General features: G+C 41.3%; 3 protein-coding genes across 4 annotated transcripts; 2 read left to right on the top strand and 1 right to left on the bottom strand.

The window, feature by feature from the left end:
• The first annotated feature begins 10,633 nt into the window (after positions 1-10,633).
• Positions 10,634-22,940, top strand: slc16a3a (solute carrier family 16 member 3a). The gene is made up of 5 exons (XM_079646578.1): positions 10,634-14,387; positions 16,362-16,505; positions 16,697-17,304; positions 17,405-17,579; positions 19,757-22,940. The coding sequence occupies exons 1-5, from the start codon at positions 14,165-14,167 to the stop codon at positions 20,143-20,145; spliced, it is 1,539 nt and encodes a 512-aa protein (XP_079502704.1). The 5' UTR covers positions 10,634-14,164; the 3' UTR covers positions 20,146-22,940.
• Positions 22,941-24,720: 1,780 nt separating this feature from the next.
• Positions 24,721-41,333, top strand: dus1l (dihydrouridine synthase 1-like). 2 transcript variants are annotated; one of them, XM_079641788.1, is made up of 14 exons: positions 24,721-24,929; positions 25,995-26,240; positions 26,361-26,469; positions 26,562-26,612; positions 27,253-27,365; positions 27,483-27,565; positions 27,659-27,762; positions 29,908-30,055; positions 33,102-33,198; positions 33,291-33,379; positions 36,700-36,875; positions 36,961-36,998; positions 37,113-37,188; positions 40,591-41,333. In XM_079641788.1, exons 2-14 carry the CDS (start codon positions 26,004-26,006, stop codon positions 40,869-40,871), a joined length of 1,602 nt encoding a protein of 533 aa, XP_079497914.1. In that variant the 5' UTR covers positions 24,721-24,929; positions 25,995-26,003; the 3' UTR covers positions 40,872-41,333. The 2 variants fall into 2 exon arrangements, with proteins under 2 accessions (XP_079497914.1, XP_079497915.1); XM_079641789.1 differs by lacking the exon at positions 24,721-24,929 and adding an exon at positions 25,102-25,418.
• An 8,088-nt stretch (positions 41,334-49,421) lies between these two features.
• Positions 49,422-51,966, bottom strand: LOC307017350 (tryptase-2-like). The gene is made up of 5 exons (XM_079646920.1): positions 51,854-51,966; positions 51,223-51,400; positions 50,597-50,874; positions 50,076-50,209; positions 49,422-49,693 (listed from the first exon to the last, which is right to left on the bottom strand). The coding sequence occupies exons 1-5, from the start codon at positions 51,900-51,902 to the stop codon at positions 49,526-49,528; spliced, it is 807 nt and encodes a 268-aa protein (XP_079503046.1). The 5' UTR covers positions 51,903-51,966; the 3' UTR covers positions 49,422-49,525.
• Positions 51,967-62,636: the final 10,670 nt, after the last annotated feature.

Genomic DNA, 62,636 nt, shown 5'->3' with positions numbered 1-62,636 from the left:
TTTAATTCAAACTGTATTCCCTTCTTATCATGTAGCCTACACTTCTTCCTTTCATTGATACATTTAAATCACCTGACTACAGCATATAACATACCTGCTGCAACCCTGTGCTGCTGCTGCTTCTCTCTGCCTCATCCTCTATTGCTGGACGCAGCTCCACCTCATCTGATCTCTGATATGAAAGCAATCGTGTTATGATCATATTGAGCTATTGGTGCGAGTCTAACATTAAACAAGCAGTCTGCTTGTCATACATTGCTGACGATACATTTTAAGTGGCAATTTGTTGAGTCACTGCCGCTAAATGTCGGTAGCATCAAGCTAGCAAATCCTGCATTAGCCTCACATCAACAAGTGACAGAACATCCAATTATCCTGAGCTAATTTACTGAATAAACCAACTCACATCTCCTGTCTTTTTTTTCACCCAACTCATTAGACTATTCTTCTGCTGGCGTTTGATTGTTGTTTTCTGTCAAATTCAATACTGTAGTTCAAAACCGCGGTACCTGCTCACCATCTGTGAGCTATTTTTAGAATGCGCACGCTACGTTCGTTGTCGCGTTCGCGCGCGTCCACCTGGGCAGGCTGTGTGTGTCCTTCTCCTGTGACGATAACGGCTTGCGGTTAAAAAATAATAATAAACAAAATTGAAACTGGGGGGACACACAAACGGGCAGACTGCAGAGCTGTTGTTCTCCTCCTTTCCTCCGCTCTTGTCTCTGATTGTGAGTGTGTGCATTCTCGTGTGTGTGTGTGTGTGGGGGGGGGAGCCCCGCCCTTCAGAAACAGAGCGGAGGGAGAATGTGAATACGCAAGGCTGTGGACACTGAAACATGCACATTGGATAAATAACATAGGCGTTTAGTTTATTTAATAAAAGAGCACATGTTCAATGTGAAAGTGACCGTAGATATATTACTTCAGTTGCAATTTGGTGCTATATATATATTTTTTTTTTTTTAAATAATAAAAAAACAAAATGTAAATTAAAAAAAACAACAAAAAAAACACCTTGAATTTTCAGGCAGGGCGCGGGGCTCCGTTGGCAGGGCGCAGCGCCCCGCCAAGACAATGGTAGGGGAAACACTGGATCATGTATTGTAGCATGCCATAAACCCCTCTGTTTCAGCCCTGTTCCAAAAGTGCTGATTCTGTGTCTGTAGCTTTAAATGCTAATGAGCTGCTGCTGGCCACGCCCATCTGAGAGATGATTGGTTTAAAAAAAAAAAAAAAAGAATGGTGCTCTATGAGGAGATTCAGGTGATAAATTGGGCGAGTGTTGGCTTGGTCGGTTATTGTCTAATGGTCGCACAATCCTAAAAAACATTGTGACATCACAAAGTGTCCAACATCTGCTCAGCTCATTTTCAGACAGGTTTTTATATAAATGGATCAGGACAAAAAATAGAGCGAATATTTTTTCCTGAAACTTTCGGAATGTCTTTACACAGGGGACACATGTTTATATAAGACTTGAAAAAGTGGATTTTGAATAATAGGTGACCAGTTTTTGGTGTTTTGGAGCTCATTCCCTTTCTTCTTTGGAGTTGCGGATGACTCTCACGACTCTCAGTATATGAAAAAACTCAAAGCCATATAAATGTATGGGCCTGCATTAAAACAACTTAATATGACATAAGGTTAACATTAGATTACTATTTGCCTGACCTATCGAAAACAGCTTATATTCAAACGTCATCAGTCGTATACTGTATATTACGTGTGAGAACAAATCTCATAACATGCAATCATCGTGGTCTCTAATAATTACAGAGCAGCTGAGGGCTTACTATAGTGGAATTAAGTACATTTACTCAAGTTCTGTACTTGGGTAAAGATTTCAAGGACTTTCTTTACTCAACTGAGGCAAATATTGTACTTTGTACTCCTCTACATTTAGTCTAAAGCAGTAGTTACAATCTAAGTTTAACTTCCATCAGTATAGAAAGTATTGAAATAAACCTTACCAAGTGAATAATGTGAAGGAATGTGTTTGAGTTGTCACCTTCTCACTATGTCAGTATTGGTTAATGTGGGTGTGTGTGGATTAATGAATCACCCATGATGAAGATACACTTCATTTAGTTTTGTTTATGACAAAAATGAGCCGAATAGGGAGCCCTCATTTTGTCAAATGCAACGCTTGCGACTGATTTTTTATTTATTTAACAAAAGCATTATGCCTGTATATTAGTTTGACTTTTTGCCATAAATGTAAAGGAAATGGAACGCAATAACGGACTCTGGCTTCGATACAAATTGTAATTGTTGCACGCTACAATAATCCGTCTTTGCAAATAAAGTCTTAAAAAAGACAGGTAATATTTATTTATTATTGGTTTTTCTTTTTTTGCCATTTCTCTGTTTTCATCCTTAATAATTGTACAGTCAATGTGCGCATGCATGGATCAAAGTGTCCGTGAAGGGATGCCCATTCTCCCTCTGCTTAGTAACTGGCGTACGTCATGTTTCCAACGTAAGCCTGCGCATCTTATACCCATCATATGTGTACCCAGTGTGTGAATAAAACATTAGGCCAGAAATAGCGTTCAGGGACACTGATTGGGGGCATTAAGACCCAGCAGCACAGATGCTCCTCCGCTCTGGTGATGGTCTGCGGGCAGACGTGCGGGGAGGAACGCAGCGCCGGTGCTGAGGCAGGAGAGTGGAGCTGGGACAGATACTGAGAGGCTGAGGCTGGGAGAGGGATAGAGGACGGAGGCAACAAGAGGGTCTGAGACAGGAGGCTGGGAGAAGGATAGAGACTGGGAGACAGGAGGCTGAGGAGGGACATCTCTATGCAGCATCAGCCGGTAAGAGACTCACATCACTGCGTGTGTTCTGACATCACTACAGATCACACTGTGTGCACCATGTTCCTGCGTACATATGAGTGCAAGTCAATATGGGGCCGGTTAGTGTCAGTGAAGCAGGAAGGCATCTGTCACAGCCACAGTGACACCTGACTATTAATAGCTGCATAATTTTGCATAATTTGTAATTTTTGCTGTACCTTTATTAAAAAATGCCAGCGAACAGTGCATGTCGTGACAGAGTTGTGTGCTGAGGATCTTCCCCTGTATGGATGAAACTAGTCAAGACTGTATATTTAAGTTTCAAAAACTAAAACCTTTAATTTCTTGACCAGTAAATGCTTTTTTTCAATGACAATCAACATGTACAGGTTGAAACCCTTAAAAAAAAACACATACTTAAAATCTACAACACACTTCTAAGAAGGTGAGTTTTGATGTGTGATTTCAACATGAACAGATGGGTGCAGTCATGGAGGCGTTTTGGTGAGGGATTACCAGAGGGAGGGGGTAGTGATGGAGAAGGCTCTCTCCGGCCATGTCCAGTGCTCTGTCCTGTGAGGCGGAAACAGGATGTTCGCGTGAGAGGAGGATTGTGGTGATGGAGCAGGTCAGTGAGGTAGGAGGGGGCCTGGTTGTGGAGGGCTTTGTAAGTGAGGAAAAGGGCTTTAAAATGTATGCCTTGAGAGACAGGGAGAGAATGGAAGACAGGGGTGATGTAGCCGATGAGCATCAGAATTCTCTGTGTACTTTAGGAGTTTGGATTGCGTGCCAAATGAATGCTGTCGTAGCAGTCGATTTTGCATGTGATGAAGGCATGGATCAAGGTTTCAGCAGCAGGAGAGGAGAGGGCAGTTCAGGTGATTTTGAGGAAGGATTGACTACCAATAGAAGAATGGTGTTGAAAGACAAGATTTTTAAGTAAATTAAGTGGTTAAGTGAGAAATCGGGTTACGATTCACTTTGAAGGACATGATGGCACTTTATTTGGTCTAAGTATCGAGAAAGGACAGGGGAACTAAAGAACAGATTGACGGGACTCCTAAAACATGAACCAACAGGATGTCGGCCATGACCCCCGACTCAGGGGGGACCCCTTCTTAAGAACTGATGAGACGGAACTAACCAGATGCCTTGCATGAAATCTGGCACAGGAACCAAAGAAATGTTGAACAGGCCCCGACACAGTAACTAACAACACATTTGACCCCTGACACAGGAACTATCAAGACTTTGGAGGGGACCTTGACTCAGGAACAGACTAGATGTTGGGCAGGACCCTCAACACAGGAACTGACTAGATGTAGGACGGGAACCCATACACAGAAACTGACAAGACTTTGCATGGGACCTTTGACACAGAAACTTACGAGATGTCAGCCAGAAGCCTAAACACAGCCCACATTGGAACATGGACAGGACCCCGATTGGTACACTTAGAAGGGACCAAAACAGGAGACAGGACCATTTTTGAACAAGGCCACTGACACAGGTCGAGATGATGCCAGGACCCCCGACGCGGGATCTATCAAGACCTCAGCACTTTACGACACAGGAACTATCAAGACGTTCACTGGGGTGCCTGACACAGGAACTCCCAATTTGCTGGCCAGGACCCGCTACCCAGGATATGTCCATTGTGGTACAGGCCTGCAGATATTCTGGGTTGCTTGGCCGCTTATACAGCTTCTAATATGTGCCTTTGTTTATGACTAAGAGCAAATGTCATACTGCTTGTGAAGTTACATAACATACCACATTTCAGTACATTAGCCTTTTGGGTCATTCTGTTAGAACGGGGTACAAAAATACTGGACTCAAATGCGACGACTCATATTTTAATGAGAAAAATAAAACAAAGTTTTAACAAAATAATCACTCTTGCGAGGACAAAACAAAACTCTTGATTTCCAACAAACAAAACTCTCCTCTCTGGTATCACGCTGGGTCTCTGGACATAGAAACACACTGAAACAAGACGAACTGGCACAAGACAAAGGGAGACAAGGGTTGCGTTCCGATAATCCAAAAATCAGCTCATAAATTCTAACCCTTGACCTCTCAGTGAAACGTCACGGGGTTAAGGGATAGTGGATAGGAGAATTCAAAAGGACTTAGGAGAAGAGACTGCGGTACTTTAGAGAATCCGAATGCACTTTCACTATCTGACGTGTTTATGATGCGCCAGTGGACGTCATTGTGTGCGTCTGCTGCTGTGGTGAAACTATGGAAACTACAGTGTTCTATAGACAAGTTTACGCGACAAACCACGGGTAGCGCCATAACCCTACACAAATGCACTTCATTTCCGCCGGAAGTCTTTTGCACAGCGTCTGTCGGTGTAAACCGGTGTAAACAGTCAGACGGGCACTGGTGTAAACACAGCGATTTCGATGCTAACAGTGATGCTAGCTTGGGAACACGATTCTACTTCTTTGACTGGAGATGGCGTTACTCTCCCCCACCCGAATTCAGTGCAAAACTGGGAGGATAACATGACGACGTGGCCCAGCATAACGTACAGCAAAATTTGCTCCTACTTCGTTCAATCCATGGCAATACAGTTGCCAACAGTTGTCTGTTGTTTACATAATGCACAATTTACATGATCTCTTTATGCTGTGCAATATATCATATGTGCCTGTACTGTTTGAGTGAAAATAAAGTTTGATGTAATTTCATTTCATTATTGCACTGTTATTGCATTATTGCATTTCATATGTTCCTTAGAGTGCTACAATTTCTTTTAACACAGTTCATCATTCATATTAAGCTCATACTGTACATAAATAACACTGAATTAATTAATTGTTTAGAGGAAACTAAAGAAATGGCTTCAACAAGAAAGATCACATGTTTAATCCTAACAGGTATTAGAAATTAAAATATAAAAGCAGCCCACACAATTACATCACTATGAAAATATTCATATATAATATTAAAAAATACAATGCATGCAGTATTTGTTGTGTTTATCTGTATTTAATGAACAACATGGCTGGGTGCTGGGTGCTGGTTTGTGGTCGTAGCACTCTCTATCTAACCACTCGTTCAGGTGCTTTCTCGAGTGATTGCAACCAACTACCGCACACGTAGTTCCCGAACCACTTTTCTTCATGTTGTAATTGTTATATCCTCTTTGTCTCTGCGATATCAGTGCTTTGTCGGCACAACGGAGCTAGCTAGCAAAACAAACCCAGTCCGCCAAAACGGAAGTGCATTGCATCGAAGGGAGGAGTTCAGGATGTAGAGCGGAAACGGCTCAATAACTTGTGTATAGAGAGGCGAAGTCCCTCCCCTTCCGGGAGCCTCCATGGGACCCCGGAAGCGGAAAATTATACATAGAAGTCAATGGAGAGAGAAAAGTTATCTTTTGATCCCGTTTGAATTGTGCCACGAATGACACATATGATGTTTGTCAATCTTAAACAATCATTTCCATGCAAAAAAAGTCACAGTTTGTCGTAAAACTGCTGAAATATAAGACTATGAATAATACGCAACTCGAAAGACTACAAATCCCAAATGCATTCTGGGTCGCGTAAGTGATGTCATAGGCGATAATGCTCCAAGACTGGTTGTGACTCGCAAAGCAAAGAGGAAGAAGAAGACTGATTTATTCCCTCCAATAAATATAAGAGATTGCTCCAATAAATTCACTTTTACAAGATGCCTGTGTGCTTTGTACGAGGTTGTAATCACAAAAGAGATCATACCACTTGCTCGTTCTATCGCTTCCCGTCTGATGAAAGGACCAGGAGTCGTTGGACCAAACATATCAGGTAATATACATGTTTTGCATGGAACATAGTCAAGTTAGCTACCTAGCTAGTAGCGAGCATGTTAGTTAGCATTACATTACATTACTTAGCCTTGTCATTTGTATTAGCCTTAACACGAAGTAAACCGAAATGTTAAACAGTAAGAGTAGTCATGATGGTAAGTATTTTGTGAAACATTTGAAGAGTAGCCTATCGCCCCCTCCACCAGGTGCTAAGGGGGCGGGAGGTAGGCTAACCCCACATTAGTATCAGCGATCTTTTCTACTTAATGCTATCTGCACAAATGGTTAACATTGACCATTAAAAGATCAGGCAGTTCAGGGAGAGTCGAAGGAAGGAAGGCAGCTTTGCATGACATTCTTCTGGACGTGTTTCATTGTGATGACAGTGAGGGTGAGTCAATCTGTTTGTTGGAAAGACAGTAGTGGAGTGATTACTGAGAGAAAATTATTAAAAGAGATAATTATTCAGTGTTGTTACTTTAAAGTGTTGTTACTGACCTTTTTCTCTTATTTCCTTTACCTCACCTGTAACTGCTGAGACCCTGAGGAACAAGCACACTGGTCTGACCTGCTCTGGCAACCTGATTTCCACTGTACGTAATAGTATTTGGTTATGGTATATTATTTATATACATCAAAGGCACAATGCACCCCCCAGAGACACACATGTATTGAGTGTGATATTTTGCTTTGGTCATGTGAAATCATCTTTACATACTAGAAAACTGTAGGAGCGGCAACTTGTTTTGAAATTGAATTTTTAATATCCGATAATAAAGTTGATCTGTTTTCTTTATTCTTCTCTCTCCCCAGCTCCATCCATCACCATTCTCTGTTCCTGCAGGTCCTGCTTGCTAATCAATATTCATATATTTTTACACAATTACAAATAAAGTCAATGTATTGTATGACATGAAGTTGTGCTTCATTCTGAGTCAATAATAAATTCATTCTGCCTTCAGCTGCAAAATTATTGTGGACTGCACCGACATCCATGTAGCTGCCCCCCCCCCCCCAGTAAGATGAACCAAGCAAAGCAGACACTCAACATACAGCTGTGCTCTTAAGTTTACATGAAGAATTTGTGAAATATTGGTAATAACAGGTTTAAATGATTATTAGTAATTAATTATATAATTTTCTCATCGTAGATGAGCAGACAGGGAGCAGATGAGAAAAGCAGAATATGCAGCTGCCATTTTCCACATGGAAAAGAGAAAGGGCCAAGTGTATTCGAGTGGACAAAAGAGAAATCCCAAATACGAAAAATAAAATTATACAATTTACAGATATGTATACAAATATATATATATCCTATATACACCATCATGTATAATGATGGTGTATGATGTAGAAGGAAGTGTGGTAGATAACAAGTAAATATAGAGTTACATACAGATCCATGTTACAGCAAAAGATGGAATAACTAAGAAGCACGCAGTATAATAATAATTACACGCAACAATTAAATAACTGCTCAGCATCTCCACCACAATCCCAATCTGCTGTGTCCTGTTTCCCTCCCCTCTGCATAACACCCCATCACACATACGAAACACAACGCAGAGTCCGAGGGTGTTAAGAGTATGTTTATTTAAATGTCCTCCTCTCTACTGGCCAACACAGGGAGCATATGCTGGGTGTAGAATTGTTCCAGGAGGAGGAGATTGCCATGCCATGCAGGGTCTTTGGGGATGGGGAGGATGATCGCCTCCATCGTGGTCCACAGCAGCAGAGACTCCGGTCTGTGATGTGCAGCTGTTATATAATATACAATACATTTTTTTGAAAAACATTTGATCAAAAAATAAGGATTTGGTCAGGATCTAGAGTCAGTGTGTAGTTTATTAATTAATCAATGCTCTCTACATTAGGAAAACACATAGCAGTGTACCAGAGGGAGTCACACACAGCTGTGCCTAGATAACCAAACAAATTGACAACAGGGATGCAAACTCATCAGGTATGAAAAAGGTGACAAGGATCCGAGCCCCCTGACCCCACAGAATATCGGCTTTAAAATTAGGAATAACAGGATTTTAGCAGTCAGAACAACTAAAGCAGCAGTGTTAATATTAACAGAAACGCCATAGAGTCACATCTAATAGAAATATATAAAAAGCATTTATTTTAATTGTGTAGCAGTCAGTTTATAATTTTGGCAGCACTGTTGAGCATTTTGAAAATGTATTTTCATGCCTCTGTGCAAGGCTTAGTCTTTCTATCTTTATAGCCACTGGTGTAAAGTAACCAAGTTCATAAACTCAACAAGTACTATACTTGGGCACAATTTTGAGATACTTGTACTTTACTTAAGTATTTCAATGTTTTGCTACTTTGTACTTCTACTCCACTACAGTTCAGAGGTAAATGGTGTACTTTTACTCCACTACATGTATGTAATACCTTTAGTTACTTTACAGATGTGGATGAATGATGTGAAATATAATCAAGTGTTAAATCAGACTTTAGTTCCACCTGGAGTAAATCCAAAAGCTACCCTGCCTGCAGTATACAAAGTCATTCAAACTAGCTGCACCTTTACCAGCTTTGATAACACTTTAATGATCAGTCATTATAAAACATCATATTATTCTGAAATGGACCAATCTGCAAAATGACTACTTTTACTGTCGCTACTTTCACTATATTTTGATAATAATAATTTTCTACTTTTACTTGAGGAACATTTGGAAGGCAGGACTTTTACTGTAACAGAGTATTCCTACACTCTGGTACTTCTACTTTTACTCAAGTACAAGAACTGAGTACTTCTACTTGTAAAACGAAGGCTAAAGCTAACGTTAGCAGATAGTGACAATGTATGCTAGTTAGCTAGCTCAACGATAATATTGCGACGGGGAAAAAAAACTTTTCAGTGCATATCACGCTCTGCCGCTCCGACAGGGAGCTCTACTCTGAACACCTGAACGGCCCGTTCTAACAGCTGTTCACCAGCGGTCCAGTCTGTGCCACAGTGACTCCGGACGCACAGTTAATATTAACGAACGCACCGTAGGTAATGTAGCTGCTGAAGCTAGACCATCATCGCCGAGCAGCAGAGGCTTATTATACATCATGAGCAGAGCCGACAGGCAGGAAGACTCGAGCACACAGCTCGCGCTTCATTATAATATATAAAAAAAAGCTCGCGGCCGCACATTAATCCGGGTCCCAGACCTCCTCCCATACCCCAAAAATATTTTTATTGCAGATCTACAGGAATCATAAAAACGACCTATTTTGGATTCAAAACGGAGAATTTCGCCGAAAGGTGACAAGTTTGCATCCCTGGACAAGATAACCAAAATCCTTGAATCTACACACAGCAAATAAACTCAAATGACACAACGAGATGTAAAAAGGAGATCACACATATAGTCGGATATAGAACTGGCCGCTTCAATCTGAAGAGCAACTAAAACAAAACACGGGAGTGTATCTTGTTCTTGTGAACACTAATGTTATCCACAGCATACACAGACACCACAAAGTTCTTAAGGAGAAAACTAGTTGCTAAAACAAAACACGTTAGTGTACCTTGTTAGCTAGCTGACATTAACCTTAGACATTGCACTCATATTACTCACTGAAACCTTGTAAAGCCGGTCCCGCATGCTGGCTCTTACAGAACCGCTCCCTTTCGTGTATGTACAGCTCTCAACATGCCCAGACTTGTAGTGATTTTCACCTCTTTTTATACTTTTTCGCCTCATTCTGAAAGAAACAGGTGAAATTTACTAACGTGACAGCCATCTTTGTGATGGTGACGCGTATTGTGCGAGACCAGAGACCTGTAGTTCACTGAGCGGTTTCACACAAAAAAAATTGTAACTTCACAGTTTTACGACACATTTTTATTTTTTTGACTTGCAAAATGTTCTTTTAATTTGACAAACATCATATGTGTCATTCGTGGCACAATTCAAACGGGATCGAAAGATGACTTTTCTCTCTCCATTGACGTCAATGTATAATTTTCCGCTTCCGGGGTCCCATGGGTCGGAAGTAGATGGGCGGGACTTCGCCTCTCTATACAACGGACTACATGGATGTTTAATAAGAACGAGGGACTCATCTAGAGGCTCTGCACCGTGCTCTGATGCTGTTGTTTTATGCTTTATGAACGTGGACAACAGAGAAATATATTCTTCATGACCAAAGTTGTAATTGAAATAAAAAAGGAAAGGGAAATGTATGCTCGTCACCCTATCCCTCCGGTCCACATTAATACAAATGATCCCATATGTATGATTGTATAAAAATATCTTAAAATCAATACAAATGTATTTATTATAAACGTTAGTAATTAACACCTATCACTGTGTATATCAGCATTCAAACATCTTTTAAAAGTTGAACAAACCCCACACAGCTCAGTGAAATGTTGACTTTATTTGATCATTTCAGTAAAAACTAACGTTCATATTTCTCTTTTTGATTATAATACTGATGAACGTTCAAAACAAAGCACTTTGGCAACTTACCACATACGTTTTAAAATGCTTAATAAACACCCAGGGCCGTGGGAAGTAGGGGTGCTGAGGGTGCTGCAGCACCCCCTGGTGGAGGAAAGGGGATCTGCACTTCCACAAGATATAATAATAAAAAAAACGAATTTTCAGCCTTGATGTAACAACATTCATAATTAAGTAAAGATAACACCCTTTTCACCCCGGTTACATTTTCCATTTGGCCTGTATGATGGGCGCTGTAAGTGATGAAAGTGGGGGATGTTGGCTTAGCAGGCGCCCGCAGCTCACAGCCAAAGTGAGAGAGATAGAGAGAGGGGATACCGCGGTACCGGCGGGGATTGTTGTTAGCTTCTGCTGCGCTAACGGATATAAGAAGCTGTTTCTACAATAATGTGGAGGGAGAGTCCTCTCCTGTCAGACTGAGAGGCTCAGTGAGGTAAAGCACTCTGAGGGCTTAGATAGTTCACTTTAGTCGAAGTTATCTCAGTGGGTCTCAAACGTTTTGATCACAATTTATGTAAACAAATATTTCCAAGGCACACCTTTATAATTATTAGGATAAATAAAAACAGGTTTGAAATTATTGCAATGTATGCTATAGGAGAGTAAACATAAAAAATAGGTTTAAAACTGGAGAGATTTTCTAAAATATACATAAATAAATCAATGTTAACTGGTAAAATAAGATATGAATGAACAACACAAATAAAATAAGTTACATGTATTTGTTATTGGCTATGGTAGGTTATTGGAAATGTTCACATACCTACTTATTTGATTAATAAAATGCAAACCGATCTTTTTCATATGGGTGTTTAGAGTTGTACCCCCTAGATCAGTCTCTAATTGGGCGCTCAAAGTACACCAGATTGAAGCATTTTACTTTAAAATGATAAAAAAATCTTCCCGGGGGGGTACCCCCGGACCCCTCCTTTCGGTAAGGGAGGTCCAGTGGTTCCTAAGCTAAAGGAGGTTATAAAGGAAGTTTGAAACCTCCTTTCCTTTCATTTGGAGAATTGGAACGGCATTTAACATGGCTGCCACTGACGTACTTCAGTCATTTCACTTGGTTTGGAAGGTTCCTAAACTAAATGGACTATTGGAACGCAACCAAGGATTATTTATACAAGGGGGAATTGGGAACAGGTGGAAACAATCAGGGGCGGGGCAGACGCTGACGATGGCGGAAAAACACCCAGAGTGAGGAAGTAACAGGGCCTGAAAAGAAAGACAAGAGGTAAGTACAAAATAAAACAGGAAATGGGAAAACTAGACATGACATGAAACATGGGGACTTGACTAGAGATGACAGACATAAAATAGACAGACAAGACGTGAAGTAACATGAAAACCTGACTCTACATAGAAACCTGACTAGACTTGGAATTACATACCTGACTAAACATGAAATGACAGACATAAAACAAACACCACTAACACAATTGACGAGACAGCACACATTCTCAACACATCCAAAAGCAATGCATCATTCGCTGTTGATGGGAGGATATTTGAGGACTTCAAGCCACTACCGTCTGCTAATCTGAGAGTACCTGAGTTGTTTGCTGATGGGTGAAGCAGCCTCCATAACTAGATGTTTGGCACACAGTGTAACTTGAAGAGAGATGCAGAGGACGAATGAAACATATTTACCCTGGGACTGACTGGTAACATCACATTCCCGTTAGCATGAGGTGGGAAATGATCATGTTACCCACAGACACTGGATTGTTGGCTGAATTGTCCTGAGCCCAGCTGGCATTTCCCACACAACTCAACCCCTTCAGCTCTTTAAGAGGTTATAAATTAGCTGATAGAACAACTGGCTTTTTCCTCACTCAGCCAAAATGACTTTAGTGCTTCGATCTGTAGATGTCTAGAGAGAATTGTCCCATGTTCTGGGACGAGGTGCTAAATTGCAGTTGTGGTGGTAAAAGCCATGTCTGGCTCCAGAGTCCAGGAACTATTAATCACACAGTGCTGTCCCATTGCTAAGAATAAGATGGTGCAGTCCCACAGTCATACACGGTCACACTTGCTGCTCTGGTAACTGCTGGACTGGTTATACTGAAGCTGATGAGCTGAAATGTTAGAAACAGTTAAACTGCTATTGATGGAGTGTTCAGATTAAATCATACCAGTCCATTTCATGCTTAATAGTCTATAATCAGGTAATAGTGATTGATTCAAAATGGTAGCACAAAATATCAGTACAAACATTTTGAATAGGCCTATATAGAACCACCATATTTGATAAGTGGCTGAAAATCCTTCCATGATTGTCTGATTCCCATAGATGTTAGCTGCTGTTAAGGCACGTAAAAAATCTAATGAGTCGTTCCACCTGTGTACTAGAATCGACTAGCTCTACTCTGCGGGACAAGAACACTGCTGTTTTTTTCTTCAATGCCTTACATGGATGAATGTTGAGGATGCTTAGTTTTCGCATTGGACACGTTAGCTTTTAGCCTCAACCTTATAGCATGTAGGCATCCTTTGAGCTTTTGCTTGCGAGCTACAGATGATCAAACTGTTATTTTAGTCACCAGCTTCCACTGAGAATTAAATGTTGTCTCTTTAATTTGGCTGGTAAATGTGCAACTGTTATCATTGTACACAGTAAACAATGACACCAGTAGTAACAGCAACTGCAACTATTCTTTCTATCCTTTTTATTCTAGTTCCTGTTGGATCATCTCATTTCTGTTGGAACTCCTGTGCCCTGCTCTGCCAACCAGTGCTGGTACACATGATGACCTGTTAGGGGGGCCTCTCTGACCAACTGTTAGCATGATCCCTACCAACAGATGAAGTGCATAATGTTGAATCCTTTTTCTACACATCTGGGGCTCTAAGGGCAAACAATGTGAAGCTAAAGACAAGTGAACGTGTTCAAAGTGGTCATGTTAAATGCTTTGCGTATACACTTTGGATTACTGAGTTCTAACTGCTGATGGCCCATATTATCATGACAAAAACGTTGCAGAATGAACTGTACTTCAAGAGAAGTGATTGAACACTGCTTGTAGTGATATTTTTTTTGTTTTTAGATTCTCTGTGTACTTCCATTGCAACAGCCCTAGAGCACCATGGTCGGCGCGGCGGTGGAGCAGGGTCCAGGGGGGGTGAAGGCTCCAGATGGCGGGTGGGGGTGGGCGGTGCTGGTCAGCTGCTTTGTCATCACAGGTTTCTCCTACGCCTTCCCTAAAGCAGTCAGTGTGTTCTTCAAAGAGCTCATCAGGGAGTTCGATGTTGGGTACAGCGACACGGCCTGGATCTCCTCCATCCTGCTGGCCATGCTCTACGGCTCCGGTAGGTCACAGCATATTACACACACAGCACCTATACATAGTATAATATACACACAGTTAAATACACATACAGCACGAAACAAAGCAACACAATACACACAGCACTATGCACACAGTATAACCCATACACACTACAGTACACACAGCTCAATACACATACAGGATAATAGAAACAAAGTACAACACATACAGTACAATACACACCACAACACACACACAGTACAATATACACACATTACAATATACACAATACAATACAAAAACGGTACACAGTACACAGTATTATAAACACACATGGTGCAAAATACACAGTACAGTAGGCAGTACAATAACAACACAGTACAATACGCATAAAATACAATATACACAGAATACAATATACAATACAATACATAAAGTACAACATATGTACAATATACATGCAGTAAAATACATATACAGTACAATACAAATTGTAAAATACACATACAGTACAATACATATACTGTACACTCAAGGCACTCCAAATACACACATGTATGTATACATGAAAGTATACTGTTTTTCATCTAACTCTCGACCAGAATGATAATACCAGTAAGTTGATTTTCGAAATGTGTACCTGTGTATTGAGATTATTATAAAACTAAATACTTGTTCATATTACTATATTATTATCGAGTGCAATGTACGATTGAGATAAATAGTGTTACATGTCATAACAAGTACAACTGGTTTTCTCTTTCTCTCTTTTGCCCCTTTCACACCAACGCGTTTTCAGCTCCGGCTTGGAGCTGGAGCCTGAAAAGTACAGTTTTTTCCTGTTCACACCGCAGCGGCGCCGCCTCTTAGCTCCGGAATCCGGTTCACTTCCAGCTCCCAAAAATTGTCGGTCTAGAGGCAAGAGCTTCGGAGCTAAGAGGCGGCGTCGCTTACGTCGAGGCGTGCAGGAAACTAAACCCACCTCCCCTGAACATGGGTCGACTGAAGAGTCTCGTCATGCCTGCCTACAAGCAGTAGTGCTGAGCAAAGTGACTAGAAGGCAACCACACATTTATTAAAAAAGAAACCCACTTTATAAAGTCAGGCAACACTAACCAGGCTTCGTGTGATTCCGTTTATTTGTACCTTACTTTGACCATCCGTTTGCTGTTATTGATCATTGTGGAGAGCAGGCAGACGTTTTGTTTTGTATTATAGCAGCTATCGGATGGAATCAATACATGGGCTGCACAGGTTGTCTTGTCCGACTATCACAAGTAGAATCATAATGAAAAATACGCCGGTAAAATGTGCCTGTAGAAAACGGCTTATGCCACAATAGGTTAGCAATAGCAAGTTGTCAGTTTAGCTTCAGTTGCTATGCTATCACCCATTTTATACCAGAGACAATTTAATAACAGCGTTGTGATGCCAAACAGCGTCAATTCAGACTGACACACATACTTAAGGGGAATTGGGGATATGTATCAGCTGCTTGTGTGACAGTCAGACAGTGAATACTTTAGAGAGGCCGCTCTAAAGTATTAGCTAACCCGGAGCTAACGGGAGAATAAACTCCCGTGGAAGAGCAGCCAGCAGTGCCGCGGTCGGTAAATGCCGCTGAAACACATTAATAAACAATGAACCACGGCACTCTGGAGAAAAGTATAAGTTTGGAGAAGTCGTTATTTTATTTAATCTGACTTTGTGTGATTAAAAGCAACACGATCATCGACCCGACGCAGTCCCCCGTTGCTGTTGTTTTTGTTGTGAGCGCCGTTGGGGAGCAAATCAGCGATGTAAACGGTGACGTCATGACGCAGCAGCGGCTGCACCAGTTGGGCTCTGGACGGTGTGAACAGAGCAGGAGTAGAAAAGGGAAACCGGAGCTGAACCAGAAAAGCTCTAGCTCGGAGCTAGAAAGGGAAAAGCGCTGGTGTGAAAGCCGCATTTGAGGTATTTATCAGGCCCGTATACTTTCTGCTCACACACACAGTCTATTCCTCTTCATCAGGTCCTCTGTGCAGTGTGCTGGTGAACCGCTTCGGCTGTCGTCCAGTGATGTTGGTGGGAGGCATCCTCGCTTCTCTGGGAATGATCCTGGCCTCCTTCTCCACCAGCATTATCCACATTTACCTCTCTACTGGGGTCATAACAGGTTTGATGCTCTGCTGAAATTTCTCCTGAACAAACCTACCATACTCAGTCATTCAAGCTGACATAAAGTATAAAGTATTTTAGAATGTGACACATCTATAAGAACACATCCCCTACAAAACAAGACAGTTAAATGCATGTTTGCCTAAAGAAGGTCAAAGAATATAAGGAACTTTTTTTCCTTTACTGCAGGTTTGGGGTTAGCCCTGAACTTCCAACCATCGCTCATTATGCTAAACCGCTACTTCAGTGAGAAGCGTCCCCTGGCCAATGGGCTCTCGGCTGCAGGAAGCCCTGCGGCTCTGTGCTGCCTCTCTCCACTGGGCCAGGTTCTCCAGTACCAGTACGGATGGAGGGGGAGCTTCCTCATCTTGGGTGGCATTCTACTTAACTGTTGTGTGTGCGCGGCCCTGATGCGGCCTTTGGTTGCTCCAAAGACGCTCAAGTCTAAGGAGCTGGAACAGGACAATGAAGAAGAAGCAGAGAAGAAGAAGCCCAAAGCCAAACTGCTGGACTTCTCTGTGTTCAAAGACCGTGGCTTTGTCATCTACACCGTGGCGGCGTCCATCATGGTGCTGGGGCTCTTTGTGCCGCCGGTGTTTGTCGTGAGCTATGCGAAGGAGCTGGGGAATGAGGACACCAAATCAGCGCTTCTGCTCTCCATCCTGGGCTTCATTGACATGTTTGCAAGGCCCACTTGCGGTCTGATAGCTGGAATGAAATGGGTGCGTCCTCGTTGCGTCTACCTCTTCAGCTTTGCTATGATCTTCAACGGAATCACTGACCTCATCGGATCACAGGTTGGTAATGGTTAACTCGTTATCAACTGGAAAGTCTGGTTTCAAAGCTAACCCTACATTTTGATTGTCCTTTACAATTCGTGTCACGATTTTTCCCCAGGCCAACGACTACACAACGCTGGTGATCTTCTGCATCTTCTTTGGCCTCTCCTATGGCATGGTGGGGGCCCTGCAGTTTGAGGTTCTCATGGCAATAGTTGGTACAGAGAAGTTCTCCAGTGCCATTGGCCTGGTGCTGCTTATGGAAGCCATCGCTGTGCTAGTGGGGCCAGCATAGAGCCTACAACCCATAAATGTTTTCTAACCTTCATTATCTTTATTCAAAGTATTTCCCTTTGAGATATAGAAAGGGGCCAAGACAGCATTGTGAAGTTTAGAAAAAAGAGCAAGCAACAGACTGAAAAACACCTGCAAATTACATTGTTATCTTTTAATTAGCAGTGTCTGTTCCAGGACATGTGCAATTACTGGTCAGATAGTCTCTAATCCTGTTTTATTTTCCATGCAAGTTAAAGACCCAGTGAAGTGCATGTTTTTGCACCAAAATGAAATGGCAGTTTCATTCCTTACATATCATTGTGCCTGTTCATGGCTAAAATAATTTGTAATAATTCATAATTAATGAATGAATGAATTATTAATTTTGCCGTCTGAGCCTAACGGAAGTTGCAGACGATAGTGGCTGTGAAGTCACAAGATGTACCCAGTTGCGATTGTAAACATGGCGGAGACTTTGGAAAGTGATACTAGTGTGAGAGAAATGATTGATTTGGACAGCTTTTCGGACAGGATAGATGAGGAAAGTGATCAATTTGGTGCACTTTGAGGGCAACATTAAGAGATTTATGGATACAGCTCTCAACACTCATATGAAACATATATTTCAATAATCAAAAAACATTGGAAGGATTTCTTAACCTATTTTATACAACTAATATTACATAGATGGAAATATTTGTTTACATAGATGACCAAACCCACTGAGATAACTTAGGCTACAGTTTACCTCCCTGAGCTGACGTTATCTCTCTCAGTCCCACAGGAGAGCACTCTCCCTCTCCTTATTGTTGAAACAGCTAATCTCCGTTAGCTCCGAGCTAGCACCAGATGCTAACGACAACCCTGTAACTCTCTCAGTCTCTCTTTCTCTCTCTCTCGAATCGACCAGTGGCCTTTATTTATCATGATCAATCAAAGAATCTACGAAACAATGACACCAGCCAGGCTCACCTTCATCTTTTGGGAACAGAAACATCGCCACTTCGGCAGACTTGACATTACTACAGCCAGCGGCAATGCATCGTTTCCCCTGTGTTTTTCATCCCTCTTTCTTCACTGTCGCCTCCATTTTCAGGTTTTCTCGATTGGCAATCACTTCCAGTCGACTCCGACACACTTTCCAGGAAAATACTAGCTCAAAAACGTTGAGAAATTCGACTTTGAAAAAGAGAAAAAATGAACGGTGGTGAATGTAAACAGTGCGGCGGCGTCCATCTCGTGAAGTCACGCAGTAGATCGCAAGCCACGCCCACGAAGGCGAAGGTCGACTGCAGATTTCCCCGGCAAATTCAAAACTCGTCAAATTCGTTGCTATTCCAGCATCTTTTAATTTGGGTTCCAATGGACAATTTTGGTCATTACTATACGTATTAGCATAACAGATCATGCACAGGTGCACACTTCACAGGGTCTTTAAGTAGTATTATTTAATGTGTCTCTGTTGCTCACACCAAGATGAAGGTGCAAAAACATTAAAAGCACTTTCTTAATAAACATAGTTAGTTTTAGTAATGACATAAAGCATCTGTCCACATGACCGCGGGTTGCAACTACTGATTTTGGAGTCCATTGAAAACAGGAACAAGTAGGCAATTTGTGTGATGGGCTTTTGTAGTTGAGCCTTTTTGGGGTTTTATATTGTCAGATACAGCTAGTACTGGAGATAATAGTTGTTACAACTAAGGAAATTATTAAACACGAACTCTTATCAGCTACTAAAAGGCCAAAACGGTCTCATCTAGTGGCGCCAAAAGAAAGGATTTTAACAGTTAACTCCCAAGGTGTTGCTTCCCTAGATTCCACTGGGTGCTTGGAACGTCAACCATGCACTGATTGCTCAAAGCTCGCCAAATTAATTTCAGCTCATTTAGGTAAATGCAGACAGAAACAAAACCATAATACTTTATTGGGGAGGGTTATTATTCACAAGTCATTGAACAACACCCTAATACATTCAGTTTCATGAAGAATGATTAGCTTCAGGCACCACGTCTGCTTCCTAACTCTCTGAAGATTAGTGACAAGCTACAGTATTCGATTGCTTAACAATATCGGACCAAAACAAAGTCCATGCACCTATCCATGTGTTCCTCTCCCCTGTTATTCAGTACACAGTTAGGCCATGTTTGGTAACCTAAGTAATCCTCTCATCTGTCTTCTCCTTTTCTGTCAGGCCGGCTTCTTGATGCCACCCATAACTACATGTGGATCTTCCTGCTGGCAGGATGCGAGGTGGTCCTGGCAGCTGTCGTCCTGGCTACATGTAACTTCCTGTTTATCAAGAAAGAGCCCTCAGCATCAGCAGACAAGCTTGAGAACATCACAGTGACAGAGGAGTGCAGCAAAGGTCCAGACGTCAATGACGAAGAAGAGAAGGGAGCAAGAGAGGAGCAAGAAAAGGAGACAACGGAGGTGTTGAAGGAGAAAGAGGAAATAGACAAAGAGACAGAAGAGAGGATCAGGCCAGCTAGTTTAACAGTGGACTCACAGGAAGTCGAAAAGTTCTTGAAAGAGCCAACACAAAATGGAGACATGGCCAACAGTCCTGAGACAAGCCTGTGATTGGTCATGCAGGGGACCCATACCTCTTTTATAACCCCCCAACAGTGAACTTTGAACACCGTTAGATAGTTGTGCTTTCCTTAAATGTAGTGTTTAATCCAGATATCAATCAAATCAAATCCAATCATGTTTTATTTATATAGCACATTTAAAAGTGATTTTTGGTCGAGCCAAAGTGCTGTACATGTAATAAAAACACTTTACTACAATCACAATAAAATACAATAATTTACAACAGAAATATAAAAAACTAAAACACAGGGAATAGCCAGGTGTCATGCTCCACTCTGACTAGAAGGCCAGAGAGAATGGCTGTTTTATCGCTACCACTGCCATATGAAATAGTAATAGTAAGAGTTATGTCAGCAATATTTCATCACTAGATGTTATAAGGTGCAGCACTGACTTGTGGATACAGTTTTTATCAAAAGTCAAAAGTTGTATTTTTAATTAACCAGCAACTAAGGATATGGGTGATTTTGATGATATTCTGAATTCATAGTGTCAGCAAATACCATGAAAAGAGATTAATACAGTTGCTTATGAGATTTTAGCTGGAGAAATAATTGTATTGTCTATCTTCCCAGTTAAATCAAAAATCGATGTATCTTACTGAATCCTGTTACATTCAAATGTGGAGCAGCTAACCTCATATTAGATATAGATTCATGCGTGTTCAAAAGGTGACCGTCAATATGTGAACCTTTGTGAAAAGTTTGCCAGACTTGATGTCTTTGGACCTATTCTACCCTTAACTATCTCACACAAGTTTAAACATTCTGGGTCATCATGTAGAAACGACCCTTGGTGACATAGTGAAGACTAGCAGGCTAACAGCTATAACACTAGCTAGCCACAATTTGTGAGCAAGAGTTAGTCACAGCTCTCTTAGCTATTTATCAGACATGCTAACTGCCAACTTGCAAAGCAAGGCTCTGATGTACTCTTATCAGGATAGGGTCAGCAATAAATAAAGGTGGATGAGCATTACAATATGGTAGAATTCGAACTGCTTAGTTTTATGTAGAAAACAATGCAGTATTGGCTGTTTTAGGAAATGACAAAAGTTATAGTTTTGAAGATCTGAAGGAGATACCGATGGGCTTTGAGCTGAGAGCCACATACAAACAGTGTGTTTGTGAAAGTATTGAGTGATGGACTAATTACTGTTAGTTTTGGTCTTCTCATGTCTGCTTTTTGAAGGAGCGAAAACAGCTCCGTCGCGTGAGGAATAACTCCTTTCCATTGTTGCTTAAAGGTCCCCTATTATACTGTTTTTCATCAATATATAATAGGTCTCAGATATATACAAAACATGTCTCTGAAGTGTTTGGCTCGAAACACCAAACAGATCATTGCAGCATCCCATAATCCCCTCTGTTTCAGCCCTGTTTCAAAATGGCTGATTCTCTGTCTGTTACTTAGATGAAAATAAGGAGCCCCTCCCCACGCTCCTCTGAGAGGTATTTGGTTACAAAGAACACAATGGTACTGTCGGAGGAGATTCAGGTGATAAAGGGGTGGGGGGGGGGGGCGTTGAGACAGCATAAAGTGGCCAAAATCTGATCAGTTCATTTTCAGACAGTTTTTTATATATATGGATCAGGACAAAAAGAGAGGGAATCTTTTTTCCTGAAACTTTCAGAGTCTCTTTACACAGAGGGGACACATGTTGATGTATAGAAGACATGAAAAAGTGGATTTTGCATAATAAGTGACCTTTAAAATGGTTAATGTACGCTTTGAAAATGAGTTGCTGCCATCAAAGTACAAATGTCTCCCTGTGCTGTCTGTGCTTAACAGTTAAGGCTGACTCAATGATGAAGTGACAAGTGGTTTCCGTTGTGTCAGTAATTCATGGTTGCTAATGGTTGCTAAGTGTATGGAGTGTAAGTGTTGTTGCTGTTTTGGTGGAAGCTTTATGATTCCTCCTCAGGTTGTAAGTATTATCTTCATCACCACGGCCCATTAGTCTAGCACACAGTCTTTAAGTGAAGTGTTTAAACATGTGTTTGAAGTGTTTTGCCTACACAGCTCTCACAGAGTGTAGTATAGAGGAGGGATCACCTTGTCCCACAATGCAATACACTTGTTTTAGTACAGGAGGCCAAACATATTCCCTGTTATTAGTTGTGCACATCATATAACACAGCAGCTGGGTGGGTGAGTCAGTCTCCATGGTGATGGGTGAATAACGAGTGGGACTTGAAGTGTCACTCATCTTAGTAAAGAGACCTCATGTCTTCATTTTATCATTCAACAGAGATACTTTCAAATTCAATATATATTGTATTTATTTTCATATGATATAGGTTATTTTATCTAAGGTAAGTCCATGTGTTTAGCTGAATATCATGCTCTCTTAGCTTTATATTGATCTGTCTGTTAAATGTGACTCACTGCGATTTCAATGTACAGTGTATGTGTGTATGTGTGACACAAAGCCACAGCCAATGTATTTCAGAATGTGAAAGAAAAGCTCACGACAAGCTATAAAAGCAGCTGCTTTAACTATAAATAAAATGTTTGAATACAAATTCCTACTGAATGTTCCTAATAGAAGTCCAACACTACAGCATTACTTTCATTTGAGCATATTGGTTTCTGTATGATGCTGTAAAAGACAGATTCTGTATCCATAATACAATAAGACTGAAATATTCTGAAAGAGAAACATCTGTTAGCTGAAAGTTGTAAAATGTAATTGTAAATGAAGTCGGATTCCTGTGTCTTTAATTAGCAATATTTGCAAGCCTGTCATGGTATAAGCTGCTTTAATAAATGTGTCAAATGAGGTGCCTGTATTCAAGTTAACATTCATTTAAAGCTGATAATACAGTGATTCACTTCTTTAAAAGGTCTTTAAAGAAAATGTGTGAATGAGGATGTCTGGAGTTACGTAACACATGCAAACAAAACATAACATAGTTGGAGATTGAATAGTAAATGAATCCTTGAAACCGATTATCTGACAGTATACTCATTCTCTTGTCGCTAGAAGGCAGGGCTCTTACTTGTGATGAAGTATTTTTCATGCTTCCACTGCTATCTTGAAATGAGTCTAAATTAGTCTTTTCCACTATGCATAACAACCACAGGGAGAAAGTCAAATTATGGATTGACATACATCCATGGGATTGACTAACACCTTTAATGGATAGTATTTGTATCAAAGTGGATACAATTGCAGAAAGGGTTGCAAAAGGGGGTACACAAATAATAACATTAATTTCACAATGAGTTTCAGCAAACCAGATATCAAAGCAGTATTTAATAGACATAAGAGGAAAAAAAGGGCGATGATTTCACAGAGATTAAAGTAATTAAACATGAGAGATTAGACATAACTGAAAAGCACTCCTAAAGTAGTTTATAATGTAGCATTTTCTACTATATCATAAATACGAGGAAGAAAAAAGCAATGCAATGATCTGATAGATGTTCTACAAAAGGGCCCCCACATTGGATGTTATTCATTCATTCAAATTATAGACTGTATATGATTCAAATCCATTAAGAACAAAATAATGGTAATATTGATAATGAGAAACATAGTAGACACTCCATACCAGCTGGGGGCGGAAATGCTCCAAATGAACCTCACAAAATGAAAAGAGGAAAGCTGTAGGAACGATAGAAAGGGAACGTTTCTTCTCGGTTGTGTTTCTCTGTTGCAGACATTTGGAAAGTGCTGCACCAGGGTTGCGTTCCAATAGTCCATTTAGTTTAGGAACCTTCAACCTTCCTAACCACGTGAAATGACCCGGAAGTACGTGAGTGGCAGCCATGATAAGTGCCGTTCCAATTCTCCAAATGAAAGGAAAGGAGGTTTCAAAATTCCTTTATAACCTCCTTTAGCTTAGGAACCACTGGACCTCCCTAACCGAAAGGAGAGGAGAAAATGCAGCCCCACAATGCCTTGCAGCCGCAGCATTTGCGTCACACAACAGTCGGCCGTTCACGGAAACAAACGATTATGACGGAGAAATTATATCATGAAAGTTACGGTGCTTATTAAGCTTTTTAAAATGTATGTGGTAACTTGCTAAAGTGCTTTGTTTTGAACGTTCATTAGTATTATAATCAAAAAGAGAAATATGAACGTTAGTTTTTACTGAAATGATCAAATAAAGTCAACATTTCACTGAGCTGTGTGGGGTTTGTTCAACTTTTAAAAGATGTTTGAATGGTGATGTACACAGTGAAAGGTGTTAAGGACTAACGTTTATAATAAATACATTTGTATTGATTTTAAAATATTTTCATACAATCATAAGTATTGGGATCATTTGTATTAATGTGGACCGGAGGGAGAGGGTGACGAGCATACATTTCACTTTCCTTTTTTATTTCAATTCCAAGTTTGGTCATGAAGAATATGTTTCTCTGTTGTCCACGTTCATAAAGCATAAAACAACAGCATCAGAGCACGGTGCAGATTCTCTAGATGAGTTTACAGTAGTCCCTCGTTCTTATTAAACATCCATGTTGTAGTCCGCTGTATAGAACACTAGTTTCCATAGTTTCACCACAGCAGCAGACGCACACAATGACGTCCGCTGGCGCATCATAAACACGTCAGATAGTGAAAGTGCATTCGGATTCTCTAAGTACCGCAGTCTCTTCTCCTAAGTCCTTTTGAATTCTCCTATCCACTATCCCTTAACCCCGTGACGTTACACTCAGAGGTTAAGGAATAGGAGATAAGGTTAGAATTTAGGAGCTGATTTTTGGATTATCGGAACGCAACCCTGGAATACTCTTCAAAGCTCTCAGTACTGCAGGTGACACGGCAAACTCTCATCATATATTAGCAGTACAAGTAGTACATGACATATAGGTAGTACAGGTACATACGGGTATTACTCAGGTTACTGGTGGTACTGTAGCGTGGCGGTGCACGCGCTGCCAGAGAAACACATGCAGCTCGATCATGAGCTGCTGCTAGCTCGATCATGAGCTGCTGCTAGCTCGTATAGCTAACCGCAGCACAGCCCAGACACAGCTAATTATAAAAAAACTAATAATGATAACTATGAAGTGTTACACAGAAACACTCGAAACGAACATAATCAAGTACTGTGTGTACTTTGTTTGTGCTAATGTTGGGAAGGCACTGTAAATAAAGCTAGGCTAGCTAGTTGGGCTATTCAATATTATAATACAGTTTCAAACAGATCACGAGTGTTTAACAGCAAGAAGCTAATGTTATGCTAATGAAAGCTATACTCGGTGGTGAAATGTAACGAAGTACATCTACTCATTGTGATTAGGTAATATTTTCAGGTATTTGTACTTTACTTGAGTAATTTTAGTTTATGCTACTTTAAAATTCTACTTCAGTACAGTTTGGTAGCCAGTATTTAACTTTTCACTCCTACTTTTATCTGACACTTTTTAATTAATAGTTACTTTTCAGATTAAGATTATTAGCTAATATAAAATATAACTAAATCATTAAATACACTTTTACATGAAATGATATGTTGAGATATCCAGCATATTGGTAGAACCACAAATATGATTCTTAAATTGGCGTTTAACGAGTACTTTTACTTTTGGTCCTTTAAGTATATTTTGAGTAAGATTTGAATGTAGGAATTGTACTTGTATCAGGGTACAATTAAGTATTGCTACTTTTATTCAACTAAAACATTTGAGTACTCCTTCCACCACTGGCTGTACTTCAAAATACATCACCATTCATTATTAGGTTTCCAAGCTCTGACAGCTACCTTAATGTGTTGCTAAAATGTTATTATTCACAGTTTATTTCTTGCAGGACCTTCTTGGTGTGTTAGCTTTCCTGGAGGCTCTTTATGACTTTCTGTTCTTCCTGTCTGTTGAAGTCTGCTGTGATGGCCAAGCTGCAGGCCTTTGAGTTCTGGAGGAAGACCCTGAAGGAAGCCCGATATGTGGTGGCCCCCATGGTGGACCAGAGCGAGCTGGCGTGGCGGCTGCTGAGTCGCAGGCACGGCGCTCATCTCTGCTACACCCCCATGCTGCACGCTCAGGTGTTTGTTAGGGACGCTAACTACAGGAGAGATAACCTCTACAATGAAGTGTGTGAGGAGGACAGACCGCTCATCACACAGGTGATTCATGGAACATTACCACCATCTTTATTATACCTTCCCAGTTCTGTTATGATAGTTTCCATTAACACGTTTTGTCTGACATTACCATTGGTTATCATTGCTTCGTCTGTGTGTCAGTTTTGTGCCAATGATCCAGAGGTGTTCATTCAGGCGGCTCTGATGGCGCAGGACTACTGCGACGCCATCGACCTGAACCTGGGCTGCCCACAGATGATCGCAAAGAGAGGTACTCTCAGTTGCTGCAGAAAAAAACTCAAGAGTGGATGATCAGAATAGCCCCTCGCAGAAAACTAACCTCCCTCGATGCTTGTTTCTCAGGGCAGTATGGAGCTTTCCTACAAGATAAGTGGGAGCTGCTAGAGAAGATGGGTAAGTCTGATTTAAACGTGTTGTCGGGATGACCTCAGTGTATTCAGTGTATTATAGAGTGGTGCAGGAATGAGTCCCAAAAACATGGAAATTAGTTGGCATTTTACCACTTCCGCTTCTCCTGTCTTGAATTCAATGTGTTTTGAACATGTTTTTGGTTAGATTCACGGTAATAAGATCTGAGGTTAACACAAGCTGGAGAGATTTTTCACGTTTTGTTCTACGACAAGCTACGTCAGTAAATACCCCACTGGTGAATGCCTGAAGCTTCTATGTGTTACAAAAACATCGGAAGCTAACAAGTGGCCTAATGTGACATGAAGTCATGTGACCATCATGTATTTAGTTTATTGCGTTACGTTAGCTTTTTAGTTCTGGGGATTTCATTTCTGCTTCAATTATTAAAAAGGTGTTAATGTGTGGAGATTATCCTCAAAACATGTAAGTATCATTCATTGTTGATCTTACTTTCTGCAATATTTCGAAATCCAATGGGAAAAATCCCATTGCTTTTTCTTGAGGAAAGTATTGTCACGCTAACTACTGGTTTGCCTTCCAAAAAATATGTCATCACTGCACCACTCTATGAAGTTATTATTAAAGTGTTTTACTGTCTCTGAACATTCCTCTCATGTTTCAGTCAGGTTAGCCAATGAAAAGCTCTCGGTGCCCATTACCTGCAAGATCCGTGTGTTCGAGGAGATGGAGAAGACGGTCCGCTACGCCCAGATGCTGGAAAGAGCTGGCTGTCAGGTGGGACCATGTTCATGCGTAACAAATTCATCAACTGTCTTTACGAATCTGTACAATCTGCTATCTGTTTCAGGAAGCTTAAGATGTTGTTTAAATGTTTGTCAAATATTTTCCCAGCTGCTGACAGTGCACGGCAGAACCAAAGACCAGAAAGGAGCCATGACGGGGATCGCTAACTGGGAGCACATCAGGGCAGTACGGTAAGCTAAGTCACCTCCTTTTAAATCCTGCAAGTGTATCTGGTGCTCCTATCATAGCTATACCAAATCAGGTTTGGTGTGTTTGTGCTGCAGGAAGGCGGTAAATATTCCAGTGTTTGCAAATGGCAACATTCAGCACCTGAGTGACGTGGAGTGCTGCATTCAGGAGACGGGAGTACAGGGAGTCATGAGCGCAGGTATTGTTTCACATTACATGTTAATAAGTGATCTTCTATAATGTACATTCATGCTCAGGCTATGCGTTAGTGCCCATCCGTCCCTGTATCTTGATAAAGATTTATGAGGAACGCCTGAAACGGGAAAACTTTAAATATTTCAAAGGAAAAAATCAATATTTGTTTACAATATTTACCAAAATAAGTCATGGTGTTATTATATCAGCAAGATTAGTTGTGCCATTCCTCAAAGCAGTTTGTGTCTGGTACAAGGCAGAGGGCCACATCACATCTCTATAATCTTTATCTAACTCCTGAAACATCAAAGTCTACTTCCAACATGGATAAATGTACATAAAAGACATCCATACATTTTTTTCAGACTTCTTGAAATCTCAAAAAAACAGTTTTTCTAGAATGGATGACAAATCGCCTGAAATTGTACAAAACATGTGTGATGGAGGTATGGTGCTAGGCTATAACATGCAGTTGAAAGTGAAACTTAAACTCTCTGCTGCGGAGATAATCGCGGGAGTGTTGTGAAACTTTTTTCTTTCAACCTCAGCGGGTTAAAGAAAAATAAGTAAATACGAAAAAAATGGGGCAGGATATTGAGCAAAAACAAGTGAACATTTTTTTTTTGCACAGGGAACAGATAACAGCTTTTTGTGTCAATAAAATCTTGAAAGATGGATAAAAAAGAACAATGTGTTTAAACACAAGGAAGTTGATTTCAATCCGAATTAGAATTTAAAAGTAGGGCTATATCATATCATGAGGGAATTTTTCTTCAAAATGATGAAGGAATGACATTCTGGACTGACAGATGGATGTTCACGCTGTGGTTGTCATGGCATTGAGCTGTGAGGAGATTATTATAGATTATAAACAAATTTCCAGAGGTGGGACCAAGTCATTGTTTTGCAAGTCCGAATCAAGTCTCAAGTCTTTGCGCTCAAGTCTCAAGTCAGGATGGGCAAGTTCAAGTCAAGCCCAAGTCCTAAACTTTGACAAAACAAGCCTGAAACAAGTCATTATGTGCTTTTCAACAAATTTAATGACATCTATCAACAGAATAATACTTAATAATCAATACTGCTCTTTATTAGTCACATTAATAATTTAATAATCAATTTTCTGTCAGCTGGTAAAGTAACGTGTTTTTTTCTAATTTAAGAGGGATCAGTAAGGTAAGGCTACCGTGACGGTTTGATTCAGAAGGAGTTTAATTGATAAGATCCCTGATGTTGAGGTGACCGGAATGTTTATTTCCACTGTGTACAACATGTTATAAAGGACCCACAATCTATCTTTATGCAAGGGATAATGTGCAGCGAGGCGGTCTCTATGGGGAAAAGAACACCTGAATCTAGATCCCTCTGCAGGTGGTACTTTAAGTATATTTTGATGCTAATACTTTTGTACTTTTACTTGTAACATTTTGAATGCAGGACTTTTTACTGTAACCGAGTATTCCTACACTCTGGTACTTTTACTCAAGTACAAGATCTGAACTTCTCCCACCTCTGGCAATAAATCCTGAGTGGTTAACAAAAAAACCCTGCTCTGAAGGTTATTTTCATTTTACAAATCCTGCACTCAGCTTTGCTTTCTCCAATAGCATAGAAATGCAGCCAGATGCTGCTTCTTTTTTCGGTTTTCGCAAATTTCTTGACTTTTTCCGACGCGCTTGCATTTAAATCCGTCTCTCCGTCGCTCTGTGCAGCTGGCCTGTACCAGTACACCTGCTGTGCCCCCCACCCTTCTTTCACATAATGGTATGATCCTAGTGTGTCCTCGCATATGATTGGCCGCATGGTGGCCCAGCTAAATAAAGTCCCGCCCCTGCCTGCAAGGATTCTCAGCAAGAGTAGGAGCGGCTGAAGATTCTACTCTCCCCGACGGGAGTCTGCTCTTCTAGCGGCATCTCGCGATCGGCGTGTTGGAGACCTCTGAATTAAAGTATCAAGTCACCTCAAGTCAGAAGGCTCAAGTCCAAGTCAAGTCCCAGTCAAGTCCCGAGTCATTGGTGTTCAAGTCCAAGTCGAGTCGCAAGTGTTTGTGATTTTGTCAAGTCGAGTCTCAAGTCATCAAATTGGTGACTCGAGTCCAAGTCATGTGACTTGAGTCCACAGCTCTGCAAATTTCTGTTCATATTCTTTTCAGAGGGGAACCTCCACAACCCGGCGCTGTTTGAGGGCCGCAGCCCCCCGGTGTGGGAGATAGCGGAGGAGTATCTGGAGCTGGTGAAGCTGCACCCCCCCTGCACTCTGTCCTACGTACGAGCCCACCTCTTCAAGCTCTGGCACCACACGTATGTCTGATGTATGACCACACACACACAGATGATTGTGGACATGTCATGCTGTGTGCGATGTTATGCACCTGTGTGGCTCTTGGAAGCTATCTGAAATCCTCTTTTTTATATTTGGTTGCATTATCACAACATCTATCCACTTCTAGAGTGACCTCTCCTCTGTTGCACTTCCCAAGTTTTATAATCAGAATCAGAAGTCCTTCATTGTTCCCATAGCGGGGAAATTGAAAAAAATACAAACTGTAGAAAAAGTAAATATAGACACAAGCACACGTTGATAAAACTACAAGAAAAAGCAGCAGTATAAAATAAGTCAACCTATACAATTATTGAAGTAACTGCCAGCAATAACTTTACTACATTTTAAGTAATTATTATATAATTGTATTATAAGTAATTTTTTATTGTCATGTTCAGTGTATAACACATTATTCCAAATGAATGATGGGGTTTCTTGGGAAGCACAGAGGGTGTTGTAAGCTCCACACGTTGTAAAGCCCCCTGAGACAATGTGTCATTTGCGTTAATGCAGGGCTCGACATTATAATTGGCCCGCTGGCCCGGAAGCACTATTTAGACACCCCGGGCCAGCATAACGTACTTTCCACTTGCCCGCTCGGGCCACTAAAAATATTGTTTAAAAAAAAATGTTTCCTGTGGTATTGGTATTTTGACTTGCGATTTAGTTAAATTGTTTCGTTTATCAACGCTACAACATAGCGTTTCGTGAGTCGCTTGTCATTGTTGGGTGAAAAGCAAACAGCTGTTTGCTGCGGAGCGCAGCGCGAGCAGGCTCCCGTGAGCGGGAGCGCAGCGCGAGCAGGCTCCCGTGAGCGGGAGCGCAGCGCGAGCAGGCTCCCGGGAGCGGGAGCGGGAGCGCAGCGCGAGCAGGCTCCCGGGAGCGGGAGCGGGAGCGGGAGCGCAGCGCGAGCAGGCTCCCGGGAGCGGGAGCGGGAGCGCAGCGCGAGCAGGCTCCCGGGAGCGGGAGCGGGAGCGCAGCGCGAGCAGGCTCCCGGGAGCGGGAGCGGGAGCGCAGCGCGAGCAGGCTCCCGGGAGCGGGAGCGGGAGCGCAGCGCGAGCAGGCTCCCGGGAGCGGGAGCGGGAGCGCAGCGCGAGCAGGCTCCCGGGAGCGGGAGCGGGAGCGCAGCGCGAGCAGGCTCCCGGGAGCGGGAGCGGGAGCGCAGCGCGAGCAGGCTCCCGGGAGCGGGAGCGCGCTCCTTCACTACAGACTATCAATCCACCTAACCATTCGCCAAAATGTTTTTAATACCAGCGGTAACCGGCCAAGCGCCGGGCAAAAAACAATCTTCAAATAAAAGAAAGTCACCGGAGGAGTTAAAGGAGAGTGACAGGGAGCATGAGAAGAAGAGGGAGAGAACGTTTCAGCCAGCTTGATCGATGGAGTTGGCTTCTAGTGGTGCAGCGACGCGTCCTAAAACCCTTTTATAATCTATCGATTAGATTTATGATTCGAAAATTATAAAAGTAGGGTAGACATGTGGAGATTATCCGGCTGAACAAAACCTGCATTTATCATACAGGTTAGTTTTCCACAGACTTTATTTCCAGCTATTTTCCAAAACCCTGTGGAGAAGTCCCATTGCTTTTTTGTCGAGGGAACCAGCGGCTTACTTCCTGGTTTTATGACGCATCACTGCACCTCTCAATATGATTCCAATATAAACAAGGTCTTCTGTCGGCTCTTTACATCAATGCCGACCTATGCTGACAAGTAAGTGAAGAGTAGAAAAATATAAAAGGTATTGGCTATAGGGAAATGTCCCAGCAGTTTAGGATAATTAAAGGTTCTAATCTAATCTACTACATAGCCATTACATTTCTAACTCCTAATGACGGCAGAAAGCGCATTATATAAATAATAATACTCATAATAATAGCAGAAATGTTTTAACAATGACCACAATATAATTATTTTAATAAACCAAATATGATCAATTGAGGAAAGTGAGGAAGAACTGATGATTCAAATGTTGTAGTACAAGTAGTAATGTAGTTGGCATAAATTACTATTGCAACAAATGTGTTAATTTTCTTCATTATTAGTCGATTTTTTTTGGACGAATGCTCCGGGCCAATGATAATACAATTCCACCGGCCCGGAGGGCCAGTGGCATTTTACCCTTAATGTCTACCCCTGGTTAATGAGTTCTATAAATACAATGTGATTGATTAATTGAACACCTGAACACAGTAAATAGCAGACTTGTTCTGTATATACTGTATTACTGCAGTATAGGAGCCCATTTCATTTGTTATGCATTTGAATTAGGGTTAGGGCTGTCAACGTGAATTGCAATTCATCTGGAAACCCTAATGTGTTTTTAAAAAAAAAAGGAACCCAAATAAATCACATTAGACACGGCAAATAAATTGTATTGCACTGACTGAAGACCACTGGACATTAGTAAGAACTAACACTCCTGTAGCAGCGAAAAAACTTCAAGAAATCAAATAGAGAATTAACTCAAAATAAATAACCGAGGCACCAACTACCGAATCTTACCCACGGAATGATCCAAATCCAGGCTAGTGTAATCCAATCCAGTATTATCAAAAGTACGGCAAGTAACACCCCTTAATTTTTTTTCTTGTCCTGCATCCTTACCCTATCGGTGTTTCACACTGGTAAAAAGCATATCCCCACACTGGTGCGCTAATCCCACCACCTCCTGTTTCCAATTATGCATAATCACTTTGGTTCCCAAAGCTGCCTTCAAAATAAAAGCATAAAAAAACTCCGTAAATTAACTTAAATTACACAAAAATCAAAGGTACATTTACAATAAACAAAAAGAAAAAGAAAATAAAGGTTCAACTATTAAATAATATAAATAATAAATATATATAGCTCCAACAACTACTTCGGTTGAAAATGAAGGCATTTTGCCCAACCTTGCCGTGCCAGTTTGTGAAGTTGTAAGGGGGTATGAGATAGGGTCACCACTGTAGGAGGGTCACAGTATGATAGAAAATCAACAATGTCTCACTCAGATGATTTATTGTGGGATGTGTGTGTGTGTAGGCTACAGATCCACCAGGACCTTAGAGAGGACATGGCCAAAATGAAGACCGTGGAGAGTTTGGCCGATGTCAGCAAACAGCTGAAGCTGCGTTGCCAGGTAACAGCACGCAGCACTGTTTAAAATGTTGTGTTTGCAAAGCTATCTTTGTGAGAGTACCTGAGAGTTATTTACTGTGTGTGTTTGCACAGGAGGAGATAGCCAATGGAAATGGAGGTGAGGAGAAGAAAAGCAGCCTGCCCTTCCCTCACTGGATCTGCCAGCCTTACATCAGACCAGTGTGAGTTTTTTCACGGAGTTCAAACTTTTGGACATTGACCTGCAGATTTATTGACACATTCCTTGGGTATTGTCTACTTGCCAGCAGTGTTGAACAATTTTGGTGTGGTTTTTTAGGTATATTGAGGATGTTTTCTGTAATTTGTAGGATCAGAAATGGCTATCAGCCATATTTAATTCTGAAAATGTCAGAAATTGATTCAACGTCCTCAATAACCCCCAAAATTACTCCAAGAATTGTCCAAATCGGCCAAGCCATTTTTTAACTATCGTCTGCATATGCTACTTAATGCTCACTAATGCTAATAGTGCAAATTGCCCAATATATGCAAGTTAGCATCTGGCAGTTTCTATGTGCTATACATTTCTAAAATAACATTTTGGGGTACTCAACATTCTTAGGACTTTGTGAGCTGGCAAACAGACTAGTAACCACTAACCTTACTTCCAACCTTTCAGGCCCAAGTAGGACTGTTCAATTAATCACATTTTAATCTCTATTACAATTTTGGCTTGCAACGATTACGAAAACAACGTAATCGAAATTAAACGATTATTTTGCTGCGTGCGCTTTCGCCCCTCCCTAAAAGCCCTCTCGGCCAGGTTGTGAGTGACAATAGTTGTGCAAGTTCAGCGCTGGCAGATGGCAGAACAAGAGCAACTGGTGAACAAGAAAGGTAACACGAATTCCGCTGTTTGGAAATACTTTGGGTTTAAGGAGTCCGATGTGTAACAAAAAAAAGTACAGTGCAGCAGGGGGGACTGGCCATCTGTGTGTTCTGGAGAATCACAGACGGCCGGCCCGGACCGCTTTTTTAAAACGTCATAATTTCGATTGCGCTGACAGGCGACAGAGGTCCACAGTTTCCCTGTGTGAGGCTCCCCCGCCCCCCCCGTTGACAGTTCACGAGCGTGCCCCGTCGACTTCATCCACCACATCAGTCATCAATTAAGGACGCGCTTTACAGTGCAACGGCCTACTCAACCAGCTTGCAAAGATATAACAGATCCATCACATTCTACATAGCTAAAGACATGTGCCCAGTTGGCACGGTTAGCAACCAGGGGTTTACACAACTGGTTAGCACTATGGACAACTTGTTAACACTATGGACAACTGGTTAGCACTATGGACAACTGGTTAGCACTATAGACAACTGGTTAACACTATGGACAACTGGTTAACACTATAGACGCGAAGATATAACAGATCCATCACATTCTACATAGCTAAAGACATGTGCCCAGTTAGCACGGCTAGCAACCAGTGGTTTAAGCAACTGGTTAACACTATGGAAAACTGGTTAGCACTATGGACAAATGGTTAGCACTATGGACAACTGGTTAGCACTATGGGCAACTGGTTAGCACTATGGACAACTGGTTAGCACTATGGACAACTGGTTAACACTATGGGCAACTGGTTAGCACTATGGGCAACTGGTTAGCACTATGGACAATTGGTTAGCACTATGGGCAACTGGTTAGCACTATGGACAACTGGTTAGCACTATGGACAACTGGTTAGCACTATGGACAACTGGTTAACACTATGGACAACCAGAGGTGGGAGTAAGTCCTACATGTGCAAGTCATGAGCAAGTCTCAAGTCTTGACCTACAAGTATCAAGCAAGTCCCAAGTCACTGTGGTGAGAGTCAAGCAAGTCAAGTCAAGTCATTGCTCTGGTCAAGCAAGTCAAGTCAAGTCATACACAATTCTGATGAATAAGCCCAGTTTCCACATTTAAATCAGTTAAAAGACAGTGGTTATGAAAATGGATTCAACCCACACTATGATCTACATTACATACACAGTTAATCATTTGAAATCTACTTTAGACTGATGACAATCATATTAGATCAATATTAACCCTAGAACTGCAGACAACATAGCTAGGACTCAATCAAAAAGTCTGTTCAAAAAGGCAGAATTCCAGGTAAGAAAATCATATATGGCATTTGCCATTACACATATTTAATTTAAATTTCTGTTAACACTAGAGCCGCCAACAGCATAAGCACCTACATAGATATCATTTTCAAATCATTTAATTTGTTCCTCTTCATAATTTCCTTATAAACTAAGTAGGACTATTTAAAACTCACTTCATTGGGTTAATTTAGAAATTGCTTCAGTTTATCATCATAACAGATCAAAAAGTTCAGATTCATTTTACAATAAATCAAAGAATGATGCACTTCTACAAACAAAAACAACATAATTAAAACATTTAAACAAACTACTAAAAGTAGATGAACTACATTATTCAAAAGTTTACAGTAACTTCTGATAATAACACAGGGGAAATAAACGAGGCATCTCTTTTCCTCTCTCTCTCTCCCTCTCCTGACAAGCCCGTCAGTATTGGGGTTAGTCAAAATGAATCCCTTGGCGGTTCTAGTGTTAATTTACCGTTTTGTCTTCTCTTTGCAACGCTTAATCGATTTGAAACCAAGTCTAACGTAGCTTAAACTTAACGTTGGCTTTCTAGCTAACACAACACATGCACGTAGCCTACCTTTCTCTGTGGGTTTTTCTGTAATGACGAATGAAGTTGGATGTTGTGGTGGTCGTGTCACTGATATTTATGCTGCAGACCCTGCATACCGCTGTTCTTTTCTTATTAGCGTCATCAACAAAATAATCCTTGAATCCGAACTTCACTATTTTTGGAGTAAAGCTAGCCGCTGCCATGTTAACTGGCACTCCTGCCTACTAGTGGGTTGCCAGGTTTGCACGCGTTGGCGCTATAATCACCCAATCACATTTCGAAACAACTAAACGTAATACGCAAATATTTAATTAAAAAAAGTCCTTTCAAGTCATCTGTCTCAAGCATAAGTCAAGTCTCAAGTCATGAATACCAAGTCAAGTCTTTTATCAATGTTAGTCAAGCAAGTCTCAAGTCCAAAAATATGCGAGTCAAGTCATGTGACTCGAGTCCCCACCTCTGTGGACAACTGGTTAGCACTATGGACAACTGGTTAGCACTATGGACAACTGGTTACAACTGGTTAACACTATGGACAACTGGTTAAAATTATGGACAAGCGTTACGTGATGCCATCTCTGCATCATTTCACCAGATCTGTACTGCCTGCCCTATATGACAAATGACGTGGGGAAGTTGAAAAAGATGTGGCTTCAGCTGAATACTTTGCAGTTGAATTATACTTAAAGTTCAGAGTAATCAACTGTTAAAAAGATACTGTTCAAATGATTATTTACATTTTTTTTTTAAAGTCAATGAATAATCGTATTTAATAATAGTGATATTATTATTTACCAAAATAATCGTGATTTTGCCATAATCGAGCAGCCCTAATCCCGAGGAGCCGGTTCCTTACGGTAACAAACGGGGTCCAGAGGTGATGAAGGCGATGTGTCAGAAGAGGGCGCTGGAGGACTCTGACGGAACAGCTGACCAGCTCTCCAAAAACAAGCAGAAGAAGAAATCCCGAAACCCCAACAAGAACTTCTGTGTCGAGCAGAAACGTGAGTCATGCTCTCTAACATCAAACTGAAGAAATGCTAGAAGGCCACAGAACGTCCAATGAAATGTCCTTCTGTTCTCTTACAGCCAAGTATGTCAAGTGTGAGCAGTGTGGGAACCCAAAGGTCAGTGTGTAATGTCAATAAGGACACCAAGCTGTCCTGAAGAACTGTGTTAAAACACAATACCAGTGCATCAGAAGACATTTGCATCCTGACGCTCTGTGTTGTGCTCTACAGGGGAACAAATGTGTGTTCAACCTGTGTCGAGCCTGCTGCAAGAAGAAAGCCTACAAGGAGGTGGCAGACTGTCCAAGTGAGTGTTCTGCTTTATTCAGATTAGGCGCTTTCACACCGGAGTACTTTTCCCCGTACTTTTCCCTTTTAGTTCCGATAGTTCCTGGGATTTTGATTTCACACCAAAAAGAGAACTTAGTTCATGAGAACTTTTCCCCCCTTTTCAGTCCCTGCTAGAGAGCAGGTACTTTCCTGCGGAGAAAAAAGTTCACATTTCTGATGGGCTGGGTGAATTGCAAACCACGCCCCGCAAAACTCTGAAAAGTTTTGTGAAGCCGCCATTGTATTTTCTGGCATAAGCATTATTAGAATTAGCATTAGCCCCGCGCACCAACGGAGAGAGACTAACTTATGACAACACAAAAAAAAACACGTTGTTTACGGCCTGCCAGTAAACCCAAAGAAGAAGAAGTGACGTCAGCGGCTTCATTTGCATAATCTTCCCTCAGGGAAAAGTACTCGGGGTGTGAACGCGATCTGCTCTTTAGTTCCATGGGGGAACTAAGTGCTGGGAACTAAGTGCTGGGAACTAAGTACGGCAAAGTACTTGGTGTGAAAGCGGCTAATGTATCTGATAATGGGGTTATCATGCGTGGTTTTGTAACCGAAAAGTGCATATACTGTGTGAAAATCAAAAAAGTCACATAAAGCTGCTTCTTATAGGCTACAGTTTAAAGGTCCCATATTAGAGTTAGATTTTAATGCGTTGTTATTATGTTAATTCTGTAAGAGTATTCACAAACCTTGCCATAAAACAGAGGTGGGGAACCTTTTTCCTCTCAAGGGCCATATACATTTTTTCAACATCCTCCGAGGGCCGTACAAATGATTGACCTCTGCTTAAAAATACTAAAATCACAGCCCATTAATTTGGCCTTTCTTTCATGCTGTGCAAAGAAAAAGCAACCTCTTAATCCAGATATCTTACCATGACTCGTGCATGCATTGACGTGCACGGTGTGGCATGACCACCCAAACAGAAAGATATGGACACAATGTGTGTGCACATGTATTTAGTTTCCTGATTTAAGTCGGGGGGACCTAACTTCCTCTAGGGGGGTCCGGGGGGCATGCTAAAATGTTGAAGTTAAAAGCATCAATCTGGTGCACTTTGAGAGCAAAATGAAGAGATCTATGGATACATCTCTCAACACCCATATGAAACAGAACTGTAAGCAGATTAATTTTTTTCTTTATGGATATTTTACAAATCACTCTGTATTCTTGTTTTTTAATAACAACTTTCTTTTACTGTCATATACTATTTTACATCTGTTTACTTTATTCTCTTATTTTTTTATAACTATAATGATCATATAAAGATGTGCCTTTACCTCACTGGTTGTAGAAAAAGCTTCTTATATTCGTTAGCATAGCTAGCTAACCAGAGGCTAATAACAACAAAGTTATTGACTGATGAACAGATCGCCACTGGGCTTACAACTAAAGACACAGCCACGCAAAAACTGTGGCATGTGTACAGCTCCTTATGGGTACTGCAATTTGTGAAGTGCCGAGCGACGTTCTGGTGCTCTCAGTCAGAACTGCACCCCTGTCAAATGAGACATATACCACGTTATGACACGTTAAGCTCGTGTTGTGTCCAAGGAACCAGACCTTGGGTAGGAAAAACAGGCACTCGCCTACATTTAAATAATCATAAAATCATAAGAACATGGCCATAACCAATATTAAAAAAACATTGAAACTTATTTAATTATTTATTTTCGGTTCATTTAAAGTTGCAAGAGTGTCTGGGCTCCTGAACCAGCCTCACCCGTCTTCCTCCTCTCCTCCTGCTCCTCTTTGAGGCAGCAGCAAATAATCTAAAAGTGTATCTTACCTTTTTTCACCTAGTTAACATTTTCTTTCTTCTTATTCATGCATATTTTACTAATCACTCCCCGCTCAAATGGAAATATGTGTTTACATAAATGGTGAGCAAACCGTTTGAGATCCACTGAGATAACTTAGACTAAGTTAACTATCTAAACACCTCGAGAGTCCTTAACCTCACCTGAGCTGTAGTTATCAGAGGCTCTCAGTCTGACAGTAGAGAGCTCTCCCTCCACCTTGTTGTTGGTTGAAACATCTCCCTAAATCCATTAGCGTTGCTAGCTAGCACTAGATGCTAACAACAACAATAAAAGTAACCGGTGCGCACGCGCTCTCTCTCGCCCGCTCGCGCCACGGGAAACCTCCCTGTCCTCCTGATGGCCAGTCCGGGCCTGCACACACTCACTCACACACACACACAGCAGCAGCTCTCTACTGGCTACAAACTTAAATATGAAAAGGTTCAACTACGCACACACACATCATCTCGGCTCGCACAGCACGCTCACAGGCATAGATTTAAGCAATCATTACACAATCATACACGTACTGTCGTACCAATATTGACGTTCAAGAACGGCGTCAAGTGTATGATTGCGATTCTATTACACAAACTATCATTGTAATCAACAATATCATAAAATAATTTCATAATGTGGGCTAATTTGCTCCCAAACCTACGCTTTCTGCTTGAGTTAATCTCCGTCAGAAAGTAGTTCCTAGAAAGTAGTTCCCATGGTAACGATAGTACAGTAAGCTGTTCAGCTCCGGTTTGGACACTGTTCCGAAATCCACCATTTTCTCCTGGGTTTTTAAGAACGCTTTGAGACATTTGACAGCCCAGCTAGTTGACGCCAATGTACTCTTTTCGTTGCGACTTTTTTCCAACGCACTCAACTCGTCAGTTGAAACAGCCGCAAATCTTTCGTTGGTTTTGTGGACTGTGTCGATGTCCAACCATTCATCAATACTGAGGCCCCCCAACAAATCAAAATTAACTTTAAAATCTGACATTTTGTAGCTACTGATTTCCAACGAGAGACAATGTATAACAGTGTAACGGCTGTGTGTCGCTAAATGTCGCTATGGAAACCACACGATGTAGGCTCATGGAAGTAGTTTCGGTAGGCTAGGCGTGTAGGCCACTGGATACTTTGTGATTAGGCACGTTCTATTTGATCGTTGTTTGATCATGGAATCAAACGCGCCTATTGACCAATCAGAGAGCTTGCTCAAACCTATGTGTTATAGAATGTGCAATAATGTATTTCGCACCTTGGAGGTGCAGCGCAGGCATATTGTCATTCAAGAGATGCGTTGTTCTTTTGGAAAACTTGTTTTTCTTTTACCCTATTTACCTCTTTAACGTAAATAATACTCATTACATTGACACATACATTATTTGTGATTTAAAATAATGGTTGTTGGTAATGTATTAGCGACCCCCACAGATGTATGATTTCACTGCGTCCGTGGGAGGTCAGACCCTCCTTATGGGAACTCAGCTCCCATTGGCTCCCAAATAACTCGAACCCTGCTTGTGTGTATATACTACTGTGTAAATAATCCAACATTTGCTTCACAGGCCACGGGCTGAGGTTTAAGACCAAAGCAGAGAAACAGAAAGCTGAGGAGAACGGGAAGGTGAACGGCGAGGAGAGGAAAGAGGAGACGAGGGAGGAGACGAAGGAGGAGACGAGGGAGGAGACGAGGGAGGAGACGAGGGAGACGAGGGAGACGAAGGAGGAGACGAGGGAGAAGACGAGGGAGGAGACAAAGGAAGAAAAGAAGAATGGCAGCGCCACAGAAAGAGAGATCAGCTCCTCTCCTCAGCCTCCCACAAAGCTTCAGGTTCAGCCACTTTGAACAAGACTCTATATCTTTACATCTCTACGTGCACACTGAGCGGTCACATGTCTGCCCCTCTGCTGAGACTAAGCCAGATTAGGTCATACATTTCTATGTCTAAAAGGTTGACCAACATTTGGTCTCATCAGAGTCCAGATGTTCTCAGCAGTAAAGCTCTCCTGTGATGTGCTGGGAGAGTGTGTGCACGTAGAGAACACCTCAACAGGAAGAGAGTGACCAGCTACCAAATGATTGATGTGATGCAGATTTCTAGAACAAACATTAACTTGGGATATTCTTTCTTTTGTTCTATTTTCTTTGCTGTGACAGGTTTTGGAGTTCCTCTCCTGATTCTAACACGCTTTTCAATTTTCAAGACAAATATTTTAAGAGCACAATGTCTGACTCATTTAAGCCAAAGTTAAAGGACTTGTATTTCTTCATTGGACTCATGAATGAACATAAAGGATTTCCTGTTGAGCATTGACTTCTGTATGTGCCTTTGGATGAGATGCTCCTCTATCATAGAAGTCACAGTCACTGTTTAGGGGAGTAGTCTGTTTGCCAGCTCATAAAGTCCTATAGTGAGTACCCCAACATTTGATGTTAGAAATGTAAAGTACGGGTCCCCAGCACATAGAAACTGCCCGGTGCTAACTTGCATATGTTGGGCAATCGCACAATTAGCACAAGTTGTGTTGATTACAGGGTGTCCGCGGGGTCTTAAGAAATATTAAAAGTTGATAAATCAATTTAGCAAAAATTAAGGCATTTTCCAAGGTATTACATTTTGTAGCTTGTTTTCAATAAGTATATAAATTGTCCAAAGATGTTGTATTTTACAGTCTGCCTGAATGTAATAATTGCGTAGGTGTGTGTGTGATTCTGTGTAGTTTATTTATGGCATCCCGTTGGATTGGACGTCATCCGAACAGGACATCGCACGCTCACTGCTTGATAGCGCGTGGAGGCCCGTTTACGCCGGTTGTTAAACAACATCGTTATGGGCAGTGCTTGAATTGGAATAAAAAAGGTGCCAGTACTCTAAATCAGCAACAAGTATTTGGCACAAAGTCATAGTATATCCTATAATGCTGGTGGGTTTGTCTCTTTACTGTATATTTTAGAAAGGCTCACTGTACTTAAACAAAATGACTCAGGGTGCATCTGAGATTAGAGGGGGTGCAGTGGTAAAGTGCTATTTTTATAAGTGGGGAGTGGACCTGACACCCTCTAGTCTAGGGGGGTCCGGGGGCATGCTCCCCCGGGAACATTTTTTTTTAAATATTGAAGTTAGATGCATCAATCTGGTGCACTTTGAGAGCAAAATGAAGAGATATATGGATACCTCTCAACATCCATAATGAAACAACTGTAAACAGATTTACTTTTTCTTTATGGATATAAAAGAAAGTAAAGCTTGACTCGTACTGGCTGTTTAAATGACTCCTCGTCCCTGAGGCCACTACCAGTTTTTTGTGCCATTTTGCTGGATTTATTTGTCAGTAGCGTTGCTGCACAAAGTGATAGCCCTCTAGTTTAAATCTACTACCCAAAAAGAAACATATGGAGATGGGTTACTATTTAAAAAAAATTGCAAATCTATTTGGGAACAGTGGGGCCGGGCCTCAAATTCTATAGGGGGGTCCGGGGGCATGCTCCCCCGGTAAGATTTTTTTTTAAATGTTGGACTTAAATGCATCAATCTGGTGCATTTTGAGGGGGAAATAAAGAGACTACACCCATATGAAACAAAAATGTATACATTTAAATAATCATAAAATCATAAGTACATGGCCATAACCAATAACATACAATATCCAATATGAAAAAACATTGAAACTTGTTTATTTATTTGTTTTTGGTTCATTTATAGTTGTGAGTGTGTCTGGGCTCCTGAATCGGCCTCTCCTGTCTCCCTCTTCTCCCCCCTGCTCCTCTTTGAGGCAACAGCAAAGACTAGTTTTAGCTCTCAACAAGTTTATCTTACCTTTTTTCACCTAGTTAACATTTTGTTTGTATTATTCATGCATATTTTACTAATCACTACCCCCTCAAATGGAAATATGTGTTTACATAAATGGTGACCGAACCGTTTGAGACCCACTGAGATAACTTAAACTAAGTTAACTATCTAAAGACTCATAGAGTAATTTACCTCACCAGAGCTGTAGCTCCTTATATCCGTTAGCGCAACTAGCTAGCACCAGATGCTAACAACAATACACGTAACCGGTGCGCGCGCTTTCTCGCTCGCTCGCGCCAGACATACACCAACACACACCCTCCCGAGCTTGAATGACACACAGAGACCAATCGAGGGCATTAGTATGATCTGTATGAAAGTGGCAATGTCGGCAGGCCACGTCATGTAGACAGCCAGTCACCCTCTGTGAGGCAGAGTCAGACCCACATTTGCGCTGCGTTGCGTTTACAATATATACGTATATTGCCGGCGGCTGAGTACCGGCATTTTACTGAGTACCGGCACCTTGCCGGTACTCAGTAAGAAGTACCGTTACCACATGGGTAAAAATCAAAAGTGCCGGTACTGCGTACCGGTGAGTACCGGCCCAATTCAAGCACTGGTTATGGGGAAATGCCTATGGGAAATGCAAGTTAGCGTCCAAATGGTTGGAAGATAAGGAGGAAGGACAATCAATACTGTATATAATCAATGTGAGGTAAAGTGTGTCGCCAATGTAACCGGTTAAAACTCAAAGTGGCGATGAGGTCTTATGTATTGAAAGGGTCTTAACAAAGGTCTTAAAAGGTATTACATTTGACTTCAGCATTCCTGCATATACCCTGAATTAGCATGAATTAACATTATAGCATAACAATAGTTAAGAACACAGTTTTGGCTGATTTGGACAATCTTGGAGTGTTTGGGGAGTTATTGAGGAAGTCAAGGATCAATTTCAGAATCTAGCAAGGACATGTTGCTGAAGAGTTTTTTATTTATTTTTACGTTTGATAGAGGCTAGGTTTCCAGGGACTACAGTCTTTATGCTAATCTTGGTTAGCATCTTCTCTACTGAAGGCACAGACAGGTCATTGATATCTGACATAAAGCCCCAGAAAAGTAATTCCCCAAATATGTGCGATTTCTGACAAAAAGGTCAAAGATAGTGTTACAATCATCTTTAGGTATTATTTCTTACGAGTGAACACTCCTCACTCTGCCTCATCAGGACTGTGTGGGTATGATGGCATGTTGATAATGCTGATAGGTGCACAGAACAGAAGACAGGAAGTGTTTCTAGGGCTCTTAAGGTGAAACATAAAAATAGTGTTTGACCTAAAATGGCCTTTATCAATAAACATTTTAAAGAGACCCTCCTCTTGTAGCCGTGGTCATCCTCTGCATTTTACATTGGCGCCAACTTTTTGTTCCTGCATCTTTTCCTCAGTAAACCCATATTGTCAACAGCAGTATGCTAGCAAACGAAACAGGATGTCCTGTTGCATCTGCTCTAGTGCTGCACAATTATTAAACATTATTTCAAATGTTATGGAAATCGCAATATTTGTTGAACGCTAAATGACTCAAAATACCTTTTTGAATGAAGTATTGTGAAGCTGCAGAGATATTCTACAGACCTAACAAAACGAATTGGTTTGGTACAGATCCTCTTTAAAAGGATTATGATGCAATCAAGAAAGGTGAAAGATTTGGAACATAGCCCACGTTTTAAGGCTCTCCCTTTGATGATCTTTTATAAAGCGATACAAATAGCATCTGGTTAAACGTCAGCAGCAGATAAGGCTTGCCCATCAGGGCTTTTCCAAGTCAAACCTGAAGGCCAGCATCACCCTATAATCATTGTGATAGATACACCATGAATCCAAAAACAGATCCCAAATCAGCTGTGGTAGAGAGAGCTTCATGGTAAACATACCTTGCTGACCAGCTTATCTGCCTTTTTAGTACAGACCTCTGAGGTAAGGCAAATAGATTTAAAGGTAGTCACAGTTTGCTGGTTTTCTTTCAGTCGGTTACAGTTGACCTATTGAGATGTCTGAGGTTTACAGTCGGCACGACAGAAGCTAATGTGGACTGAACTGAATCTCTCTTTATTGCATGAAAACCAAATACATTCAATGGTCACATCTTTCACTTCATCTACTGCTCTGTCAAACCACAACGTCTCAGTATTGCACCCTGCATGCTAGCATACTATTGGAATCCTGTTTATGTTCAAACCAAACCGCAGACAAAATGAAAGCAACTGCTACTTTGCTAAATTTACATAAAAAGACATTACAAAACAAAACCTTTTTTGGGTCGAGTATAAAGTAACTGTTGAATCTTTGGTGAAGAAGCTGCTCTGCATTGCTTGCTCGACGGCAGCAGAGTGATCGGGCAGTTTATCAGGTTCAGACCACATGCCACCTAATCACTTTGTCCCGGGAGAGAGCAAACATCCAGCGGTGTTACGGGTAATTTGACTTCAAAAAGATTTTGAAACTGGACTTCTATCCCAGGATTTTGCAAATATTGCATTAAGACATACAAGCCAAAGGTCATGAAGGCAATGTTTAAATTCAAACTAACTAATGGGGTTCAGTCTTTCAGAGGTTCAAGGTTTTTATTTGTCATACGAACATAGCTACAGTGTAGTTATGACGATGAAAATCTTAGGTCACAGGCTCCTCTAACAGTGCAACACAATAATACATAAACAGAAACATATAGTGCAAGTAAATGCTAAATAGCAAATACAAAAAGAAAAATTGTTTAAAAAGTGAAATAGTGCAATAAGAGATAGGCTGCAAGTTATTGCAATATGATATATTAGATAAATAGATAAATATTTTTTAAGTAGCAGCCAGATGACTGTCCCTGAGTCTGGTGGTTATAGTCCGGATGCTGCGGTAATGCCTGCCAGACGGCAGCAGACTGAACAGTTTGTGGCTGGGGTGATGGGGGTCTCTTATAATCCTGAGGGCCTTCTTCCTGAGCTGCTGGGAGTAAAGGTCCTCCATGGATGGCAGCTCCGTCCTGGTGATGTTCAGTGCAGTTTTCACCACCCTCTGTAAAGCTTTACGATTGAGGGTGGTGCAGCTGCCGTACCAGGCCGTGATGCAGCCGGTCAAGATACTCTGCAGAAGTTGCAGAGTATCCTGGAATCCATGTTGAACCTCCTCAGCCTGCGGAGGAAGAAGAGTCGCTGTCGAGCTTTCTTGGTGATGGTGGTGGTGTGAAGAGTCCATGTCAAGTCCTCAGTGATGTTGTGGCATGACCACCAAAACAGAAAGATATGGACACAAGATGTGTGCAAATATATTTAGTATCCAATCCAGTTGAACATGATTTAAGTGGGGGGTGGACCTAACCTCCTCTAGGGGGGTCCGGGGGCATGCTCCCCCGGGAAGATGTTTTTTTTATTTTATATTGAAGTTAAAAGCATCAATCTGGTCCACTTTGAGAGCAAAATGAGGAGATCTATGGATACATCTCTCAACACCCATATGAAACAGAACTGTAAACAGATTTTCTTTTTATTTATGGATATTTTACAAATCACTCCCCTTTTAAACGGTATTCTTGTTTATTAATAACAACTTTTTTTTACTGTCATATAGTATTTTATACTATAAGAGAATAGATGAAAATCTATTCTCTTATTTTTTTATAACTATAATGATCATATAAATGTGTGTCTTTACCTCACTGAGCTGAGCTTATCAGAGCCTCTCAGTCTTTCAGGAGAGAGCTCTCTGAAGCTCTCCCCCCCGCGGCCGCTTACACAGTAAATTCCAATGTTAATAAAAGCTGTATGCGTTTTTTGGGAGTTTGATTTACTTTAAATTAACACAAATACAAAATTAAAACCTATAATTGCACACTAAAACCATTATTCAAAAAAAGTATATTACTATTTCCCATAAACCTCTGGTTTTTACTGGGGCTGGGGCGGTTCAACTTGATTTTTTTGGGGGGGTGTGCCATAGTTTATGGGCGCTGTACGCAATATAGGCGTAGTTCTGTTAGTATAAGATAATAAGATGTACTTTGTTGATCCAAAATCGGGAAATTGTGTTGTTATGAAATAAAAAATTTTTTTTTTTTAATTTCTAACTTTTTTTTGTTTTAAATTTTCGGCGCCCCCCATAGATCGATGCATTAGCATTCGCCTATACTGCCTATGCCAAGGGCCGGCCCTGCTCTCCACCATAGTCCCAGTGATGGTGATGGGGGCGTGTCCCTCTCTCTGCTGCTTCCTGTAATCCACAATCAGCTCCTTGGTTTTGCTGACGTTGAGATGGAGGTTGTTATCCTGGCACCAAGATGTCAGGTTTTCGACCTCCTCTCTGTACGCCGTCTCGTCGCCGTCTGTGATCTGGCCGATGACGTTCGTGTCGTCAGCAAACTTCACGATGGTGTTGGAGCTGTGTGTGGCCACGCAGTCGTGTGTGAACAGGGAGTAGAGGAGAGGGCTGAGCATGCAGCCTTGAGGGGCTCCGGTGTTGAGGATCAGGGTGGAGGATGTGATGTTTCCCACCCGCACTGCCTGGGGTCTCAGGAAGTTCAGGATCCAGTCAGAGAGGGCGCTGTTGAGCCCGAGGTCTCTGAGTTTGATGACCAGCTTGGAGGGCAAAATGGTATTGAAGGCTGAACTGTAATCAATGAACATCATTCTCAGATGTGTTCCTCTGGTCCAGGTGTTAGAGGGCAGTGTGGATGGTGAGGGCTATGGCGTCGTCTGTGGACCTGTTTGCTCTGTAGGCAAACTGGAGGGGGTCCAGAGAGTCAGGGAGGGAGGAGGTGATGAAGGTTTTGACTAACCGCTCAAAGCACTTCATTATATAGGAGGTGAGTGCTACTGGGCGGTAGTCGTTAAGGCTGGTGATTATTGTCTTTTTGGGGACAGGAACAATGGTGGAGTGTTTAAAACATGTGGGGACTACAGACTGCAGCAGGGACCTGTTGAAGATGTCTGTGAACACCTCTGCCAGCTGAACTGCACACACCCTGAGAACAAGGCCAGGGATGCCATCAGGTCCAGGACCCTTGTGTGGGTTAACCCTTTTAAAGGATTTGCACACATCTGCCCTGTTTAAAACAAAAGGGCAGGGCTCCTGGTCCTTCTGTGCCTCCACAGCCTGGCTGCTCTCAAAGCGATTTGAATCCGGCCTGCTCATGGCTGCTTGGCTCATGTCATTCAATCTATCTCCACCTTTCAATTCTATCTCTCTAATAAACTTACCTAACATTGTTTTTTCAAAATCATAATCAGAAATCCTTTTTGAGTCCCACAGCGTGGACATTTACTTTGTGAAGCAAAAGTGGCATATCAGATCAAAAAGGCATGCAATGATACAGAATAAGCTGACAAATGAATATATAGAAGAAAAGCACACATTAGTTATAATAAAGTAGGTAAGTTAGTACACATCCATGGCTAAAAAATGATTAGCAGCAACTTCAGAACTGAGTGACATATGTAATGAAAAGTGTTGAGAAATTATAGAAAGGATGATTGACACTTTTTGACTTGTATTTTCTAGTATTCAACCCTTTGTAATTGTATTCATCCCAGATGCTCCTTAGATGAAACCCACTTGTATAACTCACCCTTCATACAAATGCATTTAAACTTCACATTTACATTTGTTGTGAGTGAAATAATAATATTAAGACTCACTTCTAGCTGTTTGGACACCTTTTATTGAGACACTTGAGCTTGCTGGTCTTTCTTAAGCGTTGGTAGTTCTGGGGGCAGGACACCAGAATTATAAAGATTGATTTAAAAAATGTTTTTGGTGTGGAAATAATATTGCAATCCCTAATCTTTTTATATACCCCCTGCAACCCTTCAAGTATCCTTATTTTTTGTTATATTTTCTCAAAGAAGTCTTGCTTGATCTTATTGGCACAAATGTGATTCCATCAAATCTATGTGGCAAATAGGGAAAGTGATGGTGGTGTTCTAAAGAAGTGTACCTATATTTAACCCTTAGATGCATAAGTGGGTCTTTTTGGACCCGGTGAGGTGGTGCTTGAAGTATCTTTTTAATTACATTTTTTTTATCATTTCATATTCCAGCTATTTCTCAAAAAAAATGTTTTGGATATCATGGCATTCACATTTTAAATTAAAATGTTATACATTTGAAGAAATTGTAGTTTTTGTATTACTACCCCAAGCTTCCATAAGTGGGTAAAAAATTACCCGCATGCATTTCTATGGAATTACGTTTTTTTTTCAAAATGTAAAAAGAATGTCTAAAATTATAAATAGTGAAAAATGAAATATAAAATATTTCTAGTGTGAACCAACATTTATTTTTTTATTTTTGTTTTATATTATACAAGTGATTTTTATGAACTAAAATGACAAAAATTGCATAAAAACACATATTATTCTAATACGGGTCCTTTTTGACCCACTTATGGAAGAGTGTGGGGTCCAGTCACTCGTGCATCTAAGGGTTACATTTAACTGGTAAACTAGTGTAGTGTGGACACACTATGTATTAGGTTTGTGATGAAAATGTGACATATTGAAAGAAACAGGAAGTGTGTTTTCGTAAAAGAAATCTCCAACGTGACACTCAAACTGATGCTTTAAAGCTTTAATGCAGATCATTTTAACCACGCATGTAGAATAAAAGACTGCAGGGGCATCAAGGGTTGGGGGTTACATCTCCACAGAGGCTTCCAATCAGATCTGGGTGTAGTCGTTGATGAAGCGCAGGTACTTGGACACTTCGGTGAAGACCCCGGGGCGGCCATCGGTCCCGCAGCCGCCAGGACTCCCATAACTCATGATGCCCATCTGAACAAAGCCCCCCTGAGGAGCACTGCAAAACAGCGGGCCGCCGTAATCCCCCTTTAAAGGCACGCACGCACGCACGCACGCACGCACGCACGCACACACACACACACACACACACACACACACACACACACACACACACACACACACACACACACACACACACACACACACACACACACACACACACACACACACACACACAGTATTATTTTATAGTACCCAATGCAGAAACCTCTAAAGAAATACATTAAAAACAACCCAAAATAAAAAATAAATTACTTAAATATTCAAAGATGGCAAAAATGATCTCTCAATTGTAATTAGTTAAATTATTTGTAATATTACTAGATTGCTAATCCTGGTGTTCAAGCTGCTAACTAATAACACCCCCCCCCCCCCCCGAAGACAGACTTATATCAGCTATTATACTCACATCGCAGGCGTCCTCCCCTTTTCCCCCTGCACACAGCACGTTGGGGGGGAGGTAAGAATACTGCTGCTTACACACTTTCTGAGACACCAGGGGGATCTGCAGCTCCTGCAGGGTCTCTGGATCAGGGAGAGGAGCTGCAAACACACACACACACACACACACACACACACACACACACACACACACACACACACACACACACACACACACACACACACACACACACACACACACACACACACACACACACACACACACACACACACACACACACACACACACACACACACAGGTCAGGAGATAGTCTGCAACTCGCAGCCTTTATCCACATCCTGGTGCGGTTGAGATGTTGATTATTGTAAATGCTGAGATATATCCTTAAAAGCTCATTTCGAAAAGTCAAACATTTAATTAGGAATGTCCAGCCCCTCAATTTAGCATTTCTATATGTTGACGATAAGCTGTTTGATGTGACTGATATGTGGCCTCACATTGTGTGCTGCTTGCCATGCATGACTTACTGTTGGCGCCAATGTTCCCCCAGCCGGCAATCCAACACTTAGAGGAGGGGGGGATGATGTCATCAGGGCCGGGCAGAGTCACCGTTTTGACCAAACCATTGAACCTCACCTTCTTCTTCAGCTTGATAAGGGCGATGTCGTTCTGGAAGCCGGTGTTAAGGGCCTTGTACTCAGAGTGGGGAATGAAGTGAAGGATGCCATGGTAACGAGCAGACGGTTTTTTCAGTTCATGCGTGCCCACCCAAACCATCGATCGGTGGATATCAGGGTTAGGGTGTCTGGCAACGCAAACACACATTAGCTACTTTTTCGTCATTCATAGATGTAGGGACTGTGATACACAATTCACTTTTTTTACATATTTGTATTATATATACTTATATTTATCCTTGATTATATTTAATTCTCAAATAGAACAACTCTCACGAAACATATTTTCCCTGGAGATAAAAAAAGTATTCTGATTCTACCTGCCCACTAAACTTTGTTACGTTTTGTTGTTTTTGAATACCATTAAATTGAGAAGGATTTTATTAAAATGTAATGTATTGATTTTGATACATATCTACAATAACCAGTGTAGTCACGATACGGAAGAGGATGAGGGTCCTGAAAAGAGCACTTACTTATCCCAGCAGTGAGCAGCAGTCAGCACCCACTCACTGTTGAGGATGGTGGCGCCACAGAGCCACTTGTGCACACCATCAGCTGTGATGGCCTTCAGGAAGGCCATTTGTGGCCATCTGCCCTTACCCGCATCCTCCCCCCCAATGATGGAGCTCCTCACCTCAGCACCAAGAACACCTGAAAGCACAACAGACTTTATAACGCTGATGGGGCCATCGATAACGGATCTGACTATGGACCAGAAGATTCTAGGTTTGAACTCCTTTAAACTATCCATTAAAGTCCATGTACATCTTGGTTAGTTCGTTAAATTACCAATGGCCTTTTAGAAGGTGCTTAAAACGATTCTGAACCCTTCAATGCCAAGCAGTAACAGCTTTCATGATGTCTCTATGGATTCTGGGGTTAGGTGCCCGACCTCCGGCCCCTGCAGTCAACATCTTGAAGTTTCCTTGGTCAAGATAGTTAATGCTAACATCTCATCTAACTGTACGCAAGAAAGCAAAGAATTCCAACTAGCAAGAACTACCAATATAAAACTTTTGATTTTAGTTTAAGATTCTACTAGTAAGTATTGATAGTATTGATTAGATAAGTTTGAATAAATGAATTCAGAATCATATTTCTCACCTGCGGCGTGGATCAGCAGCATCACGGTGACAAGTCGGCTGAAGGCCATGCTGTGACCTCAGGCTGAGTCGAAGTGAAGCAGGATCTGTAGGCTGCGGCTTTATACAAACACACACACACACACACACACACACACACACACACACACACACACACACACACACACACACACACACACACACACACACACACACACACACACACACACACACACACACACACACACACACACACACACACACACACACAGTAGTTTCTTATCAGCAACATCAGCCTGGTTGGGTAACAGCTTTCATGCTTGATGCATCTTTGATGATCGCTCCATTTATGTGAAGTATCCAGTACAAACAACGTATACCTGTTACCATAAAAAATACAAGTAATATTGTTATTATTGTATTTCAAGCAACCATTAATATCTTGTCTACCTGCTGCTCAGACTTCTTTCTATACAGTTTTATGTTGTTGCCTAAAACCTTATTTTAATCCTCCAAATATACCATGTGTGATAATAATTCATTTTTAGAGTAGTTGTTGGCAAACATGAGGAGATTTAAGGGTTCTGATTATATTTGATGCATACATTTTACTTATAGTAGTGACAACTTGTCATATGAAACATCTGCAATGATAGAATAGTTAATGAAAACTTTACATAGAGTATCCTGACCTTCTACAGGCGCACCATAGAGAGCATCCTGACCTTCTACAGGTGCACCATAGAGAGTATCCTGACCTTCTACAGGTGCACCATAGAGAGGATCCTGACCTACAGGTGCACCATAGAGAGTATCCTGACCTTCTACAGGTGCACCATAGAGAGGATCCTGACCTACAGGTGCACCATAGAGAGGATCCTGACCTACAGGTGCACCATAGAGAGCATCCTGACCTACAGGTGCACCAAAGAGAGGATCCTGACCTACAGGTGCACCATAGAGAGGATCCTGACCTACAGGTGCACCATAGAGAGCATCCTGACCTACAGGTGCACCATAGAGAGGATCCTGACCTACAGGTGCACCATAGAGAGCATCCTGACCTACATGTGCACCATAGAGAGCATCCTGACCTACAGGTGCACCATAGAGAGCATCCTGACCTTCTACAGGTGAACCATAGAGAGGATCCTGACCTACATGTGCACCAGAGAGCATCCTGACCTTCTACAGGTGCACCATAGAGAGCATCCTGACCTACAGGTGCACCATAGAGAGGATCCTGACCTACAGGTGCACCATAGAGAGGATCCTGACCTACAGGTGCACCATAGAGAGCATCCTGACCTTCCACAGGTGCACCATAGAGAGGATCCTGACTCTACAGAGGGTGGTGAAAACCAGGACGGAGCTGCCATCCATGGAGGACCTCTACTCCCAGCGGCTCAGGAAGAAGGCCCTCAGGATTATAAAAGACCCCCATCACCCCAGCCACAAACTGTTCTGTCTGCTGCCGTCTGGCAGGCGGTACCGCAGCATCCGGACTAAAACCACAAGACTCAGGGGCAGTTTCATCCCACAGGCAATAAGATATTAAACACCTGAGCTTGCACTATTTTTATTGTTAGTGTTGTTTTTCATATAAAAAATGTTATGACATAAATTGCACTGTACAGGAACCTGTGATTTAAGTGTTTTATAAATTACATAATTACACCATAGTTGTGTATATGTTATGCCAATAAACCTTTGAATCTTGTATGATAACACACACAGAGTAAGACAAAGAAATTAGTAACACAGCGTAGAAATACTCTGCAGTAAAAGGCCTTCATTCAAAATTGTACCTAAGTAAAAGTATAACATATTACCATCATACAAATATAGATATGTCAGAAGAAAAAAAGTAAGGATTCTGAAGATTGATATATTGCATTTTTAATTACAATCATGGATGCATTAATGTGATTATTACTTTAATGTTAGATACAATATGATAAAAATAACCTTAATTGACCCTTTCAGGAAATGTCTTCTGGACTGCAGTTCAACAGAAGATGAAAATCATACATAGTACACGTTAACAGACATTAACATATTAACACGTGACTAATGTCAACGTGTAATGTATTGCACAACCCTCATGGCCAACATTTACATCTATACATGTGTGTGTAAAGGTGAAGATGGGGTTTTTAGTTGACATTCTGTAGTAGAGTAACTTGTGAATTTCACCAAGGGATCTAAAAAGATTTTTCTCACAATATAAAAATACAAGATTTTATTATTTGTTGATAATATTTTCACAAAATGTAAGTCATCTTCACCATAACATACCATTTTATTATTACTATTAGATTGGTAGATTCATAGGTGTTGATATTGTTTAATTTAACTACTAAAACTACAACCTATTTTGTATTTTTTACTTTTCATTCTCGACTGTAAATAAGTGACTTGATTGAATTTCCCAAAAAATAAATTGGTGGGGTATTTTATTATTTTTTATTTATTTATGACCTGGGAACATGCGTACACTTTTTTTATTAATATATTGGGTAATAGGGTTACAGGGATAGGGAATGTCAAAATAAAAGCAAAAATACACCCCTGACTGCTGGGGCAGGAGGCAGGGGCCACGGCTGTCACAAAGCCAGAAGTATTGTATTTCGTTGCTTACTAAAGATTTGAAAATGTTGTCTTACTACATACTTTTTTATTTGTAATTTGTATTCATCTATTCAATTGTCATACATGATACATTTAACATACAACAGACAAAGTCCAGGGGCAGACATACAAAGCAATAAGACATTACATACAGTAAAGAAAAAAGGAAAGAAAAATACATTTTGATACTTCAGATTCAATATTTTTCAAATATCAAATTAGTTTTGATTGCCTTCTTATTCCTAATGTTTTTTGTTTGTTTGTTTAAATTCTTCATAGAAATGTACAAAATGTGGTTTGGAGTCAGCCCATTTCTTTTTATGGATATGAAATTTCCCTACAAATAAAATTAACTGCACCAAAAAGATCAAATCTGCATCCATACTATCATCCCTGAAGTACATAAGAATGTCTTTGTCCTTGGAACCTTTTGTCTCGTCTTTTTCCTAATAAAACATTCCACCTCATACCACAATATTCTACAATAAAAGCATTCATAAAATAAATGGCCAATAGTCTCTTCTTGTAGATTGCAAAATGTACAGGAATATTCAATATCAAGTCCAAATCTTTGCAGTGTCTTTTTTGATGGATATGTTGTGTGTAAAAGAAACCTCCGCTCCTTAACTTTATTATTGAGCAACACTATGTTTCCAATTAACCAAATTATTTTCCAATAGATGTCTCCATAAAGTGAAGCCCAGAAGAATCTTCCTCTGGGCAGAGTTACAGTTTGAATGCAGTTTCTAATATATCTGTTTGAGCATTTATTCTTGGTAATGTCCACTTCACCAAGGAATATATACTGCTAGAAAGACTAACAACTGAAACCTCAGTATCTGAACATCTGAGAAGCTGCAGCACACTCCTTGGCAAAGCATCAAAGGTAGGTGACATTTAGAAAGGAATTCATTGTATTTTAGTAATTTCCCATCATTATTAACAAGTTATCTAACTAATAAAATACCATGTTCAACCCATCTTTCATAATATAGAGATTTTATTTTATATTGAATATTCCTGTTGTTCCAAATGTAATAATTGGTTGGTGAAAAATGGTGTTTGTAAATTAGTTTCTAGACCAGCAGGGCTTGCTTATGAAAGTTCGATAATTGTATTGGCAATTTCTCAATATTACAATCACATTTAAGTAGAAATGTAACCCCCCCCCCCCCCCCCCCCCCCCCCCCTATTGAGTTAAATATATTTTTAGGGAAGGTATTCCGAATGTTGGCTTTTTCACGACGCTGAAGTTGGCTTCCAATTCAGAGCATCCGATTCGGCAGTTAAGGGGAAAGTTAAGGGACATTCAATTTACAGCGCTGAGAGAACAATCCTCTGTGTTTGAACCTCTTAAATTGCTGCATAGCCGATTTATTTGGACTGGATTATCCCAGAGAGTGTAAAGATAATTTATAAACCAGTTCGAGATTTGTCAAACCTTTATTCTATTTGTGAAAATACAAAAAAGGGAGATTTCAGTGTTTTTTTCACATGTAGACCACATTAGACCAGGTCCTGATCTAAAACCACTAGACCTAGACTCATCAAATCTGGACTGGATTATCCCAGAGAGTCTAAACATCCTTTATAACACAGTTTCAGATTTGTGAAACCTTTATTCTATTTATAAAATATAAAAAAGGAGATTTTGCAGCTTTTTTTTTAATCTAGACCACATTAGACCAGGTCCTGATCTAAAATCACTAGACATAAACTCATCAAATCTGGACTGGATTATCCCACAGAGGCTAAAGATTCTTTATAACACAGTTTCAGATTTGTGAAACCTTTATTCTATTTCTGAAAATACAAACAAGGGAGATTTCAGTGCTTTTTTCGCATCCTGACCACATTAGACCAGGTCCTGATCTAAAACCACTAGACCTACACTCATCTAATCTAGACTGGATTATCCCAGAGAGTCTAAAGATTCTTTATAACACAGTTTCAGATTTGTGAAACCTTAATTCTATTTATGAAAATATAAAAAGGGAGATTTTGCAGCTTTTTTTTTATCTAGACCACATTAGACCAGGTCCTGATCTAAAACCACTACACCTACACTCATCAAATCTGGACTGGATTATCCCAGAGGGTCTAAACATTCTTTATAACACTGTTTCAGATTTGTGAAACCTTTATTCTATTTGTGAAAATACAAACAAGGGAGATTTCAGTGCTTTTTTCGCATCCTGACCACATTAGACCAGGTCCTGATATAAAACCACTAGACCTAGACTCATAAAATCTGGACTGGATTATCCCACAGAGGCTAAAGATTCTTTATAACACAGTTTCAGATTTGTGAAACCTTAATTCTATTTGTGAAAATACAAACACAGGTGGAAGGCTGAGGTTGCTGCAGCAGGCCAGGATCAGAATCAGAGAGTGAACCTCCCAGCTGGGCAAGCCTTTATGCCTTCTTGAGGCTCCGCCTCGAGATGGACGGGCACAAACAGGACGACACTCCCAGTACCTGCCAGAGGACAGCAAGGCAGGGAGCACAGACAGGCAGAAGGGGGGAGGGGTCGTCACAACATGTTCTTTTTTTTTGTTTTGTTTTATTGTTCTGTCTTTTTATTTATTTAAGTATTCCAGTAATGTATGTTGCATGTTTTAATTTGATTGTATTTACTTGTTTAAATGAAATTTGTTTTAGGTTCACTTATAAAATCTGCCCAGGGACAACAGATGAAAAATAGCCTCTTGGCTAACTCTAAAAATAGGGAAATACTTACATTATATCAACTGAGTTGCATGTCCTTTTGGCGACAGGGCAAGCCACATTCTGGCATGTTTGGGTTATTTCTGTTTTTTGCAAGTAGTCCAGTCGAGAAACAACCATGTCCTCCTCAGTCCCAAATGCATCCCATGATTGTCCTTTGAATCTGGCTATTGTGTTCAGCCACAGCAGCTTTCCCTGTGACCACTCCCTTTGATCAAAAAGCCTATGGACTTGCAGCAGGGTAGACATCCATGAGTGAAGATTTGCATTTTTTGACAAATCATTTTGAATGCCTGTGCATCTAGACCAGGTGAGGACACTACCTATTGACTCAGCCATCACCGTAAGTTATATTCTTGTTTAAATAGACTTCTCTGTTTCATTTATTCTACTCTGTATAATTGTTCTGTAGTTATTGTAGCTAAAACGGCGCTTTTGAGAGATTTTAAATCACAGATCTGCTCAACTGAACCTGTTACACAGGTCTCAGTGGGTCACGCGCCTCAACCTTGCATGACAATAGGCAGAGACACTCTGCTGTCGCCCATCAGCTGAAAATAGTTAACTAATTAGAGGGGCGTGGCCCCAAAGCTGTGAGAACTCAGCAATCAGGTGTCCATCTTAGGTAGCTCTTTCCTGGAGCTTCAGCGTCAGACAGACGAAAACTGACAAAGACATTGGAGTCCTGCTGGAGTAAGACTCACAAAGACATTTCTGGCTACGCTTCCCTGCAGTCTCTGGATTTCCTTGCTCTCACTGAGACTCCAACACATCCAACCCAGCAGCTCTCTCCACAGCATATTCCTTCTCCCGTACACCCAGACCCACTGGCAGAGGAGGTGGCACTGGTCTCCTGCTCTCTCCCAAATGGAGCTTTTCCCTCTTCAAGCTACCTAACTTCTCTCCTTCCACCTTTGAATTCCATGCCGTCACAGTAACCCATCCTATAGAATTAACCATTGTTGTTCTCTACCGTCCACCAGGCGCCTTGGGGGACTTCTTGGAGGAATTAGATCATCTCCTCTCACACATCCCTGAAACTGTCCCTCCCGCTGTACTTCTCGGAGACTTCAACCTCCAGACAGGGAAGATAGCTGAACTAACATCTCTTTTAACCGCCTTTGCTTTCTCACTGTCTCCATCCCCACCAACTCAAAACGCTGGCAATGTCCTTGATCTCATATTCTCAAGGGACTGCACTACTTCTAACCTCTCTGCAAACCCGCTCCACACATCCGATCACTTCTTCATTTCATTCTCTCTACCCCTTTCCAAACATAACAAACTAATCTCTTCTCATCCTGCACCTGTCCGCCGTAACCTTCGTTCCCTCTCCCCCTCTACCTTTGCCTCATCTGTGCTCTCAGCCCTCCCTTCCTCTGACTCGTTCCAACTCCTGCCTCCAAACTCTGCTGCAGAAACTCTCCTCTCTACTCTCTCATCCTCTCTGGACTCTCTCTGTCCTCTCACATCTCGGCAGGCTCGTCAGTCCCACCCTGCTCCCTGGCTAAATGACGCACTGCGTGCTAATAGAACCATCCTTCGGGCAGCAGAGCGGAAACGGTGGAAATCCAAACACCATGACGACCTCCTAACCTATCAGGCTCTCCTTTCCTTTCTCTGCTTCGATCTCTCAGGCAAAAAGCACTTTCTTTCAAGATAAGATCCAATCTTCCTATTCCAATCCCAAAAAACTATTTTCAATCTTTTCCACCCTCTTGGAACCCCCCAAAGCCCCTTCCCCCTCCTCCCTTCTGTCAAGCGACTTTGTTAACTACTTTGAAAAAAAGGTTGATGATATTTGCTCTTCTTTTTCTGACTCACCTTTACTCACCGCTGGGTCACCAGACCCTCCTTTCACCCACACACTGACCTCCTTTTCCCCTCTCTCTCCAAGTGAGGTTCTTACCCTCATTACCTCTGCCCGTCCTACTGTCCTCTGGACCCTATCCCCTCAAACCTCCTTCAGACTATCGCTCCTGATGTTCTACCGTTTCTCACCCATTTCATCAACACTTCTCTAACTTCTGGTCACTTTCCAATCAGTCTCAAGGAGGCAAGAGTAAACCCTCTCCTAAAGAAACCCACTCTCAACCTGTCTGATGTTATAAACTACAGGCCTGTCTCTCTCCTCCCGTTCCTGTCTAAAACACTTGAACGCGCTGTCTTTAAACAACTCTCCTGTTTTCTCCATCAGAACAAGCTTCTGGATCCGCACCAGTCTGGTTTCAAGGCAGGTCACTCAACAGAAACTGCCCTCCTTGCTGTCACTGAGGAACTGCACACGGCTAAAGCAGCCTCCCTCTCCTCTGTCATCATCCTTCTGGACCTGTCTGGTGCATTCGACACGGTGAACCATCAGATCCTCCTTCGCACTCTCCAAAAACTTGGAGTTTCAGGCACTGCACTTCCCCTCCTCACCTCATACCTCAAAGACCGTACCTACAGGGTAACTTGGAGAGGGTCCGAGTCCGACCCTTGTTAATTAACTACAGGGGTCCCTCAGGGCTCTGTTCTTGGTCCCCTCCTCTTCTCCTTGTACACAAACTCACACCCAATTAATTCTGTCCTTTCCCCGCTCAGAGACCCAGGTCGTCGCACGCATCTCTGCTTGTCTAGCTGACATCTCTCAGTGGATGTCTGCTCATCACCTCAAGCTCAACCTTGACAAGACTGAACTGCTTTTCCTTCCGGGAAAAAATTGTCCCACTCTTGACCTAACAATCAACATCGGCACCTCTGTTGTTTCCCCGACTCAGACTGCAAGGAATCGGGGTGTGACCCTAGATAACAAACTGTCCTTCACTGCAAACATTGCTGCTACAACCCGCTGCTGCAGATACACTCTTTACAACAGCAGGTTCTGGTCCAGGCTCTCGTCATCTCACGCATAGACTACTGCAACTCCCTCCTGGCTTGTCTACCTGCATGTGCCATCCGACCTCTGCAGCTCATCCAGAATGCAGCAGCTCGTCTGGTCTTCAACCTTCCAAAGTTTCACTGGCTTCCAGTAACTGCAAGAATCCACTTCAAGACACTGGTACTTGCGTACCATGCTGTGAATGGATCTGGCCCTTCCTACATCCAGGACATGGTTAAACCGTACACCCCAACGCGTGCACTCCGCTCTGCATCAGCCAAACAGCTCGCTGCATCCGCACTGCGAGGGGGACCCAAGTTCCCATCAGCAAAAACACGTGGGTTTGCTATCCTGGCTCCAAAATGGTGGAATGAGCTCCCCATTGAAATCAGGACAGCAGATAGCTTGCACATCTTCCGGAGGAGACTGAAAACTAATCTCTTTCGTCTCCACTTCGACCGATAGAATTACTAACAAAGAAACTGCTAACAGAGCACTTATATACTAATAAAGGACTGGCTTATCTATAGCCAGTTGAGTAGCACTTGAAATGTTTGGCTCTATGAAACCTGATGTATTGATATGATTCTGTTTTCTTCAAATTTGTATCTTCCTGGTCGAATGTACTTATTGTAAGTCGCTTTGGATAAAAGTGTCAGCTAAATGTAATGTAATGTAATGTAATGTCTCCTTTTTATTGCGAGATGCAGGGTGTACAGGAGGTTGTCCACTGTGCAAGTGTTTGTCATTGACAAAGTTTGCTGTCCAATTGTTCCCTCTCCTCCCCAATGTGGACAGCATCCCTTTTGCTTTTTCCTTGCATTTGTTTCAGACAGTTTATACTTTTTTCTCTGAGCAGTTGGAGTAGGGGGGCTGAAGTACTTCGACTTTATTTTCTGCGTTTTACTTCGCTTCCTCCATGTTTCCTCTTGTGACAGAGGAAGTGTCTCTGGTCCCTCAGATTGTCTTTTGTCTTCAGCGTATGTTTTTGAAGGATGCACCTGTTTTTTCATTATTGCAACGCCCTTGAGTCTTCCAACCACAAACTTTTGCTGTAGCTGGAGAAAGTCTCCTGCTCTTCTGTGCAATTTTGATGAAAGGATCACTTTTTGTTGTTGTGCGGAACCAGTTCTCTAGAACAGCATTTCTGTCACAGGTTTTGCCAAGATCTTTAAGCATCAGACCTGTCCAAAGAGGCACAGTACCAGCGTAATGGACAATTATTTCCACAAGTGTCTCACAATAATGAGGATTTGGCTGGCATGCTCCGTTTGCGTCATCCTCCTTCCCTTCTTCCTCCTGTGCTTGTGTGACCACCTCTTCGATAGGAGCAAAGAAAGGGGATGATTTTGTGAGAGATCTGTGCATGTCTTCAAAATCAGCAGGTGTGTGGTCTTCATCTTCATTTTTGAAATGTATATTTTCTGACTTATGTGTCCGTATGGCCTCCTGCAGTGCTGAGAGATGTTTCTTGCACCCATTAGTTTCAGTCTTTGATGAAAAAACATGTACCATACACCTTGAAATGGACAATACCTCGCCAAATACAGAAGCATTTTGAAGGAGGGCAAAACAGTACAAAAAAAATAGTTTTGTCTCCTTTCTGCACTGAACCATGGACAACTTCATACTGATCAACTTCAGCATGTGAGCAGCACAGAGGTGTATTACTGTCAGCTGCACTGACCGCTGCCCTTGGAATTAAGATAAGGTTTTAAGGTATAATAAGGTATAAGGTATAAGGTTTTATAGAATAAAGGTTTCACAAATCTGAAACAGTGTTATAAAGAATGTTTAGACCCTCTGGGATAATCCAGTCCAGATTAGATGAGTCTAGGTCTAGTGGTTTTAGATCAGGACCTGGTCTAATGTGGTCTAGATACAAAAAAAGCATCAAAATCTCCCTTTTTGTATTTTCACAAATAGAATAAAGGTTTCACAAATCTGAAACTGTGTTCTAAAGAATCTTTAGACTCTCTGGGATAATCCAGTCCAGATTTGATGAGTCTAGGTCTAGTGGTTTTAGATCAGGACCTGGTCTAATGTGGTCTATTTGTGAAAAAAACACTGAAATCTCCCTTTTTTGTATTTTCACAAATAGAATAAAGGTTTCACAAATCTAAAACTGTGTTATAAAGAATCTTTAGACCCTCTGGGATAATCCAGTCCAGATTTGAGGAGTCTAGGTATAGTGGTTTTAGATCAGGACCTGGTCTAATGTGGCCTAGATTTAAAAAAAGCTGCAAAATCTCCCTTGTTTGTATTTTCACAAATAGAATTAAGGTTTCACAAATCTGAAACTGTGTTATAAAGAATGTTTAGACCCTCTGGGATAATCCAGTCCAGATTTGATGAGTGTAAATCTAGTGGTTTTAGATCAGGACCTGGTCTAATGTGGTCAGGATGCGAAAAAAGCACTGAAATCTCCCTTGTTTGTATTTTCAAAAATAGAATGAAGGTTTCACAAATCTGAAACTGTGTTATAAAGAATTTTTAGCCTCTGTGGGATAATCCAGTCCAGATTTGATGAGTCTAGGTCTAGCGGTTTTAGATCAGGACCTGGTCTAATGTGGTCTACATGTGAAA

This window comes from Notothenia rossii (assembly GCF_949606895.1).
Source record: "Notothenia rossii genome assembly, chromosome: 8".
Taxonomy (NCBI): domain Eukaryota; kingdom Metazoa; phylum Chordata; class Actinopteri; order Perciformes; family Nototheniidae; genus Notothenia; species Notothenia rossii.
This window is presented reverse-complemented; position numbering and strand designations above follow the sequence as displayed.

What these genes read in the sequence shown, in the direction of transcription:
- slc16a3a (XM_079646578.1), top strand. Translation starts at nt 14,165, where the DNA reads ATGGTCGGCGCGGCGGTGGAGCAGGGTCCAGGGGGGGTGAAGGCTCCA. An exon ending in CTCTACTGGGGTCATAACAG is followed by an intron (nt 16,506 to 16,696) that starts GTTTGATGCTCT and finishes CCTTTACTGCAG; the next exon opens with GTTTGGGGTTAGCCCTGAAC. An exon ending in CTGACCTCATCGGATCACAG is followed by an intron (nt 17,305 to 17,404) that starts GTTGGTAATGGT and finishes ATTTTTCCCCAG; the next exon opens with GCCAACGACTACACAACGCT.
- dus1l (XM_079641788.1), top strand. Translation starts at nt 26,004, where the DNA reads ATGGCCAAGCTGCAGGCCTTTGAGTTCTGGAGGAAGACCCTGAAGGAA. An exon ending in AGCTGAAGCTGCGTTGCCAG is followed by an intron (nt 33,199 to 33,290) that starts GTAACAGCACGC and finishes GTGTTTGCACAG; the next exon opens with GAGGAGATAGCCAATGGAAA. An exon ending in GGAGGTGGCAGACTGTCCAA is followed by an intron (nt 37,189 to 40,590) that starts GTGAGTGTTCTG and finishes TTTGCTTCACAG; the next exon opens with GCCACGGGCTGAGGTTTAAG.
- LOC307017350 (XM_079646920.1), bottom strand. Translation starts at nt 51,902, where the DNA reads ATGGCCTTCAGCCGACTTGTCACCGTGATGCTGCTGATCCACGCCGCA. An exon ending in GCTGCTGATCCACGCCGCAG is followed by an intron (nt 51,401 to 51,853) that starts GTGAGAAATATG and finishes TTGTGCTTTCAG; the next exon opens with GTGTTCTTGGTGCTGAGGTG. An exon ending in AAGGGGAGGACGCCTGCGAT is followed by an intron (nt 49,694 to 50,075) that starts GTGAGTATAATA and finishes GTGCCTTTAAAG; the next exon opens with GGGGATTACGGCGGCCCGCT.